This window comes from Muscardinus avellanarius, assembly GCF_963383645.1.
Source record: "Muscardinus avellanarius genome assembly, chromosome: 2".
In the NCBI taxonomy this organism is placed as follows: domain Eukaryota; kingdom Metazoa; phylum Chordata; class Mammalia; order Rodentia; family Gliridae; genus Muscardinus; species Muscardinus avellanarius.
In genome coordinates this window covers 38,809,119-38,881,207 of record NC_137787.1, presented here as the reverse complement: position 1 = coordinate 38,881,207, position 72,089 = coordinate 38,809,119, and positions in this window count along the sequence as shown.

The following is a 72,089-nucleotide window of genomic DNA, read 5'->3' as shown; positions in this document are numbered from 1 at the left end:
TATGATGCCAGTGCGTACGTAGGCCACTCATAAGACACACCGCAACCACCCGAGAGCCCCTTCGAGGGCCACGCAGACCCCGTGCTTTGGGAAGGCAGCTTCCTAAGGGTGTCTTGTTCCACTATAGAACAGAGTGAGTTTTGAATAGCTACAGAGCGTCGTCTATATTTCTACCCAGGCTATTTTAAAAATGGATATCTGGCTCAAAAGAGAGTAGTAATTTCTCTGTCCTATTGTATAAAGATAGACATTGGCAGCGCTCTGACAAAGCCAACGTGAGCCAAGCTGCAGAGTAAGTGGCAGCGCAGAGATGGCACCGCCGCAGAGGAGTCCAGGAGATGGCTCTCCACGGCCACACGAACCAGAACTGGCTTGACCTCGTTGGAACATGACGTGTGCTCTGGTCTAAGATCAGAGTACAGCTGTCATACTGTGTCAATAATCACGAAAGCCTCTTTGAGCGTGCTGCCCTTTGAGGCCCTATCGTCTCTCTAATTGATGAGTGCTGCCATGTGCTTTTTTTTTTTTTTTTTTTTTTGGTGGTACTGGGGTTCCTGGAAGCCCTTCAACCTCCGGGCTACACTCCCAGACCTATTTTATATTTCTGAAACAGGGTCTCTTACGCCAGCGCGGCTGGCTTCGAACCTGCGCGATCCTCCTGTCTCCGCCTCCCAAGCGCGGGGATTACAAGCGTGCACCACCACGCCCGGCCTGCCACGTACTCGTGTATCTCATTCTTGGCCTGTGCTATATTTCTCTACAGAACCCGGGACTGGGGTGTGTTTTCTGCTATAGACACTGAAGTAAGGAGAGACATGCCTCCGGTCCACAGGTTCTACATCTGTAGCTTAGCCACTTGAAGATCGAGATTCTTAAAAAATAATAAAATGCGTCTGTATGGAATATGTTCAGGTATTTTTCTTTGTCATTATTTCCTAAATATACAACAACCATTTACATTGTATTAGGTACTATAAGTAGCTTAGAGATAATTTTTTTCTTCTTTTTTGATACTGGGGATCAAACCCAGGGGCATTCTACCTCTGAGCTATTTCATTCTTTATTTTGAAACGGGGTCTTATTAAGTTTGCAGAGGGCCTCACTAAATAGCTAAGGCTGGCTTTGAATCTGTGATCCTTCTGTCTCAGCCTCCCAAGTACTGGGATTACAAGTGTGTACCATCATACCCAGCTGAGATAATTTAAAGCATTTTGGAGCAAGTATGTAGGTTATATGCAAATACTATACTATTTCAGATAAGGGACTAATAAAAGCAAAGATTTTGGTATCTGAGGTGGGTCCTAGAACCATGGTGGGTCCCATGGATACCCAGGGTTGTATTTGTAACAGAAACATACCCCCTTAGGAATTTATTGGTGCTACCCAAGATGGAAAATAATAAGAAAGAAATAGACTCAACTTCTATCTTCTTAGGGGTGGACATGTGTATGTGGGTAGATTCTAATGGAAAATGAATATGTACACTGGGAAGATTCTAGAACTTCCTAATGGGACAGAGAATGAAAATAAATGAATCAAGGCTGCAAAAATAATCTCTGACAAGTTAAGCAAAGTAAGATGGACAAAGAGGTGGAAGATGAGGGAAAGGGGAAAAGAGAGGAAAAGGATCTTTTTTCCTCTTTTCTCATAGAAACATCCAGGAAAGCAAGGAGTTTTTGGAATTGGATGTTCTTTAACTTGTCTAAGCCAGAGATACTGCTATAAGTCAACCACATTTCTTAAATATCCATTTTATACCCTCTTTAAGCTGTATAAAGTTATACAGCTTTATAAATTTATATTATACAGATGATATAAATACTCAAACGTTGTCAGATCCCAGAATTCATATGTCAAAAAAGTATTAATTTAATCACCAATAGCAAAAGATGATAAAAAATTTTGATGCTGATTTCAGAATAGAAAGCATGTTTCCAAAGTATTTTTTAGATAGTTGAGAAATCAGGTGTGTATGCGTAACATATTAGTTTCTTCAGAGTTGCCTTTCTTGATTTTGTATGTTAAAGGTTGGGGGTCTCATGTGTTAAAATATGCTCCGTAATATGTATTTTGTTGTGACACCAACTCTTTCATTTGTTACTGAGCCCTTGCTGTGTAATGGCCCTGAGGTTAAGTCCTGGAGAGATAGAAACTTGGAATAAGGAAGAGAGCCCTTTCCTTTCCCTAAAGTGCTCACATTTTAATGGGGGGAAAATACTCGTTAATAGATCATTTCAATCTTTGTAAGAATTTCTATAATCCTAAGAGTGCCTTTTTTCACTATCCATCCTTCAGGATCTGGATAGTTTAAAAGCAACCATCTTTTAGAAGCCTTTAAAAGCTTCCCTGATACAGGTAGATTTAATTACTCTTTCACATACTTTTTATTTTCCAAAGTACTTATTTTGTTTCTAGTAGGACATAGACTTAATATGATGAATTATAGTTATACAACACAATACATTATATATATACATATATATGTACACACACACACACACAAACACACACACACACGAGTCTTGGGTGCACTGACAGCAACCTACACTCTGGCATGGCTTAGCTACCATTCATTCTCTATCCTGAGTGTCTAGAACAGTGTGAGCATGTCATACAAGTGTAAGACGCTTCCTATATTGAACTGAATTATGATGGGTCATTTAATTCCTAGAGTTCTGGCTCATTCCTTGGATAATGTATTTTCTCCAAAGTAGTTACATAAATTGATGATTGGCCAAAGAGACTTGATAACTAAAAACAATTTTTGTTTTCTAAAAATAGAAGTTGATATAATAGCTCCTATGTATAATATATGAAATCAACACAATAGCTCCTATTATATACACATGTATATTTTGGTAATGAATATATATTAGATATTTTGGTAATAATGAACTGGCCTTTATAGTAACAAGGATGGAACTGGATCCTAAGAACTAAAGAGATTGATATTTCACTCCTGACTTTAATGAAATGTCAAATCTTTTCTCATGGCACTCTAGTTGATGATGTTAGCTTTCATTTTCAGTCTTCTTAAAATCATTGTTCTCGAAAAGAGTTACTATTTCCAAGTGCAATTTTTTATAAAATGGAAATTCTAGATAATTTTTAAAAAAGCATATGATTTTGAAAATTTATATTTATTAAGCTTATTTTCATTTATTTTAACTATAATTTCTTTATATTTTATTTGGAAACAGGGTCTCACTAAGTTGCTGAGAGCCTCACTAAGTAGCTGAGGCTGGCTTCGGACCTGTGCGAACCTCCTGTCTCAGCCTCCCAAGCGCGGGGATTACAAGCGTGCACCACCACGCCTGGCCTAACTATAATTTCTTATGTGGACCAATTAGACTAATTAAAAAATAGGCAGTTGATACAAAATCTATCGTTTCCACTGTATTTCTATTTGGATATCTCCATAGGCTCTAGCCTCTCAGTATTACCCAATTCTAATATTTCATAGGCTAGTAAAACTTGAAGGCTCAACATAGGTTTTACCAACCTTTCCAACTGTCAAATGAAGGCTTTAAAAACAGAGAATGACAATTGCTATTTATAATCACTTTTATTTAATAAGATAAGGCTATTACATAAAATAGGAAAATCACTACAAGCATAGGGAGATATTTTAATCAAGTAAACTTAGTTTTCAGAAATCTACTTCATGTCCTTACTATTTTTATTTTGCTTTAGATTAATGAAAATTTTGGCATAGACCCACCGTACAGACAGTTCACTCTCTGAGTTTTTATTCATCCATCTTCCTTCATTCCTGCATCATTGTATCCTTCAACAAAACCCAAAAAGCACCTTCTAGGTCCCAGGTACCACACTTATCTTGTGTATTTTTATACCATTACTGAAACAATATGCCTCTCACAGGGGCTTGGTAAGCAACAGTTTCATTATAGTAAATTAAACTAGATAAATTTTAACAGATAAACTTGATAATTTTATCCTCTCTCTCTCTCTCTCTCTCTCTCTCTCTCTCTCTCTCTCTCTCTCTCTCTCTCGCACGCACATGCACACGCACACGCACACACTGAAGCCCAGAGCATTATCAGTTACTTTAGGGTAAAAAATTGACAAGGACTTTTAAAAGTATGAATTATAGGTATGCAACTGCACCTGTGATTTTAATGTAGTATCCTAGAAGGAGGAAAGTAATAGAACCTATTGTCCTAAAGGGACTTAATTTTTAAAATCAGTCACTGTTGGAGGCAGTATCTTTACCGTGCACATTGAAAAAAAATCAAGCAGTATGAAAGAGCATATGGTGAAAAGTCTCCCTCCCTCTTCTGAATCCCAGTTGCTCAAATCCCCTCCCCAGAGATAACTACGGCAGCTATGGTTACCAGATTTTTATGTGTATTTCCATAGATAGTATATGATTATGCAAACACATATATCCCCTTTTCTCCCTTTTATAAAAATTATAATATACCATATATACTGTTCTCTTTCTTGCTTTTTAAAGTTAATAATTTCTCTGACTGGTCCTCCTTAACATTTATGGGTCTATTTCATTCTTTTTAAATATCTGTATAGTATTTCATTGTGTACCTATATACAATTTACCTGGCCAATTGCCTCTTAAAGTTTTATATAGTCTTTTGTTACTTCAAACAATAATGTCAACAGTATCTGGTACTCACATATGTGTATACCTGTAGGATGTTCCCCTGGAAGTAGAGTTTCCAGGATCAAGGATGTACACTTTCTCGAGATTCTCCTTTCTTTGCAATAAGAAATTGGAGATCTAAAAGATCTGTCTTGCATTTGGCTCTTCTGCAGGCTGACTGACCTTAATTCCTACATCTCAGGGGTTCTTAACCGCACCGCACATCACAATTACCATGGGACTTTAAGAAATCACACGTCACTGTGGCGAAGAGGGCCCTCTCCCTTTCTCCTCGCTCTTAGTTCCCCTTTGTACTTCTTAATCAGTTCACTGGAAGCAGCCCCAGAGATGTTGCATGATCCTCTGCTTCTTTATTAAACATGGGCTGAAATAATCCAGCTTAGAAGTCAAGAGCAAACTCGAGAACAAGGTGTAAGAGTCAGGCATCACTGAACTCCTTGCTATGCAGTTCTCAGACATCTGGGGCTTTCTCCTTTTTAATTTTTAAAATTTCACTCTATTTTTCCCTTCTCTTTTTTCCTTTTTCATGCTCCTCTTTGAAGAAATATGTCACTTCTTTAACCTTTATGGACATTCATAAGGATCAGGTTATGGCTGCCAGTTTCCAGTCCAAAAACTTTCTTAATTTTGGTATCTCGTAGGGTGAAGTTGCAATGTCAGTTTTCCTGGGTTGAGGGCTGCAAAGCACCTGAGGTCATTGTGCTTGGACAGCCATTCATGGTTAGAAGCTCACTGAATCCAGATAAAGCTGATGAAGTACAGAACTTTTTGCTTTAGTTGCTCACTTACAGATGCAGGAAGCTCCAGTCGGGGTGTCTTTATAAGGCTGTTTTATGACAATTAAGCTAGCTGTGTTAGGAAATTAGTTCCAGCATATTTTATGGGCAGCTACAATTTTGGTTCAATGGATGGAGTGTGCAATCTTAGCAATTCCAAAAGGGAAATGTGATAGGCAAATTCCAATGAGTTGCCATCTCCTGGTGTTTTGAGAAACCACTGACACCTCACATCCGTATGCTCACAAGGATCACAGATGAACTGGGAAGGGCTAGGGGTGGAAGCCTTTCTCTACTGGGAGTGGAACGATGTGCCCTTAGAATAGCAAGCCATTCCTGTCCCATTAAATCACAAAGCTGTCTCCCCTCTGTGCATCCCATATGAACGACTGAAGGAAAATCGTGGAATTGCTAACACTCGCTGCAGCTGTCAGGAAATGATACTAATTAGTTTAATTTGCAATAACACAAGCACTTAACTCTCCAAATAATCTAAGTTAGTAAGTCAGTTTTTATATTATGACAAAGACATGTTTAAGACCCTAGGGAGCACTGCTTTTTTGACCTTTGACACACATTTCTGATAGCGGAGCACATCAAAGATGTTTCGTTTTCCTTTGCAATTATTCTTTCATCTGTTTTCGTGGAAATTATTTGATAAATGAGACAGTTTGCTAGCTTTGTATAACAGAAAAGAAGCTGAGATTGCCGTCTTAAAAAGCACATAGCCAAAAGATTAGATGTGTCACAAGAAACCATTACTGTACCAAAAGGATGACACCTCTCAGCTCATGACCTGCCTGAGAAGCCACGCATTCATGTTCTATTTTGCCTTTTTTCTCCTCGCTTCCCTTTACCTGGCGACTGTCAGCTCAGGAGAAGGGGCTGGCAGGGGTGAGGCCCACTTCCCCTCTTCCTCCATTGCCTTTCTCTGTTCTCAGGCACCTCTTGCTGTTACTGTCTCTGCTCCCGATGGAAGGATGTTCTGGGTCTCTTTTCTTTTTCCCTTTTTCATATATTTGGATCAATATCTCCTTCACAAAGTCAAAGAGGAGAAGGTTCTCCCAACCCCTCACATGCATGCCGACTGATCTTCCACTGGGGTCGCGGGGTCGCGCTCAGGTGCTGCTTGCGGTGGGCCAGGCTGGTCGTTTCGTTCCAGGTCCTCTTTCTCCTCTGTAACATTCATTTTTATTTCACACAAGGCCAGAGGTTTGTGGCTGACACAGAGCACATGAACAATTCCAGACCCTATGAAATCCTTGACTGATTAGCCACTTAGTTCAGAGGTGGTGTCTGGGAGCAGGGAATCCTGCCATCGGCGCCTGGTGTCTGAACGGCTTTCTATGGAAACATCCATATATAGAGTAGTTCTGTTCATCAGTGCCTCCATGTCCCAGTCACCGTATACACAGATGCATATGGGGGGAGATTTTATTGTAATATGTAGGTTCTAATATACATATTACATTTCATTATAAAGTTGAACCTGGGTCTGTGATGGCCTTAGAAAGACAAGTGCTAGAGTAGGAATTTCTGTTATTCAAATGGGCAAAAAGTTGTCTAACCTTTTGGAAAAAATTTATTCATAGAAACCCTTGTTTGAAGGCCGGGCGTGGTGGCGCATGCTTGTAATTCCCGCACTTGGGAGGCAGAGATAGGAGGATCACCCAGGTTCGAAGCCAGCCACGTGCGCTGGCTTAGGAGACCCTGTTTACAAATTTAAAAAGTATAAAAAATAGGTCTGGGAGTGTAGCCCGGAGGTAAAAGGGCTTCCAGGAACCCCAGTACCACCAAAAAAAAAAAAAAAAAAAAAAGAAACCCTTGTTTGATGTTTTTTTTTTTGCTTGTATTGGGAATGAAGCCCAGGGGCATTCTACCTCCAAGCTACACCCCTAGCCCTAGTTTTTATTCCTTATTTTGAAATAGGGTCTCACTGAGTTACAAAGGCCCTCACCAAGTAGTGGAAGCTGGCCTCAAATCTGCAATCTTCCTGTCTCAGCCTCCCAAATTCTGTGATTCCAAGCTTGTGCTACCATGCCCGGCTATCCTTGTTTGATTTTTAAAAAGAAAGGTTGGATTTGTGTTTCCCTTTTCCCTTTACAGTTGTGGTTCAGAGGTGGAAGAAAAAAGTTATTTTCTTTTAAAAAGTCAATGGGAGTTAAATTTAAGAGCAGACATCAAAAGGCTGTACGATACTACCCTGCCACGTCTTGCTTTTAAACTAATTACTGGGGAAACTAAAACAATTTCTACAGGCTTTTAAAAATCTATAACGCAAAGGTCTCTTCCTCAAGTGATGTGGAATGTTGATGCCAAATCTAGAAAATTTCATTTCTGAAATGAACCAGATACCCTTGAAATGGGGGCCAGTGCACAATGTCAAGAGGACATTACAATGGATGCTAAATGATTTTATCATTTGCCCAATTTGGAAATTACACCTCATTGGAGCACGCGTCGTCGAAGCCACCACAACAGTTAACATTCTGTCAATGTTTCCATCATAAATAAGCCTCCGTGTTGAAAGCTTTATAATTTGGTTATAAAAATTTGCTTTCTACTAAAATTTGACAGGATACACAAGATCCAATTGTCCCAGAGAAAGATTGTTTTAAAAACATTTGGGAGGAATAAATAAAGAAAGATTAACATATTGTGAAATGAGAATCAGAAGTTTTATACCATATTCTTTTAGTGGTCTAAACAGTGACATATTTAGATAAATCTTGGCCCCAAAGTGAAATTTTAGAAAGAATTCACTTATCCACTGGTAACTGCTGAATAAACATTTCCCCAGAGCTCCCTCCCTGCCCGCCCACCGCCCTCCACATTCTGTATCTTAGGTGGTATTTACCAGTTAGACACTATAGAGGAAAAGACACTGGGGTCTTTTCCTTACACTAACTTGATTTTACATCCTCCTGTCTATTCTATTTTTCTTAAACATTAAGTAATTAAAATTAAGAACCTAGGGCATTATTATTATTTGATATAAAGGTAAATCCCATAAGTTTATAAGACTTTGCTCAATTAAGTGGGAAAGTTTCATAAACAAAACCCAAAAGAGATTGAGCAATAAGTTCCCAGGACTGTAACCCAGGTCCCGCTGCTGACTGGCTGCGTGGTAAGGCATGTCATTTCATGTCTATGGAGACTGCAGCTTTCTTAACTGTAAAATGTGGGTCAGTTGACATTCCAGGTCTTTGTTCCTATGAGCACCGTTTTGTCATCTTAGAAAGAGAGGGCACAGTTTATGAAGCTCAGAGTTCCTTCTTAACATTTTGGAAATGCCACCTGTTGAATCAATAGAGCCAGTGGTTTATAAAATGGCTTGAGGAGGGCTTTTCTCTCATGGGATCATCAAGCTTTATAGGGAATGCTTTAAGTTTAACCAAAAGCCTGGCTGTAATGATTGGACAATAATGTCTATGGAGACCATATGTTTTACAAAGCACTTCTGAATATACAATCTTAATTTGTTCTCACAAAGCACCTAGGCCGCAGATTCTGTCTCCATGTAAAGACAAGAAAACTGAGGTCAGCTAGCTCTAAGTATAAGGCCAACATGAGAAGTGCCAGGGCAGTCTGAGACTGCACTGGTCTTCTTTTACTCCTTAGCTTTAATTTCTCTGAATGTTCCTTTTAAATTCATAGGATTTCAGATCTATGGATGTGTGTAAACAGGTACTTTTGTTTTCGTCTTGTGGCTCTAATATGATCAAAAGAGTTGCAAAAATATCCCCACACTTCCCCTCAGCACCTAGTCCTGTTGATGTTCAGATAATGGAGTTAATGTCCAGCTCCAGGCCTATTTAAGTCTAGCTTGGAGGAGGCGCTCCCCCACCCTCTCTCTCTCATACAGTCTCTTCATAGAAGCCAAGAAATACAGAAGATCTTAGATTCTTATCGCTGAGTGAGCTCTTCTGACCTTATTTAGGTACAGACCTTTTGGTTTCCAGAAGAAATGAAAGTCTCCAAGAACCTGAGAGTTCCACCCAGCAGACTGGTGAGGGCTCTGAGAGCAGAACCTGAACTCAGGGCCATACCCAGTGGGATTCCCACAGCTCACTTCAGCCTCCTCATCTCCACTCACCAAGCCAAACAGACCTGTACTTGAGGCCCACCCAGAGTACGGAGGCAGGCAGGTGTGGCTGTGTTCCTGAAACTGTCTCCACTCCTCAGTTCTTCACACATAAGCATCATTCCTCTAGGGCCCTTATATTTTTCTTAGCATCATCCCCCTTCCTCCCTAGGCTAGACTTGTGTAGTTTCCTTCTGCCCCACTTCCAGTATATACATATACGTGACATAGTGACCACTTACCAACATTTGCAAATATTACTTAGCTCTTTAAGCTTCTGCAATACAATCATCAATGCTCTGATCTCTAAAATATAAAAAAAATCCTTAATTCAAAGCTGCTGATTAAAGGCTCTTCATGCCCCAAAACAAATGAAAAAGCTTTTCTTTTTCATCTATGATATCTAAGCTGAGCTGACAAAAAAAAAAAAAAAAAAAAAGAAAAAAGGCGAGTTTCCTGACTTGTTCAGGTAACAGTAGGTCACACAGGGGAATGGAAGGAGAGGAGGAATATAGACCAGAGACATCACTGCTTTGCTTTGGGTTTTCAGGTTGTTGTTTGTTGTTTTTGGTTTTTTTTTTTTTATAGTGAATGAATGAATAGTGGGATACAGAATTGACTTCAGTATTTTTGGTCAAATATTCAAGGTCTTAACTACAGAAAGAAACAAAAAAGAACAATGCATTCCGTTACCAGAAATATTCAGCAGTTTTGCATCATAAATCAGTTGTTTGAAACCAAAAAAATAAAATGAAATAAAACCTAGCTATTATCCTCTCCTATTACAACAGCAACCGCAAGAGTGCAGCGAAACTGATATTTTGGTCTTCTCTAGGGGGCATGGCCAGACCTGCTGGGAATGGGACCCACAGTGGACTACATTCTGGTTTTGCTTCTTAAATCCATTATTATTCAGAACCTGCTATAATCCAGATAACATCCCTTGTTTCTGAGATACGTATCACTTGTCTTTGTAATTTTTGTCTGCATTTCAAACAAAATTCAAGGATTCTGAGAAATTAAAGAAGGTCATGGAACCAGCCACGTAAATTGGAGACAATAAGTGATTTGTTGATTACATAGACTCATTTGAAATACAGGGCTATTGGGCAGCACTCACGCAACATACAAAATTCTACTAGACGGAGGAATTTCAATGCTACCTTAGCTTCCTTAGTGCCTGCGTGGCAGTACATTTCTCAAGCTGTCTCTGGGAAGACACCATGATGAATAAGATGTATCCGGTGGGAGAGAGTTCTCTCATTGTATTTACTTTAGAATCTAGGAGATTGGCCATAATAGAGACCCTAGAAACCGGTACCATATTGTATTTATTCTGTAGGTCAGGAAAATGCAATCGAAAAATAAGAATGGCTTCTGGGCTATGGGAAAAGCATGTCATATATCCTCTATGTGAGAACTCAGTTTGGGTATCACACAGTTATCCTTGACCTGTATCCTAAGGGTTCTTTAACTGCAATTCAGTAACTTAACAGGTCCACTTTCACGGCGGAAGCTACTGTGCATTTCAAGGCACGAAGGTGATCCCTTGCTGTTACTCTTCCCTGTTCATGGAGAGCAGCTTTAAGGCTAAATGTGTTTGTTCAAAGTGCCCCCCCTCCCAAGTCACCAGGGTTGCTCACTATAACCAGCAATTTAGAAACAATAAGAACACTTTTCAGTAGAATTATAATGCCATGTCTGATACTGAGAATGCTCCCTTGTCAAAGCTTCACTTATAATCAACGTGAGAAATGCAGGGTGAGTTGGCAGTGGCCTTGGGGAAGGGGTGGGTGGATGGGGAGTTGGAGCCACATCAGTGCCCATCTGATGGGACTTTACTTTTTTCCCCTTGAACACATCAATACCAAATTATCCCAATCTACACACTCCCCGGACCCTAACTTGGGCTGCTGTCCCTTTTCCTGGCACGAGAAATCAGGAACAGATGTGCTGGGCCTCGAACAAGAAAACAGAGATCATAGGTTACTTTGTAAAATGCTCAAAACTTATCCTAGAGCTTTACATACAATTAAGTTAAACTATGTCAGGATTCATGCTTCAAAAGCATCTAATGCTTTGGGGGGAAAAACCCCACCTCCTCATTTTAATAAGTAAAAATGTCAATGTTCCTTGAATAATTCACCATGGCCAGACTTACTCTACATCCCACATTACGATTAAAACATTAAGTAACTGGTTATTTCTTTTTAAAAAAACTTTTATGGTGCATTGTAGTTATACATCTTAATGGAATACAAGATGGTAAATGCAAATATTACTCGTTAATTTCAATGTAGTCTATATTTTTGTGAGACACAGGCATTTAAATCTTTATCTGTAGTGGTCTGAAATTGGTGATTTTTAAAAGTGTCTTTGCTTGGAAAAACAGAGGACAGACAAGCCTTATTTAGATTATAGGAGGCCAAGTGCTGGGGATGCAGGAAGCTGTAAGCAAGTATTAGGATACTCTCACACAGCAACAGGGTTTATTCCCACCTGTGTTGCTACCTGCAGCTCTGGTCACTACATCTCAAGCAATACAAAACAGACTGAAAATTCATCCACTCATGGTATGAAAAGTGACCCTTGATCTTAACTCGTTTCTTTGTTGAGATTAAACTATACAAGTAGCACATTTATCTATGGAAAGATAAAAGCCTGTAAGAGTTCAATTGTGAAAAGTATTGATGCCCATTTGCCTAAGCCTAGATTTCTAGATCCATGGAAAGAATGGTTTGGGATCAAGTAGAAAGAAGTCCATGATTTATAGGGGACTTCAAAACCTTATTACTGCAAATATTGGAGAAGCCAGTTTATTCAAAGAATTGAAATGGGATCATGGATGTCAAGTTTTAATTGGACGTGAAGGAAAGAGGGGATTGTTTATCTTTCTCTTGATGTGATATGACTGTAGCAACTTTTTAGCAGTCCACCAACAACCTATAACCTAGAGTGGCATTCCTTATGATCCTATGACTTTGAGAAGAAGAAAGGATATCACAGAATTTGCTTGTGCTACCAGGCTACAGTAGTCTGGAAACCATAGTCAAGAGGCTCTGGGGGGCTTACTTTTTCTAGCAGAAATAGTACTAGCCACAATATATTATTGGACGCAGTTTTGTTATCTATGGCCATTATCATTTTTCTTGCAAAAAGGAATGGTGCCCAGGTCTGAAAAGTATAACAGAAAAAAGCTTCTATGAAAATATATGAATCAGAGGGAAGTTCGTTTTAGCTAATGCGCTCACACATGAACGCTAAAATAAAAGAAAGGTTTTGGTGCCATTTTCTTTGCCATAGTCACTGGATCACCATTGTGAATTAAAAATAACAAAGGTTAAAAGTGCATTCCCTGGAAGACACCTTCAAGGATAACGTGAGCCTTGTCCTTCGGATATCTTTTAGGGCGTTATGTCAAATCGGACATCAGGCCTGTCCCAAGTGAACCAAGAGATAATAATTCTCAATGCTTCTTCTAGAGATTGCTTTGGCACAGCTACCACTACAAGCTTCAAGAAGAGTACCAGTGCTACTGGGAGCTCCCTGTCTCCCACGGCTTGCCAACCACTCCCTGGGCTTCTGGGGAGCTGGAAATGCTGAACATGCAGCTTTGCTATGGCCTCCCCTTCCCGGGGCCTTGTTGGCAGATTATACCAAGACAGACTCTGGGGCTGGTCATTGCCACCACTGCCCTTCAGCTCCAACTATTTGGCTCACAGGTTGAGAGGAGAAAGGAGTTTTTCATGACATAACTAATTACTGAAAGGACCTGATGCCAGCTTCTTCCCCGAAAGAAAGATACTTCTTATGACATGAGACTGTAGAGAGGACCGCAGAGGACCGGGGGATGAGGGCGCTAGGCAACATGTCCCGCTACCCCAGGGGACATGGTAATATGACTCAACTAGTGAGGCCTAAAAAGTCTTTCATTTATAATGTTATCATTTGGAGCGTAGGTACCGCTACCCTGCACCCCACTGTATAAAGGATTTCGGTTTGTGAAGATGTTTGTAGTGGCTTGGAAATCTCATTTTAGGAAAGTTATAAAAGTTGACCTTAGCATTAGTGGTACTGGAACCCTGGGCCCCCCCTCCCCCAACACCCCAACCCCAACCTGATTCACTTGGCCATTGCAATGGGCTGCCTCTCCTTTTGGGGGGCATTGCAAACCAAAGCCTCTTTTGACAATTGCTTAGGAGAGAGGGGAAAAAATAGGCCATAAAGAGATTTTTTTTTTCTAAATGTTAACTAAAAGTACCTTATCTCTGCTGCTGCCCTAACTACCTCACTAATTCTGGTACCAAAGTCATGCTGTTAAGGAAATAGCTGATTTAAACAAAGCAGGAGTATTTTTAGAACAATAAAAAAACCTATTCAGGATATCTAATTATGCAAACTGTGAACAAGAAGACACTAGTCTTGCATTAGCTGAGACTTGACTCTTGGTATAATTTGTGCGTCTCTCGCAGCAGAAAGCCGGTCTTTTTTGTCGCTTTCCTGCCTTCGCGTGGCTTGGCGCTTTTGGCAGGCTCGGCGCAGGTCACCGCAAAGTGTTTCTGTTGCTTCGGTAGACTGCAGTTAGGGAGCGTGGCAGGATAATGTATTGTAATGCAGATTACGGTGGTTTGCTGCTGCGTGATTCACAGATATGATTGCATCTAATTTCAGAAATAAGTGGAACCGTCTGCTCTTTTGTGTTAGCTGAAAAGCTGTTCGACGGCATTCAAATGACTGCTGCCTTTACACCTACAGGAAGAGAAAAGATACCCGCCCAGTGTCACAGCAGTAACTTTTCTCCTCGCTGTAGCCTCCAAATTCAGCACTGCACTGGCTTTTAGGAGAATTTTACTTTTTCTTTTTTTCAAAAATTTCCTCCGGAAAATAGGATGGCCCGATGTTTTGGGGAGTGGGTGTATTTTGTTTTATTAAATTTTCTCATCTCTTCCTCTTGGAGAGGCCCGGTGCTCAATGTTCATTCCCCCGCTCTCTCCTGTGGTTCTGTAACAATGCTTTTCCCGCTCTTCGAAGAAAAAATATTTCCGTGAAAACCTGCGGCGACAGTTCCTATGGAATGATTGCGTGTCTCGATCCTGGGTGACTTCAGGAGGCCTGTGGAGAACGAAGGCCTCTGCGACTAAGAAATACTCCACATTTTAATTGTTAAGCCGATTCTTTTAGGCTTTGGGTTTCAGCGTTTTGTAGAATTTCGGCTAACTTTCCGGCTTCCTGGCCTCCACTTCTAAGGGGGCTTTCCCCCCCAAAGTGGGTAAACCTTGCTCTTGCTCTTCTTCTTGACCACACACAGTCCTCTCCCCTTTATGAAATCAGCCTCCCCCAGTTAGAATTCGCATCCCCTAATTATGTGCTTTCTCAATGTTTGTTTTCCGTTGCTCTAACTTTGGTTTTACATATCTCTCTAAAAAAGCCCACAGAAACAAGTTAACTATACTTTTCATTCCAAACAGAAACTAAACCTAGGTAACAAATGCTTTGGCAGAAAGACAGTGGGATTTCCCCAGGAGCCACATGACCGCAGAGGAGGCTGGGAGCCAGCAGTGACCAGGGACCCGCACAGCACAGAGGTGAGCACTGGGGGACATCCACCAAAGGTCTGCGAGGAAACGACCTAGCGCGATGCTTCATTTCCTTCAGGGTCTTTATGAGACAAAACCAAGCACAGGCGCTGCTTCTTTCTTATTTACACATAGATTCAAAGCTGAGTATAAGCATAAGATCAAGGGTACGGAACCAGAGGGGGTTATTTTAAACACAGGCACCTCCTTCAGCCTGACTCCCACTTCTTAGAGGCTGATTCCGCATCCCTGGACTGGAGGGATTACAGCGGCAGGCCTTTATCTGACCCATAAATACAGGTCTATGAACAACGAATGCGCTCTCACAAATGCAGCCACTGTGTGGCTCAATTTTCTGGTAGGATCTTCAAAAATTATCTTATGTTTGGTCCTAGTTTATTCAAAGGTTTATTCATTTGGGTTCTTGAGTATGAGATTGTGATTCCTGTAAAATTCCACACACTTTTTTTTTTAAAAAGAAGCAGTTGTTTATACACTCGCTTCTCAAATCATCTGATGATGGGCGTATTCCCACAACTGTCTTTACCAGCTCTTCATGGCAAAGAACAAAAGGGTCGCGGTTGTCCAGCTACAGCCAGAACTATGGGTGTCCTTGTAAAGGATTTCTTCCTTAGCACAGTGACTTATAGACATCCAGGGCACCCTGAGCACCCAAGGTGGAAGGTGTCAGTACCCCCTGGGCTCCGGCACGAGTGTCCCGGCTGTGGGAAGAGGGTAAGTATCCTATGGATGTGAACTTCAAGATGGGAAAAGAAGATCATTAGAAAACAGACTCGTCAAAGAACCAGAGATTTGGCTCCCTTTATGTTTTAAAAATTATAATATTTAATCAACTGTTCTTATTTTAAGCATTAGTAATCTACTTCACAGGAACACACTGCAACCTAGGAATCTTTGAAGAAGGGCATAAGTCCCATGTCTTCACCATGTAGATCCATCTAGTCTGAGGCATAAAGCTTGGAAAAAGGTTGTGATGAGGGGGTGGGAACCACTTCCTGTACTGAAAATCTTTCATCCTGTGTTTAACAAAAGCATAAGTTAAGCCCTTTCTGTGGACACAGAGAGAAAAGCATGTTCTTCTCTAACGCAATACTGTAGCTTTACCATTACACAAAGGGGGAGCCAAGAGGATAAATGGGTTGGGTTCAAATCCACAGGAACTATGGTGCTTTGAAATGGGAGCTGAGAAGTCTAGACTCCTCCTACCACAGCTCTTTAGGGAAAGCCTCAGATGCACCATCTGTGAAATGGAGCATCTTTTGAAGGGAAATGAAAATTAAGAAGCTTCTCTCAACACTGAAAGATGTACACAGAGTTGGGCCCAGAGCACACAGCTGGGGTGTAAAGGAAAGGATGCCAGCAAGGTAATTCTAATTAAAACTAATTATAACATTTAATCAGGGCAGTGTAAACTCCATGGCACTGTAAATTCCTCAGAGGTGGAATGGCAGAGTTATTAGGTAGACAAAGTTATTCATCTGGGCTAGCATATTTTGTCCCTGACTGGTAATAAGATCGCCCAAGTTACAGAGGACTCCCTCCATGGAAAGCTTAGGGCGAGATGATGGAGCGGTGTGTTGGTGTCTCTTTGTTGCAGGTGAAGTAGCCTTCCCGTAGGCACAGCCAGGGTTCTGCCTGTCAGGCACGAGCACACTCCTGTGCAGAGGACTCTTTCCCCTCCACACACAGAGACGCAATGGCTGGAGTCTTCCCGAAGACTGTGCATAGCATTGCTAACTGGCCTGTAGAAGCTGTCTGTGTTGACACTTTTGCCTTTTTCTGTGCCTGGTTCCGACCACATGCCAATGTCACTTAGGGAAAGAGATGATGATCCCCTGTCATTGTTTTTGAGTAATGAATGGGCAATTACCAAACTCTTCTGGAAACTCCTGTCTTTTCTGAGCCCTAATGGAGCATTTGATTCCAAGTATTGGGAACGTAAATAGCACTGAGGGTGCCCACATATTTCAAAGGCTGTAGAAATTACATTGCACAAGTTAAACCACCGGAAGTTCGATGGCTTTCTGAAAGGATCCTGCTGGGATATTTTTCATCACTTTTTCAATATTTTTTTCTTCGCTGTCATTTAAATAGATCCTTGGAAACTTGAAACTTAAATCTGTTTCCTTACCCAAAGTTTTCCTTTCAGCATGCACACACACACATAACTGCTTTGTTATTTTAGGAGCACTCATGGACTGGTGGCACTGATTTTTTTTTAATCAAAAAAACACATAAAAGTCCTCTTTCCACATATTTTCCCCACACACGCTGCATCTCACAGTGGTAAATTAAAGCCACGTAGGCAAAAAGAGAGACATCCTTGTTGGCTATATAGAAGCAAGGATGATGGGCACGGGCATCTTTCCAATAAGTATCCATCACCATTTTCTCTCTCTCTCTCTCTCTCTCTCTCTCTCTCTCTCTCTCTCTCACTCTCACTCTCACTCTCTCTCCTTACTCTTTTGTTTTTTTGTGTGTGTTTCTTTAAATATTTAATTATGTAATTCAACATTTCAAAAATAATTTTGTTAGGTGCAAGGTTTATGTAATGTTTGCAGCTGGAGCTCATAGCACAAACAACCTTCACACTCTTTATATAAGAAGCACAGCAAGTAAATCTGATTTTCATAATGGCTTGGATTCACATACATTGTTGGTGAAAGGCTACAAAAAATATGCTTTGTATTAGCCCTGCTAACTTTATGTTAAATTTTTCTTTTAAAACTTTAATTGTATTTCCCATTGTTTCTATTGCATTCTCATAACACAATTTATGTTCCCTCTGGTAGCTAAAATTACACCTGTAACTGTCCAAAACTATTAGTAAAGTCAGCGTAGCCCGTGGGATAAAGTATCTGTCTTGTATTTCAGACAGATTGTGTTCCAACACCATTGTGGTCAGATTTTTATTAAAAATTCTTCATATTTCTTTTCTCTTGGTGCCAAACAGATCGCTGCATTTTCAACACTTAATCATCTTCATCATCTAAAAATATTTCCACATTAAATGAAAATATTTAAACTTCTTTTTGATGCAGCAAAACTTAGAACACTGTATGAAGTCTGGTTTTCATAAAGTCCTGCACAAGGGTAGTGTGGGTATAGAAGCCACTCTTGTAAATAATTATCAAGGTCAACTCCAGGGAGAAATGCAATGGTTAGCCAGGGAACGGTTCTTTTTCTGAGATTTCAGAGAGGCTACTTCAGCAGGAAAGTTTCTCCCCCGCCCCTTCTTTTTTTGTTTTTTGAGAAACATCTTTAAAGAACTAGCACTAACATAGAAAACCCAGCTTCCCCTATGGAGAGCCTTCACTGGTTGTCAGGAACCTCTCAGGCTCATTCATGCGAGGAGGGAAGTAAGCCAAAATTCCACCCCTTTCCCAAATGGCCGAAGGCAAAATCCTTAATTAGTCACTGCTCTAACGGTTAAGATCCTACCAGAAAAATAGAGCATATAAAACCGAGGGAGGTGAGCACGCAGAATGGGTTACACCAGTGCTGGAAGAGAGCAAGAAGCCAGCAAGCAATGCGTAGGAGAGCCAGAGCTCGGCCACGCAGGCAGCCAGGGACTGCAGGGACCGGAGGTGAAGCTGGAGCACCAGGTGAGACAGCACCTGAGACGGAAACAGAGGACAGCGCGGCCTAGGCTAAGGCTGAACAGGCGCCCACTGGGTCTGAGCTGCAGCTTTGTGCTCCTCCTCCAGCAGCCTTAGGGCCTTACTACTTCTGCCACATGGGGACAGAGCCTCAATGGCCTGAGCCACTCCCAGGGACTGTGCAGGCCACACATCCAGCGTGCCCTCCAGGAGGCCCGAGAGCCCAGAATGACCAAGAACAGCTGTTCTGGGAAAAGGGACCGGCTACCTGTGTGTGCACATGGAAGGTCACAATAAGCAAATGCGAGGCAGGCCTACAGTCGGGCCCAAGCTGAAGCCAGGGTGATGGTCAGAGGCTGGGGCCGGGGCCAAGGCAGGGGTCAGGCCTTCTCTTCCTGTGCTGCCATATCTAGGTGTGAAATCTCTGGATTTTAATAGGAATTCTCTGGATTCTAACTGGAAGTAGCCTTCAAGGTCTGTGTGAAGGTACAGTTGATGAAATAAGAGGGTAGAATGAGTTTTATTTAATACATGGTTGGCATGCTTTACAACCAACTCCTAAAGATTTGGACATGCACAATGCAGGTCCATTTGACCTTTTCTTGGACTCTAATGTTAGAGGTGGTCCTAGGGAGGGGAGAGATACTTGACCTTTCAACTTCCAGTATATGTCAGGGATGAGTTTGATGATACAGGCTCCAGGGGATTCTGGAAAGAGCAGGAAAAAGCCAGAAAAGGATAGAAGACTGAACAGCTCAGGGCTGTGATGTCCACCAGACAAGGGCCGAGAGACTGACCGCCCAGGCTCAGAGCTCATGTCCTTCCAATGCTGGGTCTCCTATGCTGCGTTATCATGTGTGACCTAAAGCTAGGGTTACGTTTGTGTCCCACTGCCGTTTCTTCCTTTCCCAGTTTATTCTCTCTTTTTTTTTCCCAACATCCTTTAAACTGCAAAATCTCCTGAGAGGGTAGGAGATTAAACCCCTAGTGCTTTAGCATGAATGAATCGGCTAAATATTTTTCTAGTCTGGAAAGCAACTTGAAAGAACAGACTGTCCAGGAAGGGGTGGGAGAGAACAGAATGGCCATCTGGTGACCTTCTGCAAAAGTCACTTTGCATTTAAAATATAAAAAATATTTTGTATTTAAAATATATATTTAAAATATAGGAAGCAAATGATCAATGATAGTATTGGCTCTGGGGGGCAAATGATATAAGAGTTGAGGTAAAGACCAACTGAAACTTCAGTCTAAGCTTTGCTATGTATACCTGAGTGACTAGGTAAGTGTACTTAATGCTTCAGTTTACTTACCTATAATAATACAGGCTTTATATTTTGATATACCCTTTGAGGGTTGACATAATGTTAAGTGATTTAAGTAGCCCAAGTGCTTAGCACAGTGCTCACCCAACATGCAGAACCACTCAATATCTGCTATTAAGTGGCAGGGTAAATAATAGCACTCCACCTCCCACCAAAGATGCCCATGTCCAAGTTTTCAGCACCTGTGACTATGCTCAATTGGCATTAAGTTAATATTCATGAGGTGGGGAGTTAATCCTGGATCATCCCGGGGCCCAATGTAACTACATGTGAAGGCAAAAGCAAAGGTAGGAGGTGCTGTGAGGAAGGGGCCAGGAGCCCAGAATGCAGATAGTATGTAGATGCTGAGTAGAAAAGGAAACATACGCTCCCCTGGCATCCACAGAAGAGGCAGAGCCCTGCTGACATCTTAATTTTAAGATAAGCCTTTTGATCTGCAGAACTAGAAGCAAATACATTTGCATCCTTTTAAGCCACCAAGTGTGTGGTAATTTGTTACAGCAGCAATAGGAAACTAATACAGATGGTTATCCAAGAAATCTGGAAAGAGATGAATAAAGGACTTGGAAATATGCCTGGGAAGGGGGAAATCTTGGTTTATTTTCTTTTAAACCTCTAAAACTGGGAACAAATTAAGAAGGCAAACAGACAGAAACTTATTTAGTACAAGACCTAATGTCACAGGGAATCTCCCTGAACATTGGTGCTGAAGAGACTTGGATATCCTTTAATTTAAAAAAACCCTCAATGGTAGGGGATTTGGGATGAAATACAGCTTATTTCCTCAATAGATAATTGTGGGTACAGATGTCATCTACTTTCCCACAGGTGTCTTCCAATGACACGCAAAGACTCTGTGAGGAGAAGCCTGGCAGTTGAGCAGGAAGACCTCTGGGATTGGCCAAGCACACTGGCCGCCATCATATTTTGTAGTAGAAGGTTAATATGTTTTACAGATTTGATTTTTCCCGTAGTTTACTCTTTGGAATTTAAAGCTTCCTACCCATACCTCAGTGTTCATTCGCCAATCACTTACTGTAATGGACTGAAATGTGTTACTGGGAATCTATGTGTTGAAGTCCTAATCGCCAGTGGAATGGTATTTGGAGATAGAGCCTTAGAAAATAATTGGCCAGGTGTGGTGGTGCACACTTGTAATCCCAGCATTTGGGAGGTGGAGACTGCAGGATCACAATTTGTGGATAGCCTCAGCTACTTAGTGAGGCCCTTTGCAACTCAATGAGACCTTGTTTCAAAAACAAAAACAAACAAACAAAAAAAAAAACCCTAAAACTAGGGCTAGGTATGTAGCTCAGAGTTACAATGCCCTTGGGTTCCATCCCCTGTAACCACCAAAAAAAAAAAAAAAAAAAAAAAAAAAGAAAGAAAGAAAGAAAGAAAGAAAGAAAGAAAGAGAGAAAGAAAGAAAGAAAGAAAGTGACTGGCCAGGAAGGTGGTGCCTCATGATGGGATTGGTGCTCTCCTAAGAAGAGGCTAGGAGAATGCTCTTGCTTTCCAGCAGAGCAGAATTGAAAGAGAAGACAGCTATCTGCAAAACAGAAACAGAGTCCTCACCAGGAGCCCACTCAGCTTGCACCTTGATCTTGGATTCCTCAGCCTCTAGACTGTGAGAAATAAATTGGTGTGGTTTGAGCTACAACATCCATAGTTGAGATACTCTCAGATCCTGGCTGGGCAAGTGCAGGGAGACAAATGAACAAAAAAGAAATGTCATGAGATAAGAGCCTATGATTCAGGGAGCGAGACAGATGAGTGACAGGTAATCATGATAAAATATGATATGAGCTGCAACATAAAAATGAACAGAATGCACACGGATTCCTAATTCAAGAAGCTGAGAAGTGACTCTGTATGAAAGCTCTTTACCCAGAGTTTGAAGGATGAATAGAAGTTTGCCAAGTGAAAAGTACTGGGTAGAACATATGTGCACAATGACAAATTCTCAAAGGGCATAGCTATCCAGGAGTAGGTTAGTATTAGAGGAGAGAGGGAAGATAAAAACAGAAAGTTGACTATGAATCAGATTTTGAAAGGTCTCACCTGCCACACCATGTTGGCTACTGAGTTGGAAATAGAAAGGGTTGAAGACTAGACGGATTTGTGTTAGGTTCTTGGGTCTTGTTTTCCCATTTATCAGCTGTGTGATACTGGGAAATTATTTAACCTCATTTTCCTCATATATAAAGCACAAATGGTCAACAAACACACGGAGAGGTGTTCCTCCTTTCTAGTAGTCATGGGAATGCAATTAAAACAAGATTTCCCCACCTAAGACCATTGAGTTGGCAAAATAGAAATGAAGGAAAACATTTGATGCTGGCAAAGATGTGAAAAGGAGGAAGACTGAGGTTCATTAATAGAAATACTACCATGGACTATGTGTACATATGTGAATATACCAACAGCCATCTCAGTACTGTGTATTGGGAAGGGAAAAATGGAGAGGCAGGGGGGGCATCAAGGTGCTGTGTGCATGTATGTCATTGTCAACATGGTGTACATTATGATGTGGAACTATAATGCACAGATGAAAGCACATAAAAATATGTGGGGAAATGTACTCTTTTTAACGTTGCTGGTAGACTACTGTTAATTGATGCAACTTACTGAGGAAATCATTTGGAAACATCTAGATCATTGGAACAACTTCTACTCCTCACTTGGTTACTGTCCCTATACCCACATCTCCTGAAGCAACTCCGTTGTATATAAACACTCCTTTACATATCTTACTTTGAAGGTGCCATTTCTTTCCTGGTGGGACACTGGCTGCGCCAGCCCACAGAGCACTGGTGATCACAGGTTCTTCGTACACACTGACCCCTTCTCACCTTCCTTTAAGGAGCTTGAGCTGCATGTTGAACACTAGAAGCTCGTGGTCTTCCAGCAAGAGAATGATTTAATCTGTTTTGTCTTTTGGCAAGATAAGTCTGATGCACATACCAAGAATTCCCAGGCAAGAGAAGAAGAGAGAGTAACTTAGCCATGGGCCTGATCTGCAGCTCCTCCCGGGGCTCTCCTAAGACACACTTAATGACTGATTATGGTGTGCAGGGGTTAGGAGTGTCTCCTGTTCTGTGCTTAAAACAATGGTAGATAACTACATTCTTAAATGAAAATGGAAATCTGGATGGAGGAGTAAGAAGGAAGAAGAGGAGCGGGGACAAGAGATCTGAAAGAGCATAAAAGAACTTACTGCCCTTCCATTTATTTATTTATTTATTTATTTATTTATTTATTTATTATTGTGATAATAGAGGTTGAACCCAGAGGTATTCTACCTCTAAACTGTATTTTCCCGGCCCATTTTTGTTTTCTGTTTTGAAACAGGGCCTCATTACGTGGCTAAGAGTCTCACTATGTTGCTGAAGCTGGCCTCAAATCTATTATCTTGATTTAGCCTCCAAGTACTGGGATTATAGGTATGCACTACCACACCCAACCCCCTTCCCTTTGAGTATTTTGTGAGAAGAGAAAAATGAGATGGAGCATGGGGGGAAAGAACAATTAGACAACAGCAAACACAAGGAGGTGCTGAGGGAGTGCAGAGAGAAGAAGAGGTGTAGCCCACTGTCCTTACATGCAAATGCCTCCTCCTAGTACAGTATGCTAAGGAAGATTAAACTAAGCAGTGGGCCCAGTCCTCTCTTTTAGGATTCAATGACATCTTGATGTTTCAAATAAATCTTTTTTCAATATATGAGAACTTTTTATTTTTAAAAAAATTTTATTGGTGCACTGTATTCATATATCAAAATGGGATAAAAAGAAGCTTGTGTAGACATATATGCATGAATCACCCAGTTAGCCCCTACCCAAACCCCACCTCATTCCCTCACCATTGCTTTTTTAATGATTAGCTTAGTAGTTGACATTGATATGTTTAAGTACATCATGTGCTTTAGAGAGTTTCCTTCTTCCCCCTCCCATCCCCAGTCAGATTGCCTTATTTGCTCCTCTATAGTATCTCCTTTTTCACTTAGAGTTCCTCCTATGCCCCATTTCTCCTTAGCTTTAACATATTAGAGAAAGCATCGATTTCTTATTTTTTGTGACTGACTAATCTCACTTAGCATAATGTCCTCCCATTCTGTCCATTTCCCTGAAAATGATGTAATTGGTTTTTTTTAGTGGCTGAGTAAAATTCCATTGTGTACATATCATATCCCACAGTTTTGTAATCCATTCATCTGTTGATGGACATCTTGGCTGGTTCCATAGTTTGGCTATGGTGAATTGTGCAGCTATGAACATAGATACACATGCATTAGTTTGGTAGTTTAGTTTCCTTTCTTTTGGGTAGATACCCAGAAGTGGTATTGCTGGGTCAAATGGTAAATTTGTTCCCATTCTTCTGAGGATACTCCATACTGTTTTCCAAAGTGGTTGCACTAATTTGCAATCCCACCAACAATGTTTTAGAGTTCCCACTTCTCCACATCCTCGCCAGCATTTGTTGTTGTTTGTGTTTTGAATGATTGCCATTCTAGTTGGAGTTAGGTGAAATCTCAGGGTAGTTTTGATTTGCATCTCTCTGATTGCCAATGATTTTGAACATTTTTTATGCATTTATTGGCCATTTGAATTTATTCTTTCGTAAAGTGTCTTTTTAGTTCGCTTGACAATTTTTTGATTGGATTATTTGTTTTTTTTAGTGTTGAGTGTCTTGAGTTCTCTGTATATTCTAGATATTAGTCCTCTGAGCAGTAGGTGGCAAAAATCTTCTCCCATTCCGTTGGCTCTCAATTGAGGTTCTTGACAGTTTCCTTTTCTGAACAGAAGCTCTTCAGTTTTGTGCAACCCCACGTATTGATTTGCCTTTTAGTTTCTTATGCCTTTGGGGTCTTGTTGAGAAAGTTTTTATCTATGCAGTGTTGGACCTATGCCCTCTTCAAGGAGCTCAAGGTCTCTTGTCTAATTTACAAGTCTTTGATCCATCTTGAATTGACTCTTGTGCAGGGTGAGAAAGTGGAATTTATTTCAATTTTTCTGCATATAGTTAAACAATTTTGCCAAAATCATTTGTTGAACAGGATATCTTTTTTCCAGTGTATGTTTTTGGTCCCTTTGTCAAAAATCAATTGTCTATAAGTGTGTAGATTTGTTTCTGATTCTTCTCTTCTGTTCCATTGGTCTATGTATCTGGTTTTGTGCCAGTACCATGCTGTTTTTATTACAATGGCTTTGTAGTATAGTTTAAAGTCAGGTATTATGATTCCTCCTGAATGTTTTTTGTTACTGAGGACTACTTTGGCTATTCCAGGTTTTTTGTTATTCCAAATGAATTTAAGGACTGATTTTTCTATGTCTATGAGGAATGATCTTGGTAATTTAGTGGGTATTGCGTTGAATCTGTAGATCACTTTTGAAAGTATGGCCATTTTGATATTTTTTCTGCCTATCCATGAACATGGAAGATCTTTTCATCTTCTAAGATCTTTGATTTCTTTTTTCAATGTTTTATAATTTTCTTTGTAGAGGTCTTTTACCTCCTTGGTTAAGTTTATTCCTAACTATTTTATTTTTTTGTGGGAAATCCTGAATATAAGTGTTTATTAATTTCTTTTTCAGTCAAAGAAATCTTGAAGCCACAATATCTCACTTTGAACCCATCACATATCCAAAACTAAATTCAATGTCTGTGTCCCATACATGGTCAACAATACCAACATCCATCCAGTTGCCCAGACAAGAAATCCAGGGTTTGGACACCTCATCCACTCTGTTCACACAGCCAGTCAATTACTAAGTCATTTCATTTCTACCTCCTAAACATGGCTGAAATCACTTGGCTTTCTCCATCCTTCTTCCCGTATCCCAGTTCTGGCCCCTCGAGTCTCTAGACTGGACCTGCTCTGGTAGCCTCCATTTCTTCCCTCTGTGCCCTCCCAGTCCACACTCCACACTGCTGTCAGAATGAGCATACAAAAGGCAAGTGGGCATTCTGTTCCCAAGTGGAACGCTTCAATGGCTTGCCTTTCCCCCTCGCCCGAGGACCAAACTTCTTATTTCCAAGACCACATGTCTGTCTCTGGCTTCATAAAGCAATTAAAAGCAGAAGCTCTACTGCCAGACTTCCTAGACGTGGGACCTTGCAGACTCGATTCCCCCCTCTCTGCGGTGGGGATAAGAATGATACCTTCCTAGAAGGGTCGCTGTGAGATGCTTGACCCATGCTACCTGCTCAGTCTGCTATTCCTAAGCTTCAGCTTTATGCCATACCACCCTCCTTCCTTCTGCATGAGCCATAGCAAACTCTTTTATGCTTTCTCCATCACCCCCTTTGGAAGTAGTTTGTTCTACTTACACACTCACCGCTTCTTCCTCTTTTATTCTCCATTGGGAGCCAGTCTGGTTCCTACTCTGTCTCAGACCAACAGCTCTGCTACATGGTCATTCTCTTCCTTCCTAGAGAACACTAGACCCTTATTAAACAATTAATGGTGAGATTAATGAATAGTATTTATCATACTTGATAGCACTTGATAGAAATTCTTTTTTTAAAATAGTTTCTCCAAAGGGCACAAAGGTTACTCATTCACTGTTAAATCCTGGCATGTGGTACAGATAGTTGCCTACAGTTAAGTATGTGTGGAAGAAAAACATTTTCATCCTAGACAAGTACTGACTTTCAAAATCCACCTGTACATTTAAATGGATCTATTGTGAATCCTAAAATAATATAAATTTTGGCAACTTAAAATACAATTTTTAAAAATGTCATAGTCTTTCCAATTTCTTCTCTCTCTCTCTCTCTCTCTCTCTCTCTCTCTCTCTCTCTCCCTCCCTCCCTCCCTCCCTCCCTCCCTCCCTCCCTCCCTCTCTCTCTTCATATGTCTTAGATAAATTTGGAATTCTGAGGCTTTATTTACCCTCGGTTGTATAGTAAAATGGTTTTTGGTAAACTTTAAACCTCTCTGATCCTGCCAATTGAGTAGACTGCATCAGGCAACTGTAAGGATGCAAACAGCTACAATTTAAAGCAAGCCATCCATCTGTTCATTTTAATATATAGTTACAAATAAAGAAAAATATTCAATGATTCCTTTGTCTTTCAATCACTTTCTCTTAATACTGCTAGTTTTCACTGCTTTTAAGTAAAGGCCACCTTCACTTTTGCACAAAGAATGAACATTTATATTAAATTCTTAAAAACACTCTAATTGCAATACTCTTATCTAATGCTTAGTTTTTCCTCCATATTTCAAGAAAAGAGTCAAAAACAAAGAAACACATAAGTGTTAATTAAAACAGAAATAAAAACAACTTGCAGCCCTATATTCTGGGCACATGTATGTTAAATACAATAAAATAAACATTGATTTTTTAAAAAAGAGATTATTATTTAGCAATATAACACATCACTAAAGATTCTATTATTTCCTCCATTCTGTTTGAAGAGAAGGATGAAATAATTTGTTTAGAGCTTCAATAACAACTGAAACAAAATGATTTACTGGCTTGATCCTCGGATAAGTAGAAAATTTGGTTTCAGTTTTACTCTGTGTATCTCAACAAACTGTACTTTTCTTGTATTTCTTCTGTTACTTAAGTGACATCTTCATGATCAAATGCTTTTGATTTACTCTAATCTACCTGTCACTGAAAAAACACTGGCTATGCATAGAATAAATGAATGAATCACCAAGTACACAGTATGTGTATATATGAAGCGGAATTTGGATCCTTCCACCAGACATTTAATTTAAATCCATAAAATGACAGTGAAGGTGACATTAGGTGCCACTAAAACAAGATGTTTAGAAAACTGATAGAGAGGAAAGTAACTCAAAACCCTGAAAATAAAGCTGTTAAATATTACAAGCACAGCCATGCCTTGCTAAACTCATTTTTTTTTTTCAGGACAGAAAAGCAGATTGTGGAATTATTCACGCCAAAGTAATCCTTGCTTAATTTAATCATCGAACTAGGTTTCCTAATATGGATATTTTCTTAGGCTTCAATTTGTTACATAGCTAACTTATTTTCTAATAGACTATGTTGGTAATAGGAAAATGAATTACATGCTCTTGGCAGAGAGATGACAAGTTAGATCTGAATTTATCCCACACAAACTTGGTACCCCCTTTTAAATTCAATAAGCTTGGGATCCCTCTACAATATATCAGATCTGGATGCCAATTATAAACAGATGGCAAGCCCCCGCACCCCCTGCACTGCAGGCAGAGAAGGCCACAGTGTACTTTTATCAGGAACTGTCCAGGGCATTATCTAGAAGAACGCATGGTCCAGTTAATTGTGAATAAAGATCACTCTGCTTCCTATTTGGGGACCTTCTTAATGCATCAATCCCATTGGCTTAGCAGGGGCAGAACCTAAAATGCCAGGAAATTTAACACTCCACCCAGGAGGGGCAGCGGCACCAGCCAACCTGTGCTAGGAGGGTCCTGAAGGGTGACACAGGAAAACAATGAAATGAGGTGTCTGCTACTTAAAGGCCATTGGTCTTTCCCTCTCTACTGTCTCAGACTCAAACAGGGAGAAGCCTAAACACAAGAACAGCAACAGCCACTATTTCATCAACTCCCCCTTCCCGGTAGGGAGCTACCAAAAATAATAATGCCTATGACAGGAAACCCAATTATTAAGAGCACTAAACACTGAAAGATTGCCACCCTCCGCACTGGCTGCAGAGAGCCTGTCTCACTTGTCAAACACGAGCTGGGTTTTGACACTGATTTCTTAAATTTCCGCTGACTTGGCAATCCGCAGCCACTTCTCACAAGCTCTGTAATATCTTAAAGAGTTCACAGCTAAGCAGTTAGAAAGGATTTGGGGTTTAATTCAGCTCACTGACCTGTTTAAGAGAATAACGGAAATAAAACAATTTTCAGCTAAAGGCCTGACAAGGCCCCTCTCCTTCTGAAAGACTCTTTGTATCAATGCCATGAATCAAATGGTTTGTCTAAGTGGTTGTTCTGTCCCACCAGCGAAGGCTCAGCAATGTGGCAGTGAATCACATTTAATAACTTGTGGTTAGCTGTCATGAACACTTAATTTGATGTTGAACACAAACCCTGCAGGGGCAGAAGGGGGCTGGGGAGGAGAGAGGTGGGACTGGAGTCGGGGGCAGAGAGTTAGGATCCCCTCTCCTGTTTGGGTCCACGTGAGCCCCTATCTGCAGTTGTTTCTGTGACTTCTTGGCACCAAGCAGAGGAAGAGCATCCGCTTTCTTGGCATTGCCCGTCCCTTCCGTGTTTTCCTGGGGTCCCGCTCACCCCCATTAATGAAGGCTCACCCAGCTAGAGAACATTACAGTCTTTAGTGGAGTGCTATTGGAGGGGCTGTCAGGCCGGCTAGAAGAATTCGGAGTGTTCAGAGAACCCACAAAAGATTTCTTGCAGCTTTTTTAGCTGTCTGGCAGGCAGTAGAAACCCCTCTTGTGTCAACTGCTAAACACTGCTGTCCCTGTGTCCTGGCTGGAATGCGTCAAAACTCGGAAGACCACAGCTTCACATGTCGGCCATGTGTGCTGGCGGCAGCGGGCTCCAGCCGCTTCAGACGTTTTAATTTGTCACTCGGAAAAGCAGATGTGTCAGGGAGTTGGAGAACTTGGGAGGTGGCCACGGCGAACTCCCCCAGGGGCCTACCCCACCGGGCCCTCTGATGAGCCACCTCCACTGCTGGCCCACAGCGCCGGGGCATTGGAGCAGAGCGAGGATCATAGCCTGCTGCCCCGCAGTGGGAGCCCTGGACACTCCAGGACCAGGGCTGTGCCCCACCCAACAGCCGCTGTCTCTGCCACCCTGTCCCCAGCACTGGCTGCACAGCCCCCATCCCCGGGATAGCTAGCGGGATCCATAGCTCAGAGGCGCTTTCCAAATATTAGCTCCTTAGTCTTCAGTCCTTTCTCGGTAGCTGTACACCTCTTCTCAGAGATTTCTCTAAATTGGTGTGAGAATCTTTTAAGTGTCCTACAAGTGCTATTTTCAGTGACATGAGCCCAAGGGATATATTCTGGTCACTTCCATTTTGTCTGTGTTCACAGGGCATCTGCTTCTGAAGAAAATGTAATCTTATATTAAAAACAAATAACAACAACAACAGAAACCACTAGTCCTCTTTTTTTCCACCTGTGAGGGAGGGATGTGTTTTCAGGTAGCACCTATGAATTTTAAATCAAAGCATACTCTAATGTATCCAAATAAATACAAATTAAGTTGTAACACACCTGAAAGCAGCAGTACTCCCCATGTGGTGCCAAGAACCTCAGTAGACACCTTTGGCGCATTCCTGACAAATAACTCATCTTCTGCCTGGTCCCCACCCCCTGCACACCTCAGGGTACCTGCATCAGTGTGACCAAGAGGCAAATGCCTTGAACTAGATTCTTACAAATTCAGGTGAAAAATGAATGTGGAAAATATTATTTTTAAATTTTTAATCTACTTGTAACAAAAAAAGAAAAAAAGTTCATATTACAAACTCCAAATCCATGGGATAAAAGTAATAAGCCTACAGCTGCCCAATAAAACACACCTAAAATTTTATTATTCATGAAATAAACACATGCACATACTTGGAAGTTTTGTGCTCTAAAATGTAACACTCAAATCAGAATTATAGCACCAGATTCCATGGAGCAAACCAGTCCCCACAGTCAACCTGGAAAAACAAACTTCCACAAGGAAAATCAACATTAAAAGTCATAACGATTGAGTGTTCACCTTAGAAAGGACACTGAGGTGATAATAAAAATAACAGCTTTTAAAACGGCAAAAGTTTTAAATAGATATTCCCTTTATTTAAATACATTTTATTTAAGTGAAAACAAATTTTACTTAAGTTCACTTCAATTATGTGATAGTTATTAAATGAAAGTGAACTTCATTCCAATTATTTAGGTTATTACATTATGGTGACACCGAGGCACAGGGAAGTTAACAGCCTGCTTGGAGCCCTGTAGCTGGCTGCTTAATGAGAGACCAAGGGTTGGGATTTAATTACACATTTGTGAATCCCTCCTTGACTGCTTTTGTCCATTGATTGGAGTAGTAATCATTTATGACAATTTTATGTGGCACAAATACAGGTAAAAATCACTAAGCAAATTGATAACCAAAAGAGTCAGGGGGGTCTGAGTGCCTAAAATGTGTCACCAAAAAACCCTATATTCCTTATTTTAAGAAGTAATTTTCTTAAACCATTTAAATTCTCAGAACATTATGGGTCAACTGAAAATATGCAGATAAACATATTAAAGTATTTTAAAATTATTTCCTTCTTTACTTACGTTCCAAGACCTGAACCCAGATTTGTACTTCTCTGGAAAGAATTTTGGAGCTTTCTTTTTCAAGCTGTAGGCCTAGGCCTAAGCCGTACTCCTGCGATTACAAATGGACAGGAAGGAAGGCACGAGCATCCCGGATCCAAGAGAACTGGGTGGATCGTCCTCTTGATGGTCAGCTTCTTGACACTCAAGTCCTGCTGAGGATTTGGCCTCAGTGGGAAGGAAGAAAGTCCAGGTTCCTGGTGGCAACCGTAATTTCTCCACCAATGCACTAAGTTTATTAGTTTCAGTTCTGTTAATTTGACGTTTGCCTTCTTAGAGTTCACCTAGAAATAGTCTGGGGGAGGGGCAGGAAGACGCAAAAACTAAAATGTAAAAGAATGGTACTGGGATGCCTAAAATCATGTCACTTTTAACATTTCAGTCAACAGGCTCACTGCATGCCACATCTTCATAGAAATCCTATTATCAAAGCCACCAGACACTATATTTGCTTCCTAATTATAGACCCTGAGCTAACAGTTACTTTTTCTTCCCTATAATAACAACAACACTTTGTATTTATCTAGCGCCTTTCTTCCAACAAGCTCAAAATGCTTTGCAGACATTAACTCATGAATCCCAGGCCCCTGGTGAGGAGATCATTGGTGTTTCTTGGTCTCTACATTTTGGAGAAAGTAAGACACAGAGTAACCAAAGACTTACAGGGGCACATGGTTGAACTCTTGGGCCTTGGAACTGACAACCAAGAGTGATGGCCGGCTGCCACAAATGCCCCATCCAGGATGTTGAACCAGGGGATCTTCAAGCCAGATCACATGTTTGTGTCTGGAGAACATCTGAGCACTGGAATAGGAGAGGTAAGGTAGGAGGCTATTGCCACATCTCAGGTAAGGGCAAGGACTGAAGTACGGCTGGGTTTATGGAAGAGAAGAGATGAGAATTCTTAGCAGGTAGAGTCAGCAAGATTATGTGACTGACTGAATACAAAAAGTGAGGGAAAAGGAGGGGCCAGAAAGACCATGAAGAGTTCAGCTTTAACCAATGAACTCACTTACCAGACCCAGGAAACTCAAGAGTGAAGACTAAGGAGGGATTTCTAGAATTTGGAACAGAATAGAAAATACAGAAACAGCCAGGCATGGTGGTACACACTTGAAATCTCAGTACTTGGGAGGCTGAGACAGGAGGATCGCAGGTTCATTGCCAGCCTCAGCTAGTTAGCAAGGCTCTCTGCAACTTAGTGAGACCATATTTCAAAGAATAAAATAATAGGGCTATGGGTGTAGTTCAGAGGAAGAATGCCCCTGGGTTCAATCCAAAGAAAAAGAAAGAAAGAAGAAAGAAAGAAAGAAAGAAAGAAAGAAAGAAAGAAAGAAAGAAAGAGAGAAAGAGAGAAAGAGAGAAAGAGGAAGGAAAGAAGGAAGGAAGGAAGGAAGGAAGGAAAAGAAAGGGAGGGAGGGAGGGAGGAAAGAAAAAGACAATATAGAACATATCCACACACTTAGAACCAATTGATTTTTGACAAAGGCGCCAAAAGCATACATTGGAGAAAAGACAGCCTTTTCAACAAATCGTGATGAGAAAAGTGATTATACATTTGTAGAAAAATGGAATTAAATGTCGACCTCTCACCATGCATGAGAATCAATTAAAGATGAATCAAAGACCTGGAAATTAGACTAGAGACTTTGAAATTAATAAAGGCTTAGGTACTACACTCAAACATGTAGGCACAGGTAGAAACTTCCTCAATAAGACCCCTAAAGCTCAGGAAATCAAAATAAGGATTAATGAATTAAATGACATTAATCTAAAAAGTTTCTTTTGAGCAAAAGAAACTACCAATAGTCTAAAGAGAGAGCCTATAGAATGGGAGAAGATCTTTGCCAGCTACTCCTCTGCTAAAGGACTACTATCTAAATATATAAAGTACTTAAAAGACTTAACACTAAAAAAACCCGCATTAACCCAATCAATAAATGGATAATGAACTAAACAGACATGTCACAAATAAAAAATACACATGGTCAATAAATACATGAAAGAAAATGTTTACCTTTAAAAATCAGGAAGATGAAAATCAAAACTACACTCAGATTCTATCTAACCCCAATTTAAATGATGAGTGAGATTAGTCAGTCAAAACATAAGAAATTGGATGCTTTCCCTAATATGCAAAAGCTAAGGAGAAATGGGTCATAGGAGGAACTCTAGATGAAAAAGGAAATCCTAGCTGGGTGTGGTGACGCACGCTTGTAATCCCCACGCTTGGGAGGCTGAGACAGGAAGATCGCGCAGGTTCGAATCCAGCCTCAGCTGGCTTTAGAGACCCTGTTTCCAAATTTAAAAAAATATAAAAAATAGGTCTGGGAGTGTAGCCCAGAGGTAGAAGGCCCCTGGGTTCCATACCCAGTACCACAAAAAAAGAGGAAATCTTATAGAGGAGCAAATAAGACAACCTAACTGAGAGGATGGGAGGGGGAAGAAGGAAACTCTAAAGCACATGATGTACTTAAACATATCGAAGTCAACCACTAAGCCAAGCAGGGGAAGGAGAGATGGGGAGGGAATGGGATGGGGATTGGGTAGGGGCTAACTGGGCCATGTGTGCATGTATGTCTACACAAGATTTTTATCCCCTTATGATATATGAAGACAGTGCACCAATAAAAATTTAAAAAAATGACAATTATGACAATTAAAATTATGACAATTAAAAAATGCTGGCAAGTATGTGGATAAATAGGAACTCTTCTTCACTGTTGGTGGAATTGCAAATTAGTAGATGCTATGGAGATCAGTGTGGAGATTCCTCAGAAAACTGGGAATGGATCCACCTTATGATCCAGCTATACCACTTCTAGATATCTTCCCAAAGGTATTAGAATCAGATTATTATAGTAATATATGCATATCCATGTTTACAGCAGCATAATTCACAATAGCCAAATTATGGAAACAACCTAGGTATCCATTAGTAGAGGAGTGGATATAAAATTATGGTACATGTGCATGATGGAATTCTACTCATCAATAAAAAAAATTGTGCCATTTGCAGGAAAATGGATGGACCTGGAGAACATGATGTTAAGGGAGATTAGCCAGTCACAGAAAGTGAGGGGTCAGATGTTTCCTCTCACATGCAGTAGCGAGCAAGTAGTCAGGATACCAGAGGGACTTCAGATAATGCAGGAGAAATTCCAGTGAAGTCAGAAAGGAAGGTGTTCTAGGGGAAGCGGGGGAGAATCAGTGAAGAAATTGCTTCCACTGACATTACATACATATGTGAAAATACCAATGTCAATCTCAATATCCTGTGTGGGGAGGGAGTGAGGGAGGAAATCGGGAGTCGGGGGACAGCCCACCACGTGCTGTGTGGATGCATGTCACCAACACTATGAACTGCATTATGATGTGAGACCGTAATGCACTAATAAAGTATTAAAAATAAAAAATAAAATGTGCAGGTACTGAAACACACACACACACACACACACACACACACACACACCCCTAATAATCACTGCATTCTCTTCTAAGTATATGCCTCTTTGATTTACCAATTCTCGAAGCTTGGACACAAACCACAGGGAAATTTACCAGTCTACACGTCTCCTGTTTCTGAAAATCAAGAGAACTATTTACCCACTTTATTCTCCACTCTATTTCCCTATATTTTCGTAATCTCAAAGATCTATCAGTGTTTATGAAATCCCCTTGTAAAATGTTACTTACAATTCTGGGTGATGACTTGTCTGGGAGACATGAATATACTAAAAGTGCTACATTTTGCCCCAGGAAACATCATCCTCTCTGTTTTCTTAAATAGGCTTTTTTTTTTTTTTCCGGTTAAAAAGATTCTTTTCCTTCTAGAGTAGAGTCCAGAGTTGAAAAGCCAAGCTTCCTAAATGTCACTGTTTGACGTTCTAATGTCTTCTAGCTTTTCTGGTTTTTTTTCCCCCCTTTTGGGAACCCCTTCAGTAGAATTTGCTTTGTTTGTTTGCACACCTCAGTTCCTTAAATACTTTAGCTTTCCTGGATCTATTATTTTAATTCTTGCTATTCTATTATACATACTATTGGAATAGGTTTCCGAGAACCAAATCTTGAGGCAAGGATGTGTATGCAAAGAATTTATTAAGAAAGTGAACCCAGGAAAATTAGGAATGAAGAAAGGCAGAGAAGGGAAAGAAGCCAAGCAAGGATACAATTCCAGTAAAGAGCCAGCCTTAGCCTGACCCCACAGGAGACCACGAGGCTGTCTCTGTGTTTGTTCCCAGTGGAAGCAAAGGAACTGGACTTTGGGAATCCTGCATCAGTCAATCATTGGCTAGGGCCTATAGGGCATGGAGTGGGCTAGAAGGTATGTTTGTGAGGATATAATTGCCAGATCCTCCTGGCTCTCAGTGTGTGTGTGTGTGTGTGTGTGTGTGTGTGTGTGTGTGTGTTGGGGAGAGAGAGTGAGCAGTTTTGGTATTCTATGTGTCAGGAGAGTCAAAACATGGCATGGGTTAGCCTTCCTTGCCTCCTGCCAAAGGCCAGTGTTGTATGAAAAATAGTTAATTGTGTCCTTGAGGATGCCATACTGTCTTTTGTAACTCTGCACACTGGTTAGTTGTCACTCTTGTTCTAATTTGGTATATAAACTAGACCGAGACAGTCCAGTGCACAGATCTGAGGTTGTACAGATACGCAGATATGCAAAAGTGCTATGCAGACATCCTGTGTGGGAGTCCCCATGCGGAGCTCGTATGTACCCAGTCAGCGGCCGCTGGGTACTAGAAGAGAGGCCTCCTACTTGAGCCTGTCGCAGCTGGAATAAAAAACATGTCTCGTCCCCCTCTGATGCCTCACTTCTTTTTTGGACAGAACAGATCAAACCTGTAACTTCTCATCCCTGGTCAGGTGCACAACAGTACGAGGTAGCCCCAGGTAGATACGAATGCACACAGAAACCGAAAAAGAGTTCGGAAGGGACACCTATTTTTTATATTTTTATTTGGAAACAGGGTCTCTTAAGCCAGCGAGGCTGGCTTTGAACCTGCGCAATCCTCCTGTCTCCGCCTCCCAAGCGTGGGGATTACAAGCACGCGCCACCACGCCAGGCTGTTTTTGCCTTTTTTATGCTTCTCTTGACAATCCCAACCCGTCAAGGATTTCTTGGTATCATCAGATTGTTTTCAGAAATGCTGTGTTCATTTTCTCTAACAGCATTTGTGTTCATATGGTCAGAACTCACTGGTTTTCCTGAGTTATCCTTGTGGTAAGCCGTGGCCCTGCCCCGGACGTCCACACCAGAGCCTGGTATCCTTCCCAGCAGTGCCCCACAGACATGGCCACTTGTGTTCACCCTCAGAATCCTTCCTGCCACTACATGGGTCTCCAGCCCACCTGCTTCTTCCCATTTGTGCATCACCTCCTCTGGCTATGTGATCCCAGGGGCTTTCTAACTCTCCCCCAGACTTACACAAGTGTGCCTTCTAATCTAGTTCATTTGCAGGAGTGAAGAACATTGGGCAGGCCATGTCACCCCCAAGGCAGTCACAGTGAAAGTACACCGCTTCCCACGGCTCATGAGATGGCGGCGTGCAACTCCAGCCTCAGCCTTGGCCTCTCCCTCCTTGTTTGTTTGTTGCACTTCTGACACATGGTACCATATTTCTGTTCTTCTTCCTGACCTCGTGACTTCCTCCATGGTGCTCCTTTACCTGGAGCACTCTCCCTTCCACTCCACTGGGCCACTCCCCAGTGGTCCTTCAGATCTTGCCATCAATCCCTGACCCAGGTAAGTCGGACCCCATTCCGTTGTCCCCCCTGTGACCCACCACCACCACCCTGGGAAGAGAAGCTGTGGCAAAAGAAGGCTGCCACTTCCCTAGATAGGAGTTGTCACAGCTCCTAATTGAATATTCATTTATGCCTTAATTTCGTAGTATCTGTCTCCCCCATTAGACTGTACAATTCCTAAGGGAAAGGAACACATCTATTTTATTCTTTGGTGTATAGCCAATAATAGTGGTTGAATAAGTAAGTTCCTATTTTTAAAACCATCTTAAAATCTGTCATCCTGCATCAAGGACACAGTCCTGGGTAGTAAAACGCAGCTTCCATTTATAAAACGTCCATTGCAGTTTAGAGAAGAGCTACGAGAAGACTGGATTTGTCCTCCCCCGCAGAGATGGACCAGATCCTTTTCCCACTTGGGAAGGCTCTTGCTGCCACAAGTTCCTTAAACTTCCATGCCCCCCCCCAAAGAACAACTGCAAAGAACAAAAGCCAGGAAACTTTTATTGCAAGGGCCCAGATGGTGAATATTTTAGGCTACATGGACCCTAAAATCTCTACTGCAACTACTCAGTTCTGCCATCCATACATAAGAAGAGCCACAGACAATCATGTCAACAAACAAGTACAACTGCGCTCCAATAACACTTTATATAAACATTCAGAGGCCAGAGTTTGCCGGCCCCTCACAGAGGTCAGTAGAAAATAAGGGACTCACACTCATGGTATGTTGACTTTGGCTGCCTGTGAAATGTTCCTGAGAGTGATCAAATTAAGGAAGATGTCTATTTTGTTCACCAGTGTCTAATTGGAGTAGGTTATGGAGTCCATCGTTAGAACCTCATTAGCACAGATATTCTGTCTGTATTAGGCTGTGGAATCCATCAATTAGAACCTCACCAGCCCAGGAATTTGTCGGTTTCATATCCAGATATATCTATCCCAAATACCCAGAACAGTGACTGACCCCTAGTAGGCGCACAGGACATATTTGTGAAAAGAAACACAGGGGCTTTAAGGTAGAAAAGCCTTTGTGCTGCCAACAAGATCATCCATACCCAGCACTCATCCCGCCAGGATACACTGTGTACCCTCTGTGTGCCTGGCACTGTGCTGGGCTCTGGGTCCCTCTCCTCATGGGTCTCTACATGGAGAGAGCCACTACATGGTTGGTGCTCTGAGGAGCTAAATACCAGCTGTTATGCTGCACAGGAAGAGAGCCTGGCCTGATCTTGGGCTCATGGTGCGCTTCCCAGGTGCTGCAGTATGAATGTGTATGTCTCCTCAAAATTCTTATCTTGAAATCCTAACCCCTAATATAATGGCATTAGAAGGCAGGGCCTTTGGGAAGTAATTAGGCCATAACCCTAACCCTTACAATAGAGACTGAGTAGTAGGCTCCTTATAAAAGAGATTCCAGAGAGCTCTCCTGCCTCTCTCTGCCACATGAAGATACAATGAGATGTCAGCAGTTTATACCCTGGAGGAGGGCCTTCACTGGAACCTCTCCCAGATGGCGCCTGACTATGGACTTTCTACCTCCAGAAATGTGTTTGCTTTTTATAAGACACAGCCTGCGGTACTTCATTATGCCAGGGCAAAGTGAGTAAGACACCGAGGGAATAAATGCCTAAGGTGAAAAAAAGGCATTTTCTTAATATAGCTGAAACCCCCCCACAAGTCTAGGTTCACTGCCCATTGGAGCAGATCGAAAGTACCAGGGTTTGGCCCAAGGTTGGAGTCAAGCTGGGATCACATCCCAAAGGGAAAAACCTATACCACAGGAGAAGCAGGCGAGTGCGGAACCGAGGTCCTCACTGCAAAGCTTTGGTCTACAGAGGCGCAGATAGCAGAGTCTCTCACAGGATGTCAGTGATGGAGGTGCAGTGGCAGCTACACTAAGAGCTATAGTTTTAGAAGAGAAACGTGTGCGTCTTTCCACACGCTTCAGTCATTCTCATTATACTCACTAAACTATCTTGTGAGCACAAGTCACTGTAGGTGTGAGTCTCCATTTCCAGTTCCCAAAGAGGGGGCTCAGTTTTTACCCCTCTGGGTATATCTGTAAAAAACAAGGCAATGGGCAGGTTTATAAAACTGCCCCCAAAGACTCCGCAGATCTGGGATCCCCAGGGACCTCATCTAAACACCGATTCAATATGCCTATTACACTGCAGCAGTATACTTAAAGATGCAGTACTTTGAATTAGCACATTTTCTGCCTTTTAAATGATGCAACTCCTGGAAAGGGTATGCATATAAATGGGTTTATATTTGTTCAAATTTTATGTGACACTTAGTTTGCCATTTTAGGATAAAAGTTCTCTTCTAATCATTTCAACGTACATGGTTAAGTGAAGATTTCATAGCTTTTGACTCAAGTTCAGAAAAGCCTTTCTCTCTCCTTCCCTCTCTCTCTCCTTTTCTCTTCACTTTTTTCTTTTATCTTTTTCTGGGGGAGGCATTATTTTTTGGGGGGATTGAACCCAAGCACATTCTACTTGTGAGCTACAACCTAGCCCTTTGTTATTTTTTATATTTTAAAATAGGGTCTTGGGCTGGGCGTGGTGGCTCACGCTTGTAATCCCCGCACTTGGGAGGCGGAGACAGGAGGATCACACAGGTTTGAGGCCAGCCGTGCTGGCTTAAGAGACCCTGTTTTCAAATAAAAGTATAAAATAGGTCTGGGAGTATAGCCCGGAGGTAGAAGGGCTTCCAGGAACCCCAGTACCACAAAAATAAATAAATAAATAAATAAATAAATAAATAAATAAATAAATAAAATAAAATAGGGTCTTGGACCTGTTATCTTCATGTATCAACCTTCCAAGTACTAGTATTACAGGGATGAACCACTGCACCCAGCTTTAAGAAAATCTTTCTTAGTTTAGACCTTAAGTTTTTAGTTCAGCCTATTCTAACCTAACATAGCAAAGCTTTCCAGGAAAGCCAATTGGGTATAAAAAGAAAGAGTGGAATATATATATATATATAACTAAGAAGAGAATTCTGGATAGCTATCACCATGAACCTGGTAACATATTCAAGCACCCTCATTCCAATAGATTATGGATTAAAATGAGTTGTATATGTTTTAGAAAGATTGTATATTCTTAAATAATTAGAGAATCAAGGACACAAGTGAAAACATTTTTTCTATTGAATCTCAGTATTTAAAAACAGGTTTTTATAGTAAGCATATTTTGTGCTTGTAACTATAAAAAGCTATTTTTTAAAAAACTGGAATAATAAACCAGGCGTGGTAGCACATGCTTGTAAACCCAGTATCTGGGAGGCTGACTGAGATAGGAAGATTGCAGGTTGTGAACAACTTCAGCTACTTTATGAGGCCGTCTGTAACTTAGTGAGACCTTGTTTCAAAATGAAGAATAAAAAATAGGTCAGGGGTATGCATTGAAGGTAGAATGCCTCTGGGTTCGATTCCCAATACCACAAAAAAAAACAAAAAAAAAACAGAAAAAACAAACTGAGTTATAGCCGGGCATGGTGGCATATACCTGTAATCCCAATACTTGGGAGGCTGAGACAGGAGGATTGCAGGTCCATGGCCAGCATCAGCTACTTAGCAAGAGCCTTAAAAACTTAGCAAGACCCTGTTTCAAAATAAATAAATAAATAAAAAGGGATGGGATATAGCTTGTAAGTAGAATGCCTCTGGATTCAATTTCTAGTACCAAAAATCTAGACTCGTACATGTATACCCAGCAAAATATAATGACACAAGCCCAGCAAACTACATTTGTGCATGGAGTAAGGAGACTCCTATTTGTGTGCTTTGAAGGGTTCCAAACACCAATTTTCTTCTGGTGTGTGTTGTGTTGGAACCAAAAATGCTACGAGGAGAGCTGAATCCCATATTAAAAGAATGGCACAGTTGGGGAAAAAACAATACGTTAACTCTTATTATTATTATTAACACTATAGAATAATGTAATCTCCCACAAATCTTTTTCCATGTCAGTGAGCTGATTCACACTGGGTTTGGTCAACGCTCAGGCATGTCTGAGACCTCTGCCTGCACCGAGGCAGGAGACAGCTGCAAGTCTGCTCTAGTGTTGGTGGGGTGGCACGAGGCTCACTACTGTTTGTCCAGCTTGCCTCCCCATGACTGGGCTGTGTGAGTACTGGGGCATGGGCAGATGGAGGGAGAGCAGCGATAGAGACAGGGATGGAAAGGAGCAGGAAGGAAATAGCAGGAGGCCCTGGATTTAGTGTCAACCAAAATGCAGTCATGTGTCTGCCCCTCTCCAGCTAAATAACCCGGGCGAGTGTAGAACATCTCTAGGTCATATTTTCCCACATCTCTGAAATGGAGAAAATGACAGTAACCTTCTGTCTTAGATCCAGTTCCCAAGGAAATAGACTGAGTTTGTGTGTCAGGGATTCTCTGGGGATTGCTCTCAGGAACAAGTCCTGGGAGAGAAGGGAGGAGCAGGATTGGGCTGTGGAGGAAGTTAAGCTGTGGTGAAGTTTCAATGGCTGCCTCAACTTGTCTCTAAAGGGACTTCCTTTTTTTCCTTTCCTTTTCTTTCTTTCTTTCTTTTTTTTGTAATACTAGGGATGGAACCCAGAGATATTCTACTGTTAAATTACACCCCCTGTCCAATTTTTTATTCTTTATTTTGAAACAGGGTCTCACTGAGTTGCAAAGGGCCTCACTAAGTAGCTGAGGCTATCTGTCTCAACCTTCCAAATGCTGGGATTACAAGCGTGTGCCACCACACCCAACCTAAATGGACTTCTGATGGGTGAAGCTCTTCAGAATTGTGCTGTAGCAACATGACAGGGCTTTGTGTATTCACACCAGCCAGTCGCTGGCTACAAAGTGAGGGAACATCACTTTGGAAAAAGCATCTCCTTTTAGCTGGGAGCAATGCCTGAGGAGGAACTCAGCTAGAAATACTCAGGGGGCTATCATACCAGCATCTGGGAGAGTAAAGGGCTCAGTGCTCGAGAGGAGGTGCTCAGCAACACAGGTCTCTTTGCACACACCCTTGAGCCATACAGCTGTACTCATTTTGTCTATAAGAGCATTCCATCTGGAAGCAGTTCCTCTAAGATTCTGGTTTCTCCCTTTACCTGAAAAAACTTCCATCAGGAAGGTTAGTTACAGGAGGGTTATTGCAGTACCACCAGTCCTGAACCTGCAAGTGATACCCATCTCCAGCCTCTGCTACACAATCTAACTCTTCTCCACTTGTTGCATGACCTTATTAAACAGGTTGTCGCTGAATGTGAACCACCAGTGGGGCACAGACTTGGGCAAGGCAGCTACCCCGGGCTCTGGAAGGGGCTCGTGGGACATTAGCACGCAATACTCCTGGCACCTGGCTGACGAATCCTCACCATTACTATTGATGCTGCTCTGAGAATTTAATGAGATCATGAATATAAAGGGCTTTAGATTTTTGCAACACTTTGTAAACTGAAGTAATTATTAATAGCTTACAGTTCTGATTGGGTTATCTTGGGCACATAGTAGAAGGTCTCTTTCATAACAAGTCAGACTTTACCATGTTTTAATTAATTATTGAACATCTCAAAATTCTAGGGTGGTTTTTAGAAAAATCTAACTGAGCATGATGAGAAAATGAAGGATCTACATTAGACTTTTTGGTTCATTATTTTTCTTGGTGACCAGTTTGGAAGATCTGAATGGTTAAAGGCTAATATTACAGAGAGGTTGAAACAAAATGATAAGTGTAATATTATTTTAAAGCTCAAGTGATTTAACATGACACCAAGCTTGAGTTAACATTCTACATGGTTGTAGAGATATTAGGGTTTAAACAGATGTGAGTGATTTTTTTTTTTTTACACAACGGAAATTGAGTTCTACAGATGGCAAAGACTAAGGAGTTCCAAGTGGCTGTGTCTTGTATAAAAAATGTACATTTAAGTGAAAAGTAATCATCTTTATATTCTAAGTTCAAAGATGCTTTTTGGTGATAAAGATAATTTTCAAACCGATCAGATAGAAATCTATTTACCTTTTACTTCCATATTACTTTTCTTTCTACTACAGTTTCTAATTATGTGAGGTGCTGTTCAGTAACATAGGACTTTACTTTTCGCCAATACCGCCCTTGATCTACCTGCTTTTTCTATTGGTACAGTAGTATTTAATCTGTCTTACTCTGATTCCATAGCAATGAGCCATTGTGTCATAAAAATTATCTCCTTAAAGGTTTATTTTTTCTTCAAAGTTGTACTTCTTTTAGAAAGTTATAATTTTCATGCATTTACTTAATAGAAATATTCCTGTTAATTAATAAAAGGTTTTTAAAATTGTGAAAAATATTCAAGTATGTGAGTTTCACTATTATCTTCAATTCTTTTAGTTACATTCTTTTTTACAAAAGAACAAAAAACATGCTTTAAATGGTAGAATGTAAAAATAAATTATAAGATTATTACTTCCTTTCTTTGCCAAGTAACCAGATTTTTTTCAAGTGTACAAGTTGATCTTGAGCACTAGAAGTGCTAACTTGCGGAGATGTTTGAGGAAGTATATCCATGTGCCTGTCTATACGATTCCTTAAATAAGAAGGGATGTTTCAGAGGAGGTAGATCTCTTATAGAAATTACACTTGAACAGAAAGAACAGTTGTGGGAAGGAGATGAGAACACGGCCTATGGACATGGTATATGGGACATAGGGCCTCTCCATTCAGGTGTCTAGCCAGTCTAGTTAAGAAACCAATACACACTGAATCGATTCTGAAAATTCTACCTGAGTGTGCTTGAAAGGAGATGCTGCATGTAGCACTGGGCGGTTATGAATGAGAACTGTAGTATCTGAGGGTAAGATGTCCAGAAAGTCAGAAGTTACTTTATGCAAATATCTCTCGAACCATCTTTCCCTGATGTTTTGATGACAACCTGCAGATCCTACTGGAAAAATCTGCTCTATTTCCAGCAAGAGGAATTTCAGAGATGTGAACTCACTGGGGTTGTCATCCCTGGTGAGTTCCTTTTCAATCCCAGTGGGTCCACAACCTCACCTCACTCCACTAGTGTGTCTATCGAGCTCTTTCTTGGGGCCATCTTCCCTATCTTGGTGGCCTCTCAGTTCCCATTGAGAATACTGTGAGCTGTTTATACCACAATTCTTCCTCTTTGACCATGGAAACCATCTGGCCTTCTTTCCATTCTTCCATCTTTTGAAACTCACCAGAAATAAAAACCATCCTTTGAGAAGTGAGGGCAGGACTCTGTCACTGCCTGTACTCCTCGGCCTTAGTCACCCCCATCACACACGGGCCACTTTTCCAAACCTCACTCTCATGGTTCTATTCCTGATGGTGATGCTATATGGTTGAGTTTTAGCTCAATTATCTGATGAAATTTTTTCCAGAAAGATTAAGTCATTTGCTGAATGCCACAAAGATAATAATCAACAGCATTTAGATTAGACTAGATCTTAGATGCCTCCCAGCACTACTCACTTTCCCTACAGCATATTGCCTTCTGAAACAAAAACAGGGTTATATCCATGAAAGATCTTTCTATGGTGGCAAGTGTTCATTCCAGCCACAGTTCCCACATAATCCTAATGCAGGTAGGTAGAAAGGGAGAGTGGAGTGATAACAGGCCAATAAAATCAGATAGTCTGAGTGTCTGTGTGGAAGAGTAGAATTTTTCATATAATATTGCTTCCAACATGGCCTCTTAAACTCATGGCTGTGACATACCAGATCAGTACATGGGTTTAACCTAAAACAGAACAGGGTCATCCTGGGTGCCCTGGATATGTCTCTGGATAGCTGTCAGTCACTTTGGCCTAAAAGATAGGATACGATTCCAGCACTAGATCCTAATAACAATAGGATTTTTTAAAAGATAACAAATATTTACTAAGCTCTCTAGATGTTCCAAGTAGTCACCATTCGGTCAGAATTGGCTACCAGGTTATTTTACCTATTTTATGTCTATTGTGACTGGGATCGGCAAAGTCTGAACATTAAGAGGTCTGGAACCTCATTCTATTTAGCTTGCTACGTGGCAGCTATCTGTTTTATATATGAATATCTTACACGGGTTAGCCTTTCTATTGAGCCTATTTTGAAAGTGTAGCCTGAAGCCATTCCTGCCACTGTCTGCTTTCCCTTTGCTCTCTCTTTGAGCTATGAACTGAGTACATCAATAGCGGCTCCGAAAGCTTTGATGCGTCTTTGGCAATGACTTCAGTCTTGCTGCATTTACCACAGGACTGCAGTTACCGTAGTCTTCTGTGAAGAAGCATATTTGTGGTTGATAAAATGCTAGTTCAATAGGGGCAAAAAGTGAATTGATTATATCGAGCATTTTTATGACTGTCATTTTTCTAGAAGACAAAAGAGAATAATTTGGGTTTCTACATCTACTCCACATATATGCTGATTTTTAATTACAATCAAACATTATTAAAGGAAACCCAAGTGAAACCAGGGGGAAAATTATAACTATGCTTTAGTACATAGGATTCCATTTGGTCCGGGGTGGGAGGAGGTTGGTAGGCACTTTCAAGCTCTTAGATGTGTGCACTATTTGATTATGTATACAATTACTTGAAAGGTATTTTACTGAGGATAATTACATGGAGAATAATTTGAGGTATGTGTGGTGCTGCAGCCCTCTTCTGTAGCCTGAATTCAGAGAAGAATCCTACAGCCCTCTGCCTATAAGCAGTTGGTTTAATTCTGTCCTATCATCCTTTATCATCCCAAATACATTTCAGCTGAACAACATTGCCTTCAGAATTCACTGTCCTTCTACTAAGAGAAGCATTGTGACAGCAGCCATCTCAAAAACTCAGAGACAAGGGCGTTGCACATCAAGGCTTGATCAGCTCTGGGTCTGTGTGGCTGGGTATTTAATCTATCTTAGTTTCTGCATCTGTAAAATGGGTGTAAATGTTATCTGCTTTGTAAGCATCTGGGTAGGATCAAACACATTATAGAGCCAGGCGTGGTGGCGGCTTGTAATCCCAGTACTTGGGAGGCTGAGACAGGAGGATTGCACAGGTTCAAAGCCAGCCTCAGCTACTTAGTGAGCCTCTCAGCAACTTAGTGAGACCCTGTTTCCAAATTTAAAAAAAACATATATTTAAAAAAAGAGGTCTGGGAGTGTAGCCTGGAGGTAGAAGTCCCCTGGATTTTATCCCCAGCACCCCCCCACACACACACAAATACACAGTATAGAGAACAAAATGATTGACACACAGTAAATGATGTTAGTTATTATTACCAAGGCTGTAAAAGGGCATAGAGGAACTATGGTGACAGTTTGTGTGTGTTTAGGAGGCTCACTTGTCACAAGACAGACCATTTGATGGATATCAGAAAAATCCCCAGAGATGTGGATTTTTCCTAGAAACAGCTGCTCCTTCTTCTGAGTGATCAATGTGGTTCTAGATTCTCTAAGATTCTGAGCCGAAGAAGGGCACATTCCCTTGACTCACAACATAAACAAGTCCAAAACTAAGCTCAAGCTTTTAATTTTATGTTATTATTCTTTCTTTAAGACTAGCTACCCATCAGGGAACTCTAGAAAATGGTGGTGATGACAGCCTCTTTCAGGAGGTACTTTTAGAAAATGCAATGATCTTGTAAGGTGGCGGTGCTTGGGGAAGAAGGGAAACCTGCTTGAGAATAGAGTTTGCAGTCCCCCCCCCCCCAGAGCCATGCTTTTGTTCCTGTAGCCTTGGTTTTATCATTTGATTATTTTATCTAAACCAGCATTCCTCAATGAGTAGTCTCCTGAATCACCAAGGGGAAGGTGTTTATTAAAATGCAGGTGCCCGAGCCACTCCCCAGACTTCCAGCATCCAAATGCCTGGGGATGAGCTGGTAGGCTCCCTCTCAGCCCGATCTCTAGTGATCCTCACTCACCTGGCTGCAAGAGCTGCTCATGGCCAGTAGAACACTACTGACATGCATTCCGTTTCAAGGTCTTCTCACTGTGCAAAGGAGAAAGAGACCTTCAATGCTCATGGCCACGCTTTCTTTCCCGGGCAAGGGGCTTTCCACTTTTGTTTTTCGATAACGTGGGAAGTATGAAAGCTACTGAAATCATTTTAATGTAAGAATGAGTATATGCTTACTAAACAGTTGGGGCTCTCTGCTGAGAGGCAGTGTGGATATGCCAAGCATTATTATAGGAGAAATATGTAGGTGGAGTTGACATATGTATGCCCCAAGTCCTCATTTGCCATAATTTAAGAAAATAGATACTGAAGTGGTGCCAGTGAATCTTATAGCTAAGCTACTGTTTGGCTCTATCAAGGGAGGGCATGCTTAACCCACGGGGAGCTATAAAACATCAGCTGAGCATTGATGGAGTTTGGAGTCAAATAGAAACCTGTTCTCCTGTGAAAACATGCACATCTGTGGAATTGCATTGCTATAATCAGGACACAACCAAATTCACAGATGTGCCCAATTTTCTGTTTCCTCTATATTTTACCAGTTTCACGGCACGGTGACAAATGAGGAAAGTATTAAACTGATTTTGCATAGCATCTCATGGAAGCCGCTCACAAATCTCACTGGTGGGAATGAACCTCACAAATGTTAATAGTTAAGTGCTACATCTGTCTAATCCATCTCTGGGATACACTAAGCTCTCTGTTATTTTGCATATAGCAAATTGAAGAAATCCCATTATTCTAAGTCAAGTTTCAAAAAAAGATTTCCTTTTTAAAAAATCTTCCTCTTCCTAATGATTTTCCTTCTTCTGTTTTCAAATTTCCAAGTACATATGATTGATAATTATAAAATGAAATCAGAAAATATCTAAGGAAATATGGAATGGATAAAAATAAACCCTGAGTCAAGTTTCTCCTGCTCTATGTATTTTAAGCTCCTAAAATCCAGAGGCCTCTTAAAACTCTTGTACCAACACTTCCAAAAGGGAAAAAAAATAAATCTTTGTAGCTTGGAGAAGAAAAATATTATAATGGACAACTGTTTTATTCTGCCTATCAGTGCACATGGACACACACATACACACACACACACACACACACACACACACACACACACACACCTCTTTATCTTTTGTTATAAAGATATCTTTTTTATCTTTTGTTAAAAATTTCCCTTTTGGAAAACCATCTGATCTGACTCCATGAATAGCGGTCTTAAGTTATCTGCCAATCACGATGTCATCCCTCCCTAGCCCATGAATGCGTGTCTGGCTAAAGCTAGGGTGATCAGACCTGCTTTCCTGGGACTAAGTCTTGAACACAGTGTAGTGAGAATAGGCAGGCCACATGCATCTGGATGACAGCGTTTTGCCAACACTGTCTATTTACATCTGCCTCCCAGAACCCAGGCCTGCCTGGAGTCCTGAACTTTGACCAGTATGATTCTTTAGTCTTCCATTTGCCTCTCTAGCTCCTCTCTATCTTTTCCATAAAGTCCTCTTTCCTAACCTAGACAGAGTTCCTTACTGTTGTTTGTAATCAGAGGCATCAACACAAATCGTCACCAGCTGGCTTACCTAAGGGGGAAGCAGCTGACACATGCTCCACCACAGAGAATGGGTGTTGGTCAGGGTACCTGCCAGGGGCTACTTTTATGTTGTTTTTATTTTTATTCTTTGTGGGTCTGAGGATGGAACCCAGGGGCTTTAGACCTCCGAGAAATACCCCCTGCCCTATTTTGTATTCTTTATTTTGAAACAGGGTCTAAGTTGCAGAGGGCCTCGCTAAGTAGATGAGGCTGTCCACAAACCGTGATCCTCCTGTCTCGGCTTCCCAAATACTGGGATTACAAGCGTGCGCCACCACACCCAGCTAGGGGCTACTTTTAAACAAAGAACTTTTACTGAAAGTGTAAGATTTCACAGTTCTTCCCATGTTAGGAATATTGATATTTCACCTAAGCTAAGCTTTATCTATAAGATAGGGTAATAGATAAGAAAGAGTAATTATAAAGGAGGGTAATATAGAGGGTAGATATGATCAAAGGGCATTATGTGCATGTGTAAAAATGTCAAATAGAGCCGGGCGTGGTGGTGCACACTTGTAATCCCTGTGCTTGGGAGGCGGAGACAGGAGGATCGCGCAGGTTCAAAGCCAGCCACACTGGCTTAAGAGACCCTGTTTCCAAATAAAAATATATATAAAAAAATAGGTCTGGGAGTGTAGCTCCGAGGTAGAAGGGTTTCCAGGAACCCCAGTACCACCAAAAAAAAAAAAAAAAAAAAAAAAAAAAGTCACATAGATGAGAAAACCTAGAGAAGGGGAGAAAATCTTCACCAGCTACTCCTCTGATAGAGGATTGAGATCTAAAATATACAAAGAACTTTAAAAATTTAACACTAAAAAGCAAATAACCCAATCAAAAAATGGGCGATGGATCTGAGTAGACACTTCTCAAAAGAAATACAAATGGCCAAAAAAATGTATGAAAAAATGTTCAACATCATTAGAAATCAGGAAAATGCAAATCAAAATGACATGGAGATTTCATCTAACTCATTAGAATGGCAATCATAAAGAATACAAATAAAAAATGTTGGTAAGGATTTGGGGAGATAACATTTATACACTATCGTGGGATTACAAACTAGTACAGCTGCTGTGTAGATCACTGTGGAGGATCCTCAAAAGACTGGGAATAAAACCACCACATGACCCAGCTATATCGCTTGTGGGGATCTTCCCAAAGGAATTGAAAGCAGAATATTATGGAGATACATCGACGTTTATAGCAGCACAACTCACAGTAGCCAAACCAGTCTAGGTATCTGTTAACAGATAAATGGATTACAAAACTATGGGATATACACACAGTGGAATTTTACTCAGCCATAAAAGGAATAAAATTATGTCATTTGTAGGAAAATGGATGGAACTAGAGAATATGATGCTTAGCAAGATTAGTGGTCCCAAAAAGTCAAGGTTCGTATGTCTTCACTGATATGTGAAAGATGGAGAGAAAATGGAAAACAAAAAGGACTTCAGATAAACAAGAGGAGAGACTAGGAGAATAGTGAAAGGTTTGGGAAGTAGATGGGGAAGTAAATGGGAACTATTCAAATAATGCTGTGTTCATGATATGAAGTCCTCAGTACAGATTTTAATATTATGTATGGGGAGGAGGAAGGAGCAGGATGGGACCCGGAGGGAGCTCTACAAGTGCAATATGCATGTATGTTTCTACCACACTGAACCTCAATAAAAATAAGTAATAAACTGGGCATGGTGGCATACACCTATAATTTCCATACTTGCAAAGCTGAGACAGAATTACAGGCTCAAGTTCACCTCAACAACTTAGCAAGGCCCTCAGCAACTTAAGGAGACCCTGTTTCAAACTAAAAACTAAGATAGAGCTGGAGTTGTAGCTCAGAGGCAAAACAACCCTGGGTTTGATCCTTAGTACCACAAATAGAAAAAAAAGAGACTGTTACATGGAAGCCCATTATTTTGTAAAATTAATATGTATACTGGTAACACTAATAATAAAGACTACGATGTTAGTAAGAGGGGGGACAAGATTCTAGCCCAGAAAGGTTGGGCAAAGAGATGGTGGGGTGATAGAGAAAATGCTGAACAGCATGTGTGGAGAAGCTGCACAAGGAGGACGGTGGCACCAGGAGCAGCTCTCAGCTCTGCGTTACCCCAGACATTCTTTTGATTCCACAACACAAGGCCCACAGTCTGGGGATGATTGACCTATGGTGGAAATAAAGCACTAAAGTATACATGATTGAAGGGCAGGTCCCCCTCAATTATTTAAATGGTGTTGATGAAGCCCTCACTGACTTTACGCATGCCACGAGAAACTGGGATGAAGTCATCACATTCCCACTTAGAATGACAGGTAGAAGCCAGGTGGGCGTGATGGTACATGCTTGTAGTCCCAGTACTTGTGAGGCTGAAACAGGAGAATCACAGGTTCAAAGCCAGCTCCAACAACTTAGTGAGGCCCTCCACAAATTAGTGAGACTCTGTTTCAAAATTCAAAATAAAATAGGGCTGGAGGTGTAGTTCAGAGAGAGAACATCTTTGGGTTCAATCTCTGGCACTGGAAGCCAGAGAGAGAGAGACAGAGAGACAGAGACAAAGACAGAGAGAGGGAGAGAGAGAGAGTAAAGAATGATGGATAAGTTAAACTGTAAAGGGCCAACATCTGGTGTACTTGTGAGAAAAGGCAAGGCCACATTACGTTGATGCTGAAAGCAGACCTAGGTAAAGAGGAGCTACAGACAGACTTGGCCAAGTCTGTGCCTATTTCTTCAGCCTCCTTCCCATCACTCCTCCTATGCTGGGTACCCTGTGATCCACTCAGGAACTAGCTACAACTGCACCAGTGCAGATCCACTCAGCACAATTGTTCCCTTACCTAGAATGTGCTTCTCCACCTTGTCTACTTGGGCACATCTATTCTTCCATGGCCCTCGAGTTTATGCAGTGTCTCTGTGCATGCTACAAGATGGCACCTCTTACTTGAGACCCAACACTCGCCTCTGCTGTGAAACGACACTGATTTTGTCAGAACACTGTAAACATTCTTGTTGAGCATGCACCGATCAGTGTCACTCTGGTGGAACAGTACACAATCTGCACTTATCCTTGGTTTAAGGTGATAAAATTTCGCCCACCTGAGCAGCTTCCTCCACGCATGTCCCTTCTCTGGCACACAGATTCCATTACTGACTAGTGAATTATCAGCAAATGGCCAATTCTCAGTGAATCATTGCTGAAAAAAATAAAGTTGTGTGTAGTGCTCAATGTGAGGCCTGCCTGGCACATATGTAACATCTATTGAATTATGTTCCCAGAAACCAAAACGGGTGGTACTGACACATTTGTTATCCAATTTGGATATTATTTGTGTGTGTGTTTTGAGATTTTTAGTGATCAAATTCTAAGTGAGGATGTTTTCATCTTCTAATATTGTGTACTTGCTAGTACCTAAAACAGAGTAGACACTCAATAAACATTTGCTAAGTGAATAAATGTGTGAACATGTATGAGTCAATGAGGGAATCAACACAAGAAAAGTGTCACCACCATTCTTTTTTATAGAACAAAAAATACTGAGACTTCTTACTGAAGTGTGGTACTTTGACTAGTCAAAAAGTCTATCAGCATTATGACAAGTGTTTGAGAAAATGTGTTTTTCCCTAATAGGAAAAAAATATCTCTATTAAGATGTTAGAAGTAGTGATACAGAACAGGGTAAAAGTGCAGAATATAGAGTGCAGAAGAGGATACTGTCCAGTGGTGAGGGATTTTCCTCATTTTTTAAAAAGTAAGATTATGTTTCAGAGCACTTGTAAACTATTAATTCATTAATTGTCTCATCTGGCCTTTATATTGTGACATCAGCAAAGATCCTAATTATTGGAGGCCACTCAGAACTTCTGCCACATTCTACTTTCACCAAGAAAGATCTAAAGTTATTTAAAAAATAGTTGAAAGCAGGAATTTTGCTTTAACAAAGGAAAATCAGTGTCCAGAGACTACTGGTGGGTCCTTCCATAGATAAACCTGAAGAGCTCATTCAGGTAAGACTCATGTCAGCCATGATGATCCTCAGTAGAAAAGGTCTCATTTTGTCCCCAAGTGCTCTCTGCTAGAGCGAGAGGGCGAGTTCAAACAAGTAGGACTAAAGGAAGCATGCTTCCAGATTCCATTAATCAGAGGATTCAAACATTCCAGTTTCTCCGGGTCTTATGGCTTAAGTCGGTGCAGGATCAGCAGACCCTATGGTAGCACACTTGTTATTAGTGCAGGGAAGCTTGCTAGTGACAAGAACTTCTCACAGCATTCACATGAGGTCGATGGAGAAGCCCATGCTTTCTTCTGCATCGGGTGCACACAGAATAGGTATCAAATGGATGGCCATGCCCCCCGGGCCTGTGGATGTTGCCAGGCTCTTTCACATATTGTGCATGAAAAGCATGACTCCTGGGACCTATGGATGTCTGAGGATCCCAAGAACACTTTAAAAACGGAAAATTTTTTAAAAGGACTCACTCCAAAATGCAAAAAGGGCAAAACTGGAGTCAATAAATGTTTATCTCCAAAATGTAATACCACACCAAATTTAGTTAATGTTGAATTTAGAACTAATGAAGTTTCCATTATATTTGAAAGCAATTTGTAGGTTAGGTTTTATCATTTTGTAAGTGATTGAGAAATAGGAATCCCTTGTAAATTATTACTTCTAGCCAAATAATTCTCAACACAAAATTACAGGCATTAATGGAAGTGTATTAAACATATAGGTAATATGTAATGCAGCTATATGTTCATATATTTGATATCGTGTACACTGGAAGAGAGGTGCCTTGGAAAAGACTGTCTGAGACCTACAAAGGTGACCCAAACTCACAAAGATGCTCCCAGTTGTGGTAGAAACAAGCCCAGAACCTGGACTCCTCTCCCCGCCTCCTCACTCTTCTCTTTAGGGTCAGCCCATGGAGCAGGAGGCGGCGGTGCAGGGAGAAGACAGCACTGGATTTGGAGTCGGACACCCAGGTTCAAGTTCTAGGTCAGCTACGCCTTTCGTTATAGGACCTCTGGGACTGAGTCTCATCATAGTCAACAAGCTCTGCCTGCGTGAGGGAGACTGAGGTGACGAATGAGAACATAGATTGCACTAGGTGAAATGCCCATCTGTGGGGCTTCCGTCAACAATGCCATGCGTTTCAGTCTAATATATGAGAGCACTGTGCCAGTAACAGTGACTACAGGGATTAAGATGCAGAGGGAATTAGAAGCGGGGAGAGCAGAGTGGAGAGCAGATACTGGAAAGAGTATGGCCAGAGACAACTCCATCCCTCACCAGGCCCCCTGTGTCAACCATTATGTCCCCTTTCTCTGACACTTTTTTGGTGGTACTGGGGTTCCTGGAAGCCCTTCTACCTCCAGGCTACACTCCCAGACCTAGTTTGTGCTTTTTTATTTTTGGAAACAGGGTCTCTTAAGCCAGCATGGCTGGCTTAGAGCCTGCATGATCCTCCTGACTCTGATCCTCTTGTCTCTGCCTCCCCAGCACAGGGATTACAAGCATGCGCCACCATGTCCGGCCTAATTTACTTAGAGATCTGTTTAGGACCTTCCTGTGTCCCCCAAACACAAAGAGCTGCTACTTATAACTCTTTTCCCCTCAACCCCCACCTTCTCTCTTTCAAAGCAAGTAGAGACAATGGAGTGTGGAGTGTAGGGGCAGTGATACATGTGCTCAGGAAGTCCCAGTCCTAACAGCTTGATTTACTTTGTGAGGACAACAGATTCATAATTCTTAATAGCCTATAGACTTATTTTCTCATGTATCTCTGTTTAAAATGCTACAACTAAGCTGAGGATGCCTATATGCATTCTATATATATGTTGCCTCAGACAGATCTTAAGTTTGCAGCTTGTAGAAGCATCATCTACTCATCCTGGTTTTATGCACAAAGAGAAGAGACCTCAGAGAACTACCAGGCAGAACCTGAACAGAGAAGTGGTTTCCTCATGGTAAGCACCTTAGTGTTAAAAACAGTTATTACAGGTAAAGTGTTAGAAATGTAGATAAAAGGGTCGTGGGATATACTATTGTAGGAGGGTTTCCAATGGGCTGTTTTGCCAGAAGAGGAAGGCTCTTCTTCCTGATTCTCAAATCTTCCTGTCATTGACAGTTTTGGGGGTGGTGGGTCAGAGAACTTTCAAGACATTTCAAGAATTCCCTGACTCCACACTTGCTGAGCTGTGGGAGAGGAAAAAGAAAATGTTAAAGAAAAATGGAAGGAAAAAGGAGCAACTCTCCAGCCTCCTAACACCCACTTGGTATGGCTCCTGGCGCTGAGGGCTCCCGAGGTGTGGACTTTGAGCAGCCTGCTAAAGATTAATTCCTTCCTCTTACACAGTTGGTCTTCCATGTACTTAATGAGATAGAAATGGGATGTGATTTTTTTTCTCTCCTTCAGAACCGTTCCAGTATGATCTGCAAGATGGTTAGTGTGGCCCGGCCTCAGTCGGGATATTATGGCTTAAATTATGCCTATTAGTTTCCAGCTGACCTTGGAACACAAACATTACATCTGATTTCAATGAAACTTTAGACTTTGTTGTTCTCAGTCAACTAATGAAACAGTTGAACCTTCCCATGACTTGTGGTAATTATAATAAAGGGTAAGTATTATCACAAATAATGCGAACAGATTGACGAGACAACCTAGCGATAGTCTGGAAGTAGTGTGCGAAGACACTAAAATTATGAACTGAACCAAAGAACTAGGCGGTGCCACCCCAAGGTTGATGCACTGCTGCTGAAATACAACCCCACCTGGCAGCATGACTTTTATACAATGAGTTTTGGCACAATGGACTGGTTACGGGAAACACTGTTAACAGGAAAACCCACTTTAAAAGTCTGTTTGATGCTTGGAGCGCTCAAGTGCACTCAGAACGCTTAAACCAATGCTCCAAACTGATTAAAGCATTTATGGAAAATAAAAGTGCCGTGCCAGAGGGGGAAACAAGAGGGGTCTGGGTTGTTGTTGCTTGTTTGTTTGTTTTTACCGAGGTGTAGAGCAGAAACCCCAAACTTGACAGATTTCCCAGTTCTAATTTACTTTTAAAAGTTTAAGAGTTTATGCCACCCTCAAACAATTTATCCAAACTCAATGAGTTTTCAAATAAAATATAATGGCCCTCCTTCCCTAGGAGAGGGAGGACACCCCCCCCCCCCTTCGTGGCTCTATTCCGGGTACTGAATGCTGTGCCTCACACATAGAAGATGCTTAATGGATAAATGCATGATGAGGACTAGTCCTGTGCGAGGTGGGGACCACACCTCATACCTCACTCCCCACACGCCTGGTGGACGCCTGCTCATCCTCCTCCTTTGAAGATTCCAAACCTGTGGTGCCTAAGTGCCTGGAAACAGATGTTCTGAACTTGATTCCTGGCTCGGCCACTTCCAAGCCCTGGGACCATGACAAATGACTTCACTGTTTTTTTGCATACAGTTGCTGCATCTTTTACTGAGTTTTTGAGGATGAGGGGCTAATGTGTATCATGTGGTCATCACTGAGCAACGTCAGCTCTTAGTGCGTTGAGCTTCCAGCACCATGGACTGTGGTCATTTATTTACTTAGGGGGTCAGGCTTCTATCATTTTATCTTTGTACTTCCTAGGTGTACACAGCATAGGCTCTCAACTCAGTAAGAAAACACTTGGTGATTTCTAGCTTAAATGGACTAAAACCAATTGATTCTCTGGAAAACAACAGTAAGCCCCATCTCTTTTATTCTCTAGAAAGGTCTTTCCAGAGGCAGAAGACCTTTTAGGTTAGAAACTTATAAATTCCACATCCTGTGACTCACCTGGCTGGGAACAAATTAGAGAGATTTAATCTCCATCAAGCATCTTGACATGGTCACAGAGAGCTTTCTTTGAGCAACATACAAATTAACTTCCCATGTGATTTTTTTTTCTTTATAAAAAGTTTTTCTTCTTGTTATTTTGAGCAAATTCCCATCATTCTTATTGTATTTCATTTTCTCAATGAAAATCACCTTCCCTGCTTGCACAACTAGGGATGGGGGAGATGGGAGGTTTAGAGTGTGCTACTTTCTGCCAAAACTACCACTGATTGGAAGAATCTGGTTTTTCCCAACATTTAACCACATTTGAAAAACTTGTACAGAGTGTTTCCCCGGTTTCTGTTCTAAGTGATGTCATTCCCCAAGAACCTAAGTATTCAAGAAAAATCATAATAAAAATGTACTTTTAAGCCACAAAATGTAGCATAAAACTGAGGCTATTTTATTGTTTCAAGAAAAATAATTTCTTTCACACTGAATACTTAGTGTTAAATTCTAGGATGAGATTAATACAGCTGGCACTTGGATAGAATAAAAATTGTGATCATGATAAATAAGTGACCAAGGTTTTGGAAACCCTGGGCTAGAGAATGTTTCTGGGGTCACTCAACTGTTCCAGGAGATACAGAGGAATGTTAAGTCCTGAAGGTAGGATTTCTCCAGTTTTTCATCTTTGTATACCTTCCAGGGCCTACTAGGGGAGAATTCAGTGGTTACTCGTTAATATTTAGAGATCTCCAAGATTAGCCATTGTCATGGCCATTTTTATACAAAAAAGCATGAGATGAGTGCCTAGACAGTCCTGCCTTTCTCTCTTGCTGTAGCAGAGGAAATTTAGTTATTTTGTTTGTTTGTTTGTTTGTTTTTTACTCTAATGCAATAGTCTCTTGTTTCTGCTGAGGAGATTCAAGAGTCTAGTTGATGGTTACCTATTTCTAGTTTATTTCACCTGTTATGGAAATGAACCACTGAATTGCCTTTATGAAAGGTGGTATGTCATTTCACCATAGAGGAATTAAAAACAATAGGTCTCTTGGGTCACTGGGTATACCATTGCCACCATGAAACTCAATGATGATGAAAATTCTGTTGTTCATCTGATTCTTTGTAGGTAACAGAGTAATCATGAGTCCCACATGTCAAGTATTTCTGGTGCTTTTCCTTTCTGCATCCTTGGTAGATTGTAATTTGTGGCCTTCTCGAGCTTAACTAAGATCATGTGACTCATTCTGGCCAAGGAAGTGTGACCAAAGGGATATATGTCCCTCACGGCCAAGCATCTTTATTTTGTGATTCTCTTCTCATCCCCTCCCAAACCCTCTCCTTTATCTTTCTACCAGGGTGAATGACAATGATCCAAATAATAGTTTCTTCACTGGCCTGAATCCAGAGTAAGGATGGTGATGACACAGGAGCAGAGCCTCTCATTTCTGTTGCATATTTTCAAGACACCCAGACTCTGCTCGGCTTCATCCATTTCTTTCAGAGTAGTTTTCTGGCTTTCACCCAAGGGCAGAATCTCCCACTGCCTGCCACTTTATGGTGGAAAGGGAGTAGCCATGCTTTGTTTAAAGGACTAACCTGGCCATTGACCTGCCCTACCCTTTGCATTTAGTGACGCTTACCCGGAAGCCTTCCTGGCACTCCTGAGCACACCTCACGGTTACCAGTGGTATCTTGGGCTCTGGTTTCTTTAGCTCTATCTCTGTCTAGCTGATCATATATGTTTTCTGTAGGCTAGGAATTCTCAAACATTTTTTTTATCAAAACATGTTGTCTAGCACTGTTCTCTTTTCATAAACAATTTATTTTGTTGTCATTTTTAAGGCATCTTTAGAAGAAAAAGGAGACAGATGTCCAAGATCAGGCTACCATTTTAAACTGGAAGTCAATGCCCAATTCTAAACAAGACTTATCTCAAGCAAGAATTTCTAATGGAAAGAGAGAGAGTAAAAAAGATCAGCTTGCTTTTGAGTCTTCAAAGTGAAATAGCTACAGATGAGAACCTTAAGAACATAAACCATCTCGTCTCCTAGATAGCTCATGAACACTTAATAAACAACTGTACTTGGATTTTAGGAGCACAACTCAGAAGAACATGAAGATATTAGAGAGGACTAAAAGGATATAATAAAGATGACTCAAGGCTTGGGTAATAGGGTATTTGAGGAGAAGTAAACAGAATTAGGACTATTTATCTTAGCCAAATAAAATTTCAGATTGTCCTAATGTAGTAGGGTTTAAATGTATCAAGCGCTAATGTAAAGAATACATTTTCTGTATCTCTACCAAAGCCTAAACTTATTTTAACTTCAAAAATTAAAAGAAAAAGCAAAAAGTTTTAGATAAAAAATACAAAAGGAATTTTCTGAATGTTAAATTTATTAACATTGGCAATGGAATGCCCAAGTAAGGTACAAAAAACAGTTCTCTAACTCTTAGGGAAAAAGTTGGGAGTGATGGTTTAGCCATGGCTCTGCCTGAAGATAGGAACATGCATTAAACTCTGTCCCTATGGCATGTGGTTCTCTGAGACATTAGAGTATGATATGTCTTTGGCACATTGAATACATTCAGACAATGTCAATAAAGCTATAAGCAAACACCTCTGTCATCATCTTTGTAACATGACCTAATTCAAGAGAAGACTGAAATAGCAGTTTGTTGAGTTAGGGTATTTTGCCAACAATTATAAAGATCATGTTTAACTTTTTCATTATGAACTCAAACCTTCTTTGGAAATTGTCTTCTTCCCATAAAGTCTTCCCAAATAATGTTTTCCCAGAAATACTTCACAGAACAGTCTACCTCATACCCCTGTTAATTATAAACCCGAAGCAAAGCTGTTTATTTTTCTATCTTCAATTATCTCTAGTAGTATTGGTTTCCTACCCTTATTATTTTGATAGAATTGCCAACATGGAAAAGAAGTAGAAGAGAAAAATAGTTTTTAGTAGTGACAATTTCTTTCAAAAAATAAAATCACATTGTCTTAATATAGTGAAGTTTCGAATGCATAGGGTGCCAATGTACAGATCAAATTTTTTATCTCCTTTAGAGTCAAAATAAATAGCAATTGAGTTTAACTGCAGAAAAAAAAAAACTTTAGGTAAAAAGATACAAGAAAAACTTTTCAAATGTTAAAATTGAACATTGGCAATGGGATACCCAAGAAATGTATAGAAAATATTCTCCAATTAAAAAATTGCAGCCGGGCGTGGTGGCGCACACTTGTAATCCCCGTGCTTGGGAGGCAGAGACAGGAGGATCGCACAGGTTCGAAGCCAGCCGCGCGCGCTGGCTTAGGAGACCCTGTTTCCAAATAAAAATGTTAAAATAGGTCTGGGAGTGTAGCCTGGAGGTAGAAGGGCTTCCAGGAACCCCAGTACCACCAAAAAAAAAAAAAAAAAAAAAAAAAATTGCAGGTGGTGTAATCATAAAGTCTGTATTTCAGTGATAATGAATTCTTAAGTTTTTATGAGGCAGGGAAGACTAGTTCTGTCTTTGTACACTTGGGAACATCCTGAGGATCTTAAAAGTTGGTGGTAAGTTCTAGAGTGAACTTCCAGGTCTAAAAGGCCCAAAGTTTGCTTGTGGAGCAGGGGTCTGCATCTTTTTTCTTTAGCTGGATGTGGGAGATGGAGATATATCAAGTAAACAGCATTTCAGTTTTATCCAAGTGTCCACAACTTGGATAAAGCATGAGTTATTTCCCAAGGTAATACATGACTCAAATTTATCTGGAGCAAAGAGCCCAAGAAGTCACTAAAGACTGTATGTATTCATTCACCTATTTAATTATTAAATCAAGTGTAAAATACTGGATTGGAGTTGAAAGCTAAAGGATGTGATATAGGCCTTGATAGTTGTCACAAACGCATAGTGATTGACCAAAAGATATCAGAAATTTAAAAAAGCAAAGTTTGTTAAATATCAGTAAAAAAAAAAAAATGCAAGAATTTGCCGATGTTAAGAGAACCACTTACTGCCAGTGAAATCAGCTAATGAGGGTCAGAATCCTTTGGAGTCCTTCAAGAAGCTGCCTAAGCCAATCAACTGCTCTGAAGCCTCCAGCTCCAGGACTACCTGAATACATAAGTGTGCGGGGCCAGTGGGCATGTTTGCACCTGGCCATCCACGGATGCCCTGAAGACCAGCAGCAGTAATCTAGGTCTCCCTGGACTATCCCAACCCTACCAAGTCAGAATCTTCATTTGCCACGTACCCAGGAGATTTGTTTGCACATAAAAGTCTCAGAAGCATTGCCTTAACACATCTGTAGGTGCTTACCTGGAAAAGGAGTGCATTTCAGCTTGGTTCCTTGGAGTCAGTTCCCCCTGCTGACGTTCACACCCTTCCCTAAGCGGTGCCTTACATTAGCAGGGGTTTCCTTTTGGCAGACCTTGTTCTTGACGAGCATGTGGTCTTGCTAAGAAGAAGCCTGCTGAAAAAGAAATCCAGTGACAAGGTAGGTTACTGAGTAATTAACACTCGACAAAGTGTTCACATGAGACACCCAGAAGACAGTCCCCTGGAAGTTCAAAAAAGAGCCGGAAGCTTGTAGGCGTAAGCTGACATAGGTAAAAGGCTTCTCTGGAAGGAACTGGAACTCAGTTCAGCACCACAGTAGCGGCTCTAACTTGAGAGGCATCAGAATCATCTGCACGGGGGACCCCGCTCCCAGAGCGTTTTACTCAGTAAACCTGGGATAGAGAATTTGCATTTCTAACACATTCACCCTCCCATTTTCCACTTGCTACATTGAGGGCGCCAGTCAGGAAAGCACACTCTGTCTCTGTTCTAAATCAGAGGTTTTCAAACAGGGGTGGAAGGAGAAAAGCGATCTCCTCCTCGCCAGGCAGACACTTAGCAATGCCTGCAAACCTTTTTGGGTGCTAAATTTGATGCCTGCTATTTGGATCTAGTAGGAAGGAGTCAGGGAACATTTCACAATGCACAGGGAGCCCCCGCCCCAAGAAAGAATTACCTGCCCCCAAAGACAGGAGTGTGGAGGTCGAGAAACTCTGTTCTAAAGCTCAAGATGGTTCCTCTTGAGTAACAGACAAGAGAACTTTGCACATCGTGAAAGCAGGGCTGAGCCCAGGGCTATCAAAGCAGAATTTCTGCAGTTGAGACTTAGGTGGTTATAGTTTTTAAAGCTCTCCAGGTGATCCTGACTTACATCCAAAGTAGATGGGAACTTTTCTGAAGAATGAAAAATGTGTAGACAAAGAGTTGGAAATTGTGCTGGTTAATATGCTTGCTCCCATTCCACGTGGACATTCTTCCCATTTTTGTTATTTATTGACTTATTTGATTACTTATTTTTAGTACTAGGTTTTGAGCCCTATGTTATTATTTTAAGATAGGGCTTCACTGAATCGCTGAGGCTGGCCTCAAAACTGTGATCCTCCTATCTCAGCCTCCCAAGTACTGGGGATATAGGGATGCACTATGCCATTGCACCTGGCTTCATCACTATTTTTTTATTCTACTCAGGTCGCTGAGAGGCTATTCATGAACCATATTACCCAGGCTCCCTTGCCCTCTGGCACCTGTTTGGATTCAGCCAATAATAGGTACCACCTGGATATTAGGGGAGGAAAGAAGGAACAGTTTATTTATTTTTCTCCCTCTCTCCATGTGTCGCCACAGTTCTGGCAGTAGTTTTATTTCCCCACAGTTGCAGCTGTTTGAGGGCGGCTGCTTTTCCGGAACTTTAGCTTTCAACTAGAATCTGGCCATCCCTTATCCTCTGTGTCCCTTCAGGCCTGGGATGGCTAAAGTACTACTTGTTGCTTGCTAATGCCTGGGTGCTTCAGTATTCGTTATCGATGTCCTCCTCTCTGCATACATTTCTGCAAATTATATCCCTTAATTAAAAGCCACTTCAATTTTCAGGTGAACGTGCTGTTTCCTGGCAGGCTGGGTGGGTGTCATGGACCTGCAACCCGTGCAGTCACACAGGGCTTCATGCTCAAAGGAACCGCACAGTTAGTTAAATGGGCTCCTAGAACTGCCTTCGAATTCCTAGTACATTTGAGCAAGTGGCCCCGCATTGTTGTTTCCTGGACCTGGAATTTATGTGGTGGTTCTGTTGCCAGGACTCTGACTAATCTAAAGCTGTTCTTGACAGAAAGGAAATGGCATGCAAAAGACTTGAAATTAAAAATACATTGGCTGTACTTGGGGGACAATAAAAGGTAGTTATTTCCAACCTGGATGGAAGGGATAATCCATCATCACATCTACCAGAAATCTTATCCTACAAAAAGTTGATGGATTTGGTCTGTGGCAAGACAGTGTCACGTGGTAGCTGAGTGAGCCTCACTGTGCTAGTGGAGGGTGTGAGTGCTGGTTCATGAGTAGCTGGCTTCTTTTGTTTTATTGACATGTAATTGACAAACAAAATTGTACGTAGTTAAGGTGTCCAGTATGACAATTTGATATACGCGTGCTTTGTGAAGTGATTACTACAGTCATGTTAGTTAACACACCCTTAACCTCATGGAATTATCATTGTGTGTATGTGTGTGCGTCAAGAACACACTTAAGGTCTACTGTTTTTAGCAATTTTGAAGTATACAATACAGTATTATTATTTATAGCCACCATGCTATACATTAAATTCTCCCATCTTATTTATCTTATACTGGAAAATTTGTACCCTTTGCCCCTAATCGTTCCCTTTGCCTCTAATCTGTCCTTTGGCAACCAACATTCTGCTCTCTGTGCCTATGAATTTGGCTTTTTAAGTTTTGCACATATAAGTGAGATCGCATGCAGTAGGTATCCATCTTCTGTATTTAACTTATTTCACTTAGCATTTTATCCTACAGGTTCAACAATGTTGTCACAAATGAGATTTTTCACAGCTGAATAATATATGCATGTATAATTGTCGATACATATAAATAAAAATAAATTATATATGGATATCATATTTACCCTTTCATTTACTAACTGACATAGGTGCTGAATCATACAGTCATTCTGTTAAGTTTTTAACAATCCTCTCTCCTGATTTCATTATAGCTGTACCAATTTACACTTCCCCCAATAGTGCAAAGCTTCCCTTTCCTCACCAGCACTGTATCTCTTGCCCCTTTTGATAATAGACAACAGGTGGGAGGTGGTTTTGATTTGCATTTCTCTGGTGATCAGTGATATTCATCACCTTTCCATGTACTATTGGCCATTTATAGGCTTTTTTAAAAAAGAGAAATGTCTGTCAATTCAGTTCCTTGCCCATTTTTAATTGGGTTATTTGGCTCTTTGCTATTAAGTTATAAGAATTATTTGTGTATTTTTATACTAACTCCTTACCAGATATCTGGTTTACAAATATATTATTTCAGTCCAGAGGTAGGCTTTTAAAAGTTGTTTCCTTTGCTGCATAGAAGTCTTTTAGTTTATAGTAATGATTATTTAATTTTGCCCTTGTTACTTTGCTCTTGGGTTGTTCCCCAAAGTTTTTTGTCAAGGCTAGTGCCAAGGAGCCCCCCTCCGTGTTTTCTTCTAGGAGGTTCATGGTTACAGGCTTTCTATTTAAATCTTAAGTTCATTGTTAGTTTTTGTGAATGGTATAAGCTAGGAGTCTAATTCTTTTGCATGTGGATATCTAGTTTTCTCAACACTGTTTGCTATGGTTTGACTATGGGCACTATCCCTCAAATATCCATGTGTTAAAGGCATGGAGCCCCACCTGGAGCCGGGGGAGGTGCTTTGAACCTTTAGGAGGTAGAGACTAGTAGGATGTCCTTAGGTTACTTAGGTCCTACTTAAAAAATCCCTGTCTACTCAAATGCATGAAAATATCCTTCATTCTCCTACATTGCCTTCTGGAATATTTATTGCTTTAACTTTCACATTTAGATGAATAATTTAAAAAGGTAGACATCAAGGTTCATTTCTCTTCGTATGAATAAACAAGTGATCTATGACCATTTATTAAAAAGATCACCTTTCCCTCTGGTTCTCTAGTGCCACTTTTCCCATCAATCATGTATCCAGATACGACTGGTTTTAGTATTATGACAAGTCTGGGCCCTCAGAGTCAGCTGAGCATGGAGGAAAGGACATTGCAGGCAGGGGAAACAGCCTGCTCAGAGAGGTCCAGGGGGCCGGGGTGGGGGTGAGCACCTGGAGATTCCCAGGGACTGATGAAAGCCCGCAGTGGCGGAGCACGGAACAGGGAAGTGTGGTTTGTAAGATGTCAGTAGGAGCCAGAATATGCAGACCATGGTATCCTAAGAGCAACTGGAAACCACAGAAGTGTTTTAAGCATATGGATAACTTAATCAGCTTTGCATGTGCAAAAGATTATTGTGGCTGCAGTATAAAGAAGAGATTTAAGGGGATCAGAGAGCTACAAGTAATCGGCTAGGAGCCTGAGTTGTTCAGGAAAGAGATGTGGGTGGCTCGGATTATAGTAGTGGTGGTAGGGATGGAGAGAGATGGCTGATTAGGACAGAGGTGGGGGGAGGGGGAGGGAGGAGGGAGGGGGAAGGGAGAGGGGGAGGGGGAGGGAGAGACACTGAGATTGATTTGAGGGGCAAGTTGGGAGGACTTGATGATGATTTGGTCCTCAAGGCTAACCATGGAGTCTCCTTATAGTACATCTGTATACAGGGAAATATCATTCACAGAGACTGGGAACCCTGGAAAATAGGTAAGATTTTTGAGGAGGAAGGGTCCTATTGCTTTGGTTTGAGGACATGCTTATTTTTCAATTTCCATTAAAAGAAAAAAGCAAAACTGGTTTGCATGGGGACTAACACTCAGTGTCTGACATCAACAGACGAATTAACTGTGGCGCTGACTGAGGCTGGCTGGAAACTGAGACATTTCCTTCTAGAACTCACCAGCTCTGTGATGACTCCTTTTCACATATGAGTTCTGTGAGAAAATCCCAAGGTAAAATATATTTTATTCTACTTTTTTAAGTAAGTGGAGATGTCATTTGGTGCAACATATTATTTTATGCTTATGTAAATATATTAATATGACTGGTTCTCCAGATATAAGAGTTCTCAGCAGGAGTGGGTCTCTTGTGGGCTATCTCTGGATTTATTTCAGGGCATCCATGAACTTCTTGAAATCATGTGCAAATTATAAGCATTTTTATTTACTTTTTCTTCTTTTTTGTGATTATGAGGATTGAACCCATATACCACCAGCCCTATTTTGTTTTTATTTTAAAACAGGGTCTTGCTAGGTTGATGAGAGTCTCACTTGTTGATGCTCTCCTTGAACCTGCCATCCTCTGGCCTCAGTTTCCCAAGTACTAGGATTATAGGCATGCCCAGGTTTATAAACATTTTTCTAAGGAGAGGACCTACCAGAGAGTTTGTGACAGGAAGAAGGAATAACAGATCAGTTGGCTAATTGCTTCAGCTCATCAATGGCAGAGACCAACTGAAAGAACCATGAAGATGAAGGAATTTGACGGAGCTCATAGAATTTTTGTATGGACCTGAGAGAGAATTCTTAGCAGAGTAGCTAACTCTGTTAGTTACTTGAGTTACTTTTATTTTAGATGGAATACACTATGAAAAAAGGATTCTAATTATGGAATGTTACCAGAGAATCCCATTAGTGTTGGTAAGTGAACTTAATTCTGAGTGAGGATTCAGGCTGAGTTTGTTGGGCCTAGAACTCTAGTTACAAAGAGTCACTAACAACAACAACCACAACAAAAAGTTACCTGGAAAGTGATGTTTCAGACATCCAAAGGACATCTCTATAGCAAGAATCAATTTTAAATGATAAAAGAATTCTGCTTTCATGATAGGGAAGTCACCAGCCTTAGGCACACCACCAACACCTTGGAAGTGCCCAATTCTTCTCTGAAGAAAAGAGAAAGTTCACTGAGAAAGTTGTGAGGAGGTCGGGAAAACAGCCATACAAGCCTGTTTCCCTGAGCCCCACAAGGGTGAATGCAGTCTGGTTTAGGACTAAGCATGGAAACAAGGTATTTCCTATGACCAAATACCACTAATTGACTAAAAATCATATTTCCAAGTACTTCATGTAGCCTTGATATTTTCTTATTTCTATGTTTAGATGTGTCATATTGGCTATATACTAAAATAATAAATATAACTGGTTGGCAACTAAGTAATTGAACCTTTACTAATAATTATACATTTAAAAAGCACAAGACCTGTATTAGTTAAAACCAATAGGTTTCCCAATCTTCCTTTTCAAAAGTTCTTGAGCATTAAACAGCATTCCAATTATTGTCCCCTTTCCAACTAAGTTCTCCTTCAAGTCAACAGAAAGTGAGAATAGAATATATTTTTTCAAAATTTCCCTTTCTTGTTGGTTCTAAAATAAGAACACATTTTTTTTTTTAACTTTTAGAAGAGTTGAAGTCTACCCTAAATATTTTGTTTGGAATTAGATTTTCCAACCATATCTTGCATTGAGGTAAAAGATGATATTTGTTGATAGGTAGAAATAGATAGATAAATAGATAAAAGATGATAGGCAGACATACAGATAGGTTTACTCATTCACTCCACAAATATTTCCTTTGTGTTTTCCAACCTCGAGTCTGATGCTAAGGGCCAAGATGTTTTGTTGTGGTACAATGTGAATTCCATGGGCTTCTATAAACCCAGGAATCTAACAGTTCTAAAACCTTCCTAGTCCTTTATCCAGCTATGAGATGCAAACGGGATTAATTTTTATCCAGAATATACCATATCTCTACTCGGAAAACACCTTGCTCTGAAACCTGGTTCCCTGGGTAAGGAAAAAACTTATCTTTCTGAGCACAAATATTTCTCATTTGAGGATCATGCTTTTCTATGCTAATTTTTCAATGAATGGGCTTTATTCTTAGAGCAGTTTTAGGTTCACAGCAAGGTGAAGAGAGTTTGCATGCACCACCCTATATTGTAGACATCCCACATCACAGTGGTACATCTTTACAATTTATAAACTTATATTGACACATTATGCATGGTCCAGGATTTACATTAGGGTTCCCTCCTGGTGTTGTGCATTGCATTAGCTAGGACTCCTATACAATACTGAAAAGCATTGGCGAGAGGGGACATATTTGGGTTATTCATGATCTTAGTGAGAACCTTTGCTTTTTGTACCATTTAGAATGGTATTAGATGTAGGGTTCTTTGTAGTTTTTGTTTTTTATCAAATTGAGGAAGTTTCATTCTATTCCTAGTTTGCCAAGGATTTTCATCAATAGTAGATGATGATTTTGTCAAATAGTTTTTCTGCATCTGATACTATGATCATGAGATTTTTCTTATTTAGCTTGTTGATGTGATGAAATCCATTAATTGATTTTGTAAGACTGTGCTTGCCTAGAATGAGTCCTATAGAATATAATTCTTTATATACATTGCTGGATTTAATTTGTATTTATTAAATCTCAAGGGATTGAATCCTTGAGCATTATACCTCTGAGCTAAATCCCTAGCTCTTTATAATTTCTTATTTTGAAACAGGTTCTCACTAGGTTGCTGAGAGTCTAACTACATTGCTGAGTCTGGCCTTGAACCTGCAATCTTCCTATCTCCTCTCTCAAGTACTGAGATTACAGCTGTGTGCCATCATGTCTGGTTAATTTCTATCTTCATGAGAGATACTGGTCTGTACTTTTCCTTTCTGATAATGTCTGATTTTGGTGTTAGGGTTATGCTGGTCTTATATAATGAGTTCCTGCCACTGCTTCATGGTAGTAAAAGTTCTTATAATAAAATATTTCTAAATCCTCTCTCTTCCCTTGTTTCATTAATACCATTAATTTCATTTACACATAAGCAATATATATATAAATATTATGTATATCATACATGATAAAATACATTGTTGCTGTTATTACTCTGAACATATATTCTTAATATATTTATGTGCTATATATATTTTATTTTATTCATTTTATTTTAACTTTACTTATTCTCCTGTGACATTCCTTTCTTTAATAGATTTAAGTCTCTGATCTATATAATTTTACTTTTCTGTAAAGAGATTTTAACAGCCAGGCGTGGTGGCTCAGGCTTGTAATCCCAGCATTCTGGAGGCTGAGACCGGAGGATCACGGTTCGCAGACAGCTTCAGCTACTTAGTGAGGCCCTCTGCAACTCAGTGAGACCCTGTTTCAAAATGAAGAATAAAGAATAGGGCAGGGGGTGTAGCTCAGAGGTCAAATGACTCTGGGTTCTATCCCTAGATCCGTGGAAAAAAAAAATAACATATCTTATAAGGCAGGTGTACTAAGGGTTATAGAAGAACAAAACCATCAGGATATGTACATGCATGAATACAAAAGGGAAAAGGGGGATTATTAGACTGGCTTACATGATCAGAAGCTGGACAGTCACACGATGGCCATTTGCAGAGAAGAGCTGAAGGAACTCGAGTTGTTGTGTCCAAGAAGTAGAACTTCAGAATGAGTATGACCAAGGAGACAGTCCCAGTTGGTGACTGAAGGCCTGGAAGCTCCCTGGAGAATCACTTGTGAGCATCCACATTGGAATAATGAAGAAGCTGGAACCCAAAGTTCTCAGACAAGTGGTGGCAGCAACATGGACATGCCTGCTCAAGAAGAACCAAGTTCATCTTGGTGCCAGTTCCTCCTCCTCCCACCTTTTTCTTTTTTATCCCCATCCCCTTACCTGTTACACAGTGCTGTCCACATTCACGCCCAGTCTTCCCCCGTGTTCTCTCCCACATGCCAGTCATCTATGGAAACACCCTCATGGACACACCACAGGTCTCCTAATCATGGGGTCCCTCCACCCAATCAAGTCGACAAACCAGATTAACCATCACAGCAGGCCTACCGGCAACAGATCCTCTAAACCATTGGTTATCTAAGAGAGCATTTCTCCTTTACATTTGAAGAATAACTTCACAGGCACACATATCTAAGTTGATAATTTCTCTTTCTCAACACATTAAGTGTTTTCACTCCACTCTCTTAGTTGTATAATTTCCTTGGAGAAGACAGAATTCTTGTCTTTGTTCCTTTATAGGTAAGATATTTTTATCCTCCTCTTCTCACAAGATTTTCTTGTATCTTAGATTTTTTAAAATTTTAAATCCAATATGCCTAGGCTTAACAGGCTTTTGAGGGCTGGGCATTTATTCCACTTGGTTTTCTCTAAGACATGCGGATCTGTAGTTTGGTGTCTGACAATAATTTTGGGGAAATTCTCAGTCACTGCTGCCTCTCCCTCTGTAATTCACTTTACATATATGTTATACATTTTTAGTTCACAGTTCTTGGATACTATGTTCTGTTTTATGAGTCTTTTTTTTTTCCTTTGCTTTTCAGTTTTGGAGATTTTTATTGTCATAATCTCAAGTTCAGAGATTCTTTTCTTAAACATATCCATTCTACTAAAGTGCCCATCAAAGGCATTCTTCATTTCTCTCAGGATATTTATGATTTTTAACTTTTACAAATTCTTTCTTGTATGGCTGCTTACATTATCCCTCTGTTGTATATTATTAATCGGTGCATTGTAATCATATATTTTGTTAAATTTTGCTAGTATAACTAGCTTAAAATTTATCATTTTAACTATTTTAATAGCTCAATGTACAGTTCAATGGCATTAATTTCGTCACAATATTGTGCAGCTATGGCTAGTATCCCTCTAAAACTTTATCATTCTAAATGGAAACTGTGTACCCTTTAAACAATAACTCCTCATTTTCCCCTTTCCCCAGCTCCAGGGACCCAATTTCTACCCTCTGCCTCCACAAATTTAACTAATCTAGTTACTGCATCTAAATAATATCATACTATATTTGTCATTTTTCTTCTAGCTTATTCATTTAGGACATCTTCGAGGTTAATTCATATTGCTTCATGAATAAGAATTATATTCCTTTCTGAGGCTGAATAATATTCTTTTGTATGTCTACACCACATTCTGTTTATCCATTCATCTGTCCATGAACAATGGGGTTGTTCTTACCTTCTGGTTATTGCTAGTAAGGCCACTATAAACACTGTATACAAATATCTATCTGCATTCTTGTTTTCAATTCTTTTGTGTATATTCTCAGAAGGGGAATCTCAGGATCATATGGCAAGTCTATGTTTAAATTTTTGAGGTACCACTGAGAGGTTTTCTACATAGCTGCACTATCTTACAGCACTTCAAGCTATCAACAAGGGCTTCAACTTCTCTGCATCCTACCCAACATGTGTTGTTGCTGTTTGTTCATAATAATAGCCATTATAGTCAGTATAAAGTAATATTTCATTGTGGTTTTGATCTGCATCTCTCTAATGACGAGTAATGTTGAGCATCTTTTGATATACTCATTCTTCCTGGAGAAATGTCTACTTAAGTGCTCTATTTTTAACTGAGTTGTATGTTTTGTTGTTGGGGGAAAACCTTTTAAATAAGATAAATACAACTTTGCCATGATAAAATATTTCCATGTACTATTCAAAAAATCTTGAAATAATTAGCAATACATATATCTAATAAAAATTTTTACCCCCAATACATAAAAAGCCCTATAATTCAATAAGATAACCTAATTTTAAAAGAGTAAAAAATTTTAGCATTTATGCAAATGTTTCACAAAAGAACATATGAAAATGCCAAATAATCATATGAAAAGACATTATACATCACTCCTCATCAAGAAAATGCTAAATAAAGCCACAATGAGACACTATTAGACATCCAGCAGAATAACTAATGTTAAAAAGAACAATAATACTAAGTGTTAGCAAGGATGTAGAGAAAGTAGAACTCAAATATACTTGTAGTGGGAAGAGAAATGGCACTATCACTTTGGGGAAACAAATGGTCAGTTTCTTATAAACTTGAACATGCACTTATCAAACAACCCATCAATTTCACTTCTAGGTACTTACCCAAGAGAAAGGAAGCATACATCCTCACAAAGACCCGCACGTACGTGTTCACAGTAGCTTTACTCATCCAATCTCAATATCTATCATGTACAGGGAAGGGGAGGGACTGGGGTGGGAGAAAGGAGGTGGCTCACCAAGTGCCGTGTGCATGTATATTCCTATCTGTCTGAATTATATTATGATATACAATTACATCACTAAAATTTCTTTTTTAAAAAATGAAAAGGTGGGAATAACTAAAATGGAAACTTGATAAATGCAGTATGGCTCATTCTCAAAAACATGATGCTTGGGAGGCTGAGACAGGAGGATCGCACGGGTTCGAAGCCAGCCTCAGCTACTTAGTGAGATTCTCGGCAATTTAGTGAGGCCCTGTTTCCAAATAAAATATAAAAATATGTTTGGGAGTGTAGCCTGGAGGTAGAAACGCCCTGGGTTGCACCCCCAGTACACACACACACACACACACAAAAAAAAAAAAAAAAAAAAAAAAACCATGATGTTATGCAAAAAATAAAAGTCAGATGCAAAAGAATGCATGATACAAAACTGAATTTATATCATATGCTAAGACAGGCAAAATTAATTTATTGTGGTACAGAGTAGATCAGTGTTTGCTTACGGGCCATAGAGAAGGGCAGTGACTGAAGCAGGCCGTGAAGGATCCCTTTAGGGATGTGAGTGTTGTGTCTTGATTGTGGGGGTGGCAGTTCCATGAATGTGGACATTTGCTGAAACTCATCTCAATATTTTAAATAGGTGCATTTTTATCATATGTAAATTATGCCTTCATGAGG